Source organism: Gopherus evgoodei, unplaced genomic scaffold (genome assembly GCF_007399415.2).
Source record: "Gopherus evgoodei ecotype Sinaloan lineage unplaced genomic scaffold, rGopEvg1_v1.p scaffold_34_arrow_ctg1, whole genome shotgun sequence".
Classification (NCBI taxonomy): Eukaryota; Metazoa; Chordata; order Testudines; family Testudinidae; genus Gopherus; species Gopherus evgoodei.
Genome location: NW_022060016.1, coordinates 3693553 through 3756754, shown reverse-complemented (window position 1 = coordinate 3756754; position 63202 = coordinate 3693553). Strand labels below are relative to the sequence as shown.

The 63202-nt window shown below is 64.9% G+C and overlaps 2 protein-coding genes and 1 pseudogene across 9 annotated transcripts; 1 reads left to right on the top strand and 2 right to left on the bottom strand.

The window, feature by feature from the left end:
• Window positions 1-3719: 3719 nt before the first annotated feature.
• Window positions 3720-40123, bottom strand: DMPK (DM1 protein kinase). Of its 8 annotated transcripts, none has more exons than XM_030544571.1 (15): window positions 39805-40123; window positions 21576-21667; window positions 19997-20080; window positions 18785-18880; window positions 17944-18092; window positions 15367-15460; window positions 14777-14977; window positions 13627-13890; window positions 11028-11113; window positions 10359-10464; window positions 7350-7492; window positions 7004-7101; window positions 5740-5804; window positions 5346-5422; window positions 3720-4357 (listed from the first exon to the last, which is right to left on the bottom strand). In XM_030544571.1, exons 1-15 carry the CDS (start codon window positions 39962-39964, stop codon window positions 3748-3750), a joined length of 2325 nt encoding a protein of 774 aa, XP_030400431.1. In that variant the 5' UTR covers window positions 39965-40123; the 3' UTR covers window positions 3720-3747. The 8 variants fall into 8 exon arrangements, with proteins under 8 accessions (XP_030400431.1, XP_030400432.1, XP_030400433.1 ...); XM_030544572.1 differs by having other exon boundaries at window positions 13642-13890; XM_030544573.1 differs by having other exon boundaries at window positions 4169-4357; window positions 5346-5426; window positions 39805-40122.
• LOC115641487 lies at window positions 8682-8862 on the bottom strand (annotated as a pseudogene).
• Window positions 40124-51632: 11509 nt separating the features above from the next.
• Window positions 51633-60655, top strand: SIX5 (SIX homeobox 5). Its single transcript, XM_030544352.1, has 3 exons — window positions 51633-52378; window positions 55714-56951; window positions 57527-60655. The coding sequence occupies exons 1-3, from the start codon at window positions 51633-51635 to the stop codon at window positions 58114-58116; spliced, it is 2574 nt and encodes an 857-aa protein (XP_030400212.1). The 3' UTR covers window positions 58117-60655.
• Window positions 60656-63202: the final 2547 nt, after the last annotated feature.

The following is a 63202-nucleotide window of genomic DNA, read 5'->3' as shown; positions in this document are numbered from 1 at the left end:
TGGGGGTAGGAATCGAACCTGCTCTAAGTCCCAGGCCAGGGTCTCTGCTGGGCTTTGGAATCGCAAAATGAACCTAGGGGGCTTTTCTCAGTGGTAGGACAATGCGTAGGGATCTCTGCCCTGGCCACTGAGATGCAGCCACCTCTGGGGTGGAAGACAGCAGCTGCTGTAACAGGCACAGAGCAACGTGACCTGCCGGGCCAGGCCGGGCAGTGAAAATGTCTGGGCACGTTTGAAGCCATGGAGGCCGTGAACGGAGTTGGAGTTCGGCCAGTCCTGTGGGTGAAACGGCTTGGTGCAGGGGCAGTGTGTGTCCTGGCCCCTGCCCCCTGCCAGTGCCCCTCCCAACCTGGTGCCCTCTGCCAGCCCAGCCCTGCTGGTGCCCCTCACTCCCAACCCGCAGCCCCTGGCTAGCCCAGCCCTGGGCTCCCCCCCAGTCCTGCCGGTGCCCCTCACTCCTAACCTACAGCCCCCTGCCAGCCCAGCCCTGGGCTCCCCACAGCTCTGCTGGTGCCCCTCAGCCCTGACCACAGCCCCCTGCTAGCCCCGCCCTGGGCTCTCCCCCAACCCTGCTGGTGCCCCTCACTCCCGATCCGCAGCCTGCTAGCCCAGTTGTCCCTGCATGGGGCTGGCAGTGGGGTCCGTCCCAGCTGGGCTGCACGGCGATAGCTGCTGCGAGGCCCAGCAGTGGCTGTTTGCTGGGGCTCGGTGGGGCAGCCTGCAGGGCGCCCCTGGGCTCACCCCTGCCCCCACCCTGGAGTCTGACCATGGGCTTAGTAGCCTGGGCCAGGCATGGCTAGGGGTGATGTGACCAGTCTGTGCGTGGGGGGGGAGAGCGGAGGGGCAAGGGGGATGGTGAGTGGGTGTACAGGGGGGATGGTGGGTGTGCGTGGGGGGTGAGCGAGTGTGCGTGGGGCAAGGGGGATGGGTGGGTGGGCGTATGGGGGGATGGTGGGTGTGCATGGGGCAAGGGGGTGGGGGGGCAGTGAGTGGGTGCCTGGTGGGAGGGTGGCTATTGCAGGGGCATGGGGTGGGCATTGGGAGTGGAGCCGGGGGTGGCGGTATTGAGATGGCCGGGTGTGGGGCAGGGCTCAGCGTGTGCACCTGGGCCATTCCTGTGTCACTCAGCGCCTGGCTGGTGCCCGCTGCCCATGGGCCTGGCCCTGAGGCCTGTTGCCTGCCCCCCCACGCCCCCCACCCCTCTGCCTCACGGGAGGGGAGGGGCGAGTACCCCTTGCTGGCCTGTTCCCCACACCCTGGCCCAACCTCCACCAGGCTGCATTTGGCCTGTGGGTAAAGCCCCAGCATCCCCACTGGGGGGCACTTGCTTGGTGGGCCTGCAGGGGGCAGAGCTCGGCCCCAGTGGGGTTGGGGCCCCAGGGGCCAGAGCAGCAGCATCACGCTCAGCCAGGAGGGGGCGCTCCTGGGCCAGCCAGAGGGGCCCGGTGGCACAGTCGCCGAGCCCCCCCAGTGGCTGGCCAGCAGAGGCCATGTGGGGCCCAGATCCCCTCGTCCCATCCACCATGGCATATCCCTTCAGCCAGGTGGGGGCGTCCCAGGCTCGGCTCCCCCCGTTGGTGCTGGGGTGGCCGGCGCTGCTCCCAGCCCCTGCACGTTCACACACAAGGCTGGCACCCCCGGGACCAATTCGGTTTCTTTATTTCCTCTCCACAGTTCAGACAAAGCCGCCTGGCCGGGGCCCTCTTACCATCTTCGACCCCCGGGTCCGGCTGGCGCCAAGGGCCAATAAATACATGGGGGGGGGGCAGCAGGTGGCTATAAATTAACAGGGTCAAAGTGCAAAACTGCCCTTGGAGGCTCCGCCGGGACCCCCCCGCCAAGAGCCCCCTCCCCAGGTGTGCAATGGAGAAGGGTGGCTGGGGGGCAGGGAACCAGTGGGCTGGGGTGGATTGATGGGGGCGGGGCGATGCCAACACTAGAAATAAATTACTAGCTGGGGGTATGGAGGGGGTCACTGCCCCTCCCATGGCGGAACGTGGAGCAGCAGGTGATAAGTGATTTAGCAGCATAAATTCGGCCTTTAATGGCGGTGCCACTCGTGCCCAGGGCTAGCACCCGCTGGGGGTCCCTGGTGCTGAGCGGGGCCCAGTCCCAGCACCCCCCCCGACTAGCCGGAGCTCTGATGAACGGCATCTGGGGCTGGCACCCGCTGGGGGTCCCTGGTGCTGAGCGGGGCCCCTCAGTCCCAGCTCCCCCCCAACGGGCAGGAGCTCTGCTGAACGGCACCAGGGGCTGGCACCCGCTGGGGGTCCCTGGTGCTGAGCGGGGCCCCTCAGTCCCAGCTCCCCCCCAACGGGCAGGAGCTCTGCTGAACGGCACCCGGGGCTAGCACCCGCTGGGGGTCCCTGGTGCTGAGCGGGGCCCCTCAGTCCCAGCACCCCCCCCCCCCGACGGGCCGGAGCTCTGCTGAACGGCACCCGGGGCTGGCACCCGCTGGGGTCCCTAGTGCTGAGCTGGGGCCCTCAGTCCCAGCACCCCCCCCCGACTGGCCAGAGCTCTGCTGAACGGCGCCCGGGGCTGGCACCCGCTGGGGGTCCCTGGTGCTGAGCGGGGCCCCTCAGTCCCAGCGCCCCCCCCCCCGATGGGCCGGAGCTCTGCTGAACGGCGCCCGGGGCTGGCACCCGCTGGGGGGCCCTGGTGCTGAGCGGGGCCCCTCAGTCCCAGCTCCCCCCCGATGGGCCGGAGCTCTGCTGAACGGCGCTCGGGGCTGGCACCTGCTGGGGGTCCCTGGTGCTGAGCGGGGCCCCTCAGTCCCAGCACCCCCCCGACTGGCCGGGGCTCTGCTGAACGGCACCCGGGGCTGGCACCCGCTGGGGGTCCCTGGTGCTGAGCGGGGCCCCTCAGTCCCAGCACCCCCCCGACTGGCCGGAGCTCTGCTGAACGGCGCCCGGGGCTGGCACCCGCTGGGGGTCCCTGGTGCTGAGCGGGGGCCCTCAGTCCCAGCGCCCCCCCCCGATGGGCCGGAGCTCTGCTGAACGGCACCAGGGGCTGGTTTGGAGGGGAGCAGGGCACCCTGGGCAGCAGGCCCCCACCGGCTGTTGCCACCTTGCGGCTCTGTTCAGGCAGGGACGGACACCCATGGGCTCCCTCGGCTGTGTCTCTGCAGGTCCCAGCTGGCCCCTCCGCTGGGCCCCTCCCCTTCCCCATGGAGCTGGGGGGGACACGGCCGGTGCCAAGGACCCAGGATCACTGGGGCAAAGGGAGCTGGGAGCGGTGCCGAGGGGCCTTCTGAGAGCCAGGGTGCTGGGGTGGGGGTGGGGGGGCTAGGAAACACCAGGTTCCTGTGGATGCGGGGGGGTAGCGGGCTGCCCAGCCTGGCACCAGCCCCTGGCATGACCATCACTTCACCCCCAAGGGACTGGGATTACTTCCAAAGTGACATGCCTCTTAGAATGATCTGGGGGCTAGTGATTGGGGTAGGAGTGCTGGGAGCCAGGACTCCTGGGTTCTAGCCCCAGCTCTGGGAGGGGAGTGGGGTGTAGTGGTTAGAGCAAGGGGAAGTGGGCCTGGGAACCAGGACTCCTGGGTTGTAGCCCCAGCTCTGGGAGGGGAGTGGGGTATAGTGGTTACAGCAGGGGGAGGGGGGCTGGGAGCCAGGACTCCTGGGTTCTGTCCCCAGCTCTGGGAGGGGAGTTGGGTTTAGTGGTTACAGCAGGGGGAGGGGGGCTGGGAGCCAGGACTCCTGGGTTCTATCCCCAGCTCTGGGAGGGGAGTTGGGGGTAGTGGTTAGAGCAGGGGGAGGGGTGGCTGGGAGCCAGGACTCCTGGGTTCATTTGTCAGTTCTGGCCCTGATTCACTGTGCGTCCTTAGGTGCCTCTCTTCCTCTCGCTCTGCCTCAGTTTCTCCAGCTGACGAACAAGGCCGTGCGGTGGCTCTGTGGGAGGGAGTGGCGCTGGGGCTAGGCAGGGCAGGGGCAGCCTGTCCCACACAGTGGGGGCTGGCCAGGGTCCGCAGTGGGGAGGCCAGAGGGCTGGCAGGCAGGAGCAGATGCACCCCGGGCCAGGGCAGGCCCAGGAGGGGATTGGAGAGATGGTCCCCTGATGGCAGGAGGGGCTCAAGCCATACAGCCTGGCTCCGGGTGGGAAGGGGCCCGTGGGCCTGGGGTGCTGGCACCCAGGCGTCCCCAGCTCTGGTGTGAAGCCTCCCGGAGAGGAGGGCTGCCGGGCACCCCCGCGGTGCTGGCCGGGCAGTGACGGGGATGGCGGGCGGGGGCAGCAGGGCGAGCGCCCGGCTTTGCTCAGGATGGCTCCCCCAGGTCCTGGCTGGGCGCTGCCAGCCCAAAGCCACCGGTACAAAGGAGCAGGTATCCCGCCTTGGTGATGCAGGGCCTAGGTACCTGTGAGGGAAATGCACCATCAGCAAGGGCCCCCCCCCCAGCGGGCAGAGGGGGCTCAGGGGCTCGGGGCTGCTCAGCGGCTTCCCCCCGGCTCATTATTCCCATTCCCCACCCCTCTGAGCCAACTGCTTCCCGCCATGGGGCCAGATCAGAGCCAGCGCCCCTAGAGGGGAAAAGCCCAATGTCCCATATTCCCTGCCACCCCAAGCCAGTCGGTCCGCACCATGGGGCTAGATGGGAGCTGGTGCCCCTAGACGGCCCTCGCCCGCTCCCTACAATGTGGCATGTTCGCTATAAACACCCGCCCCACGGAGGCCAAGCAGGGCTGTCGGCGGGTGCCTCCTGGGGCTTGCTGGGGGGAGCCCTGGGGAGCCCGGATGGAGGGGGGGTCACACTGGAGGGGGCTGGAGCTCATGTGGGAGCAGCAAGGGGTGACACATGGGGTTAGTCAGAGGAGGCGGGTCCGGGGGCAGGAAAGCACCTTAAGCCAAAAGTTAAGCAGGTGGGGATCCGGGGGGCAAGCGGGGGTCAGATTGCAGCTGCCCCCAGCACAAGTTGGCTTTAAACCAAACCCCAGCCTGAGCCCCAGAGGCGGAGCTGGGCAGGGCAGGCACAGAGCCAGGCACAAAGCAGGGCAGGGAGCACAGAATTGGGCACAGAGCCGGGCGGGTGAGGAGCCAGGCAGGGGAAGGGCAGGTGAAGAGCCGAGCTGGGGGCAGGGAGGGTGAGGAGCTGGGCGGGGGCAGGGCAGGCGAGGTGCCAGGCAGGGGCAGGGCGGGTGAGCAGTCGGGTGGGGGCAGGGCGGGTGAGGTGCTGGGCGGGGGGCAGGGCGGGTGAGCAGTCGGGTGGGGACAGGGCGGGAAAGGCGCCAGGCGGGGGCAGGGTGAGGCGCCAGGCGGGGGCAGGGCGAGGCGCCAGGCGGGCAAGCAGCTGGGCAGGGGCCAGGTGGGTGAGGTGCCAGGCGGGCGAGCAGCGGAGGCTGACGTACCCTAGAAAAGAGCAGCAAGTGGCGGTACAGAGGTACCACAAGCGGGTATTCACAGCGTCGCAGTGCCATGGTGCCGCCTTGCTGGATGGAGAAAGCAGAGATGCCCGATCAGCGGAGCCGGCCGTGGAGGGGGCGGGCACTGGGGCTGGACCCAGGCCAAACCTCCTCCCAGACCTGCCAGACCTGCCCGGCAGGGGGAAGGGAACTGGGCCCTGCTCTCCACCCCAGCCCTGGCAAAAGCAGGCAGAGCTCCCCAAGCTACCCACAGATGTGAACCACATACACCCCCCGGGCATGGGGCCCTGAGTGGCACCGTTGGGTTGTAGCCTGGTGCCCAGCCCCGGTGCTAAGCCCCAGCTCCCCCCTCCAGACAGTGCCCCCAGGCCAGGCTTACATCAGTGGGGTGCTCCGTGCGGCACGGCCAGGGGGCAGCCCAGCCGGGGGGCCGCCCCACAGCAGCTGCAAGGAAAAGAGAGAGGTGGGACCGTGCATGGCCCGAGGAGGCCAGTCATGCAGGGATCACCCCCCGCCAGGGCAGACGGCCACCACCACCCAGCCATGCAGGGGTCACCCCTCCTCCCCCAGGGCAGACGGGCCCCCACCATCCAGCTGTGCTCACTGCTCAGCCCCGGTGCCTGCCATGCAGAGCCATGGCCCCTGCCAAGCTTTGTGGGCACCAGAGCCCCTGCCCCAGCCATGCACAGACCCCTGTCCCGCAGGCAGGCTCAGCCCTAGGTGAACTGAGGCCCCCACCTGTGCGGGCACCAGGAGCGGCACCTCAGCTCCCCAGCTCAGGAACGGGTCAGTCGGGCCAGGCACGGGGGCTGGGTAAGGGCATCGGTCGGGAGCGTGGGTGTAACCAGCCCCACGCGGGAACTCGGCTTCCCTGGCCGTGCCAGGGCTCTGGGGCCAATTCCTGGCTCACACCGCGGCTGCAGGGGGCAAAGCCCAGGCTAGCGCCGTGACAGACGGACGTCACCAGCCCGGAATGGTCCCTGCCCCCCTTCCCACCCAATTAATTACAGTCCTGCCCATGCCTGGTCCCTTCCGTCAGCCTGAAACCCCCAGCCCCCCATTCCAGGGGGATCCCCCAGTCGGATCAGAGATGTGGCCACCTCTGCGGAGGGACATGGCAGCCGTTTAACAGCCACACAAGGGCGGGCACAGGGGGCCTGCCACAGGCCGATTTCCCCTGGTACGGGGCTGGGACAGGAGCAGGGGAACCGAGGGGAAAGTGGGGGGGCAGGGGAGGAGAAAGAGGAGGGTGCAGAGAGGGGAGTGACAGGGAATGGGGTGCAGAGCAAGGGGCATGACACGGGGGTGGACAGGGAGAGGCCCTGAGGAGAGGAGGGAGAAGGGTCCCAGGGGGACAGGCCCCAGGCAAGGCCCGGAGGGGGGCAGGACAGGGGGGGTAGGGGTGGGTCAGTGGGGGCAAGAGCGGTAGGGAGCCTGGGCAGGGCCTGGAGGGGGCAGGGGAGGTAGGGGGTGGGGCAGGGGTAATAGGAGCCAGGGCATGAGGGGGCCAGGGGGGTAAGGGGAGTAGGAGGCCCAGGGCAGGGCCCGGAGGGGGCAGGGGAGAGTAGGAGGGCGGGGACGGGGGCAGGCAGGGTAGGGGGCAGGGCTGGAGGGGGCAGAGGGATGGGCAGGGGGACACTTGCCTTCCTCCCCGGGCCGTTTCATCCCCTCGATTTGCGCCTCCAATCGCTTGATCTGAGCTTCCAGTTCCAGGTTGCGGCTCTCGGCCTCCTGCAGGCGGCTGGGGTTGAGGGGGGCGCATCAGGGGAGCCGAGCCCCAGAACCAGCAAATCTGCCCCCCCACCCCCCTTCACATGGGCACCACTGGCTGGCAGGGGGCGCTGCCACATACCTCAGGGGGGCAGCATTGGGGAAAAAAAACCAGCAGCTCCAGAGGCCTCTGACCCCCCTGCCCATGCCCCCAACTCTCCGCATCCCCCCCCCCCCCCGCCCATGCTCCCAGCTCCCCCCGGACTCCCTGCCCCTCACCTGGCGAAGGTCTGGTTGGCCACCTTGACCATGCTCAGCTCCTGGCGCAGCCCCTCCCGCGTGTGCAGCTCCGACTCGAAGGCCGCCTGCAGCTCCAGGAAGGCGGCGAGATCCAGCTTCTGCCCATCGGGCGCCTTGCAGACCTGGCCGGGAGAGGGCGGCCGTGAGGGGGGCGAGCCTGGCCGGGCACCATGGGATCAGGGCACCCAGCCGGGCAGGACTGGCCCAGGGGCTAGATGTGTTTAGTCGCTCCTGGGTTCAGCTCCATCAGGGGCCATAACGCCCCCCCCCCCCCGCTGGCCCCCACCCCCTGCCCAGGCCTGGGCTAGCAGGGGCCTGCAGGTCAGGAGTGAGGGGCACCGGCAAGGCTGAGGGAAGCCCAGGGCTGGGCTCATGCCCCCGGCTCTCCCCATGGGTCCCCCCCCACACTGCCCAGGCCCCCGGTTCCCCCCTCCCAGCGTCCTTGCCCCCCTCCCCCACCACACATACTGCTCATAACCTTTTTTTAAAAAAGCATCCTCATGATTTTAAAGCCAAGCTCGTGATTTCAGGGGGTTAGGGGGAGGGTGGCATCGCTGAGAAGTTAAGAATGATTATTTAGCATTTACATTACGGGAGGTTTGGGAGGAAACAATCAGGATCGGGACCCCTGTGCTGGGTGCTGGGTGCAGCACGACGCCAAGTGCCTTGCCTTGATCTTACAAACCCAGACACATGGAACGTCGGCTGGGTGGGGAGAAGTCTACGTAACTCATGCAGGAGTTGATACACGTGTGGCCTCAAATATTACCAACCACCCCCCCCCCAAAAAACCAACAAAAAAACAACCAACCATCTCCCCAACAGCCCCACAGTCTGGAAAGCATTCGACCCTCATACTGTTGAAAAGACTCCCAGCAGAAAGAAGGATCCCAGCTTCTTAAACAATCCTCTAGCACAGGGGTTCTCAAACTGGGGGGCGGGACCCCTCGGGGGGTCATGAGGTTATTACATGGGGGGATCATGATCTGTCAACCCCAACCCTGCTTTGCCTCCAGCTTTTATAATGGTGTTAAATATATAAAAAGGTGGGTTTAATTGATAAGGGGGTGGTCGCATGCGGAGACTTGCTGGGAGAATTGCTGGGTACAAAAGTTTGAGAACCACTGCTCTAGCAAGACAAAGAACCCCACGTCTCTAGACTCACAAAACACCCCCAAGAAACTGTAACAATCAATAAACCAAAGTGCTCCAGACGCCCCATTTTTCAACTACTTGAATAAAATCCACGTTAAAGAAGCATCATCTCGGTAAAACTCTTTCTATTTTTCTGACCAGAAGATCCTCCCCAGAAGGAGACGCACCATTCCCGGCGGCACTGCAATACCAGATCTATGCACGAGGCGGATGGAGCAACCCATCCCCCTGTTTCCAAAATCAATTCATGACACAGTCCTCACAGAAAGGACAGGTCAGCGATTAAACTGACAAGAACAGATTTAAAAAATTGATTAAAGTTAATGTTTAAAATTAAACAGAGACATGTTAAGAGGGAAGGTACCTTCCAACTGGGGGCAGGCTTGAGTTCTGAGGGATGACAGGCATCGGTTGCAAGGGTGAGGAGATACATAAATATCACATAGCCGGCACAGACCCAGATTGGGGGGCAAGAGTTTTTAAAGCATCAGTAGATAAGTGGGCTCGGGTACGTCACCCACGGGATGTAGAAGGAGTCTGGTGTAGTGAATGAGTACATGGGTGGGGTGCGACCCTTGGTTGGTCAGGAAGGAAGTGGGTTATCTCCGGGTCAGTGGTCTCAATTACTCAGTGTGGTATTGTCGGGGTCCTGTGAGGTGTTCTGTATGAATGTGTCTGGACCACCGGATGGTGTCGGACACTATGAGCTCTCTCCTGAGCCGGGCAGAGCATCTAAGCTTGATATTAGCTCGCAGAGCCGAGGAACTATACTGAGCATCTGCGACTCTCAACCTCACTGTGACCAGGTCCCAGCCACGTAACAAATACCACAACTAGATACCTGGAAGGGAGGCTCACTTCCCCGACAGGACTCCAGTGGAAGGATTCAAAGCAAGACCCCTGAACATACAATTCTGTTCGAAGACAGAGAAGTCTTGCAGACGCCTTCGTCTTGTTGGTTTCCCTGTACACTCCTAATCTGCATAACCCCACCCACAATCTCTCACGGTTCACTCTTCCAGCAGAGAAAGCCTGTGCCCGCTCTACTGCAGCCCCCTGCTCTTTTCTGTGCCTTCCCAGGAACCAGGACCGGGTTTCCACTGGTGCCAATGCACAGGGCCCAGGCTCCAAAGGGACCCCAGCCTGGCCTGCTCTCAGGGCAGGGGGAGGGGAGCACCCCCATGACCCCAGCCCACACCCCCAGCCCCCTGCCCTGACTCCTGCACCCTCCCAGACCCTGCACCACCAGCCTTGAGCCCCCTCCTGCACCCTAACTCCTGGCCAGACCCTGCACCCCCAGCCCTGAGCTGCCCCTCGCACCCTAACTCCTGGCCAGACCCTGCACCCCCAGCCCTGAGCTGCCCCTCGCACCCTAACTCCTGGCTAGACCCTGCCCCCCAACTCCCAGCCTGATCCTGCACCCTAACTCCCTCCCAAACCCTGCCCCCAGCCCTGAGCCCCCTCCCACACCCTAACTCCCTCCCCGCCCCTGCCCCCAGCCCTGAGCTGCCCCTCGCACCCTAACTCCTGGCTAGACCCTGCCCCCCAACCCCCAGCCTGATCCTGCACCCTAACTCCCTCCCAGCACCTGCCCCCAGCCCTGAGCCCCTCCTGCACCCTAACTCCCTCCCAGACCCTGCATCCCAAGCCCTGAGCCCCTCCTGCACCCTAACTCCCTCCCAGCCCCTGCATCCCAACCCCCAGCCTGATCCTGCACCCTAACCCTAAACCTCTAAATCCACCACTGCGGGGCACTAGCAGAGCTAGGTGGGGGCTGTGGGTTGGGACCCCCCGGGCGGAAAGTCGATTGGGCCCCCCAATGCAGCCACTTACCAGGTCTCCAGGGGGCAGGTTGGGGGGCTGGTCCTGCGGAGCGGGGCCCCGGTCACACTCCAGCTCCATGGCGATTTCCTGTCCTCTGTCCCCCGGCTCATTCTGTCTGAGAGGAGGGAGAATCTCATGGTCCCGCCTGGAGCCCCAGGGCCAGACCCAGTCCCGAACCCCACTGCACCCCCCCACAGCTGGCCCTAGGCCCCAACCACACTGCACCCCCCCCAGGGCTGGCCTCAGCCCCCAATCTCACTTTGCCCTCCACACAGCTGGCCCCAGGCCCCAACCACACTGCATCCCCCTCACAGCTGGCCCCCCAGCACCCCCCAGCCCTATTAGAGCCAGCCCCAGCCCCCAAACCAAATGCCCCCCACGACTGGCACCCCAATACCCCCAGCCCTGCCAGGGCCAGCCCCAGTCCCTCCTCCATGCCTGCCAACTGCCTCCAGTCCTGCCTAGTCACCCCCAACAAGTCCTCAGAAGGGCTCCCCTTGCCCCTTGCCCAAGGAAGGGGAACCCCCCATTTCTCCCCAGACCAGGCCCAGCCCCTGACCAGGCTACCCATGCACGGATCCTGCGAGCTGGGCCAGGGGGAGGCCCCATTCCCCCCTGCACACCCCAGAGGGGACAGGCCCCGTGTCCCCCTGTCCTGTACCCCGAGCACCCCCTTACTTGAGGTCGGTGCTGGCGTAGGAGAAGCCCACGAAGGGCAGGTGCACGCCCAGCGGGGAGCTCTCCAGCACGTCCGACAGCGTCTCCTGGGGGCGACACCGAGGGGGGCCCTGAACTGGGGGGGACACAGCTCTGCACCCACCCCGGCAGGGCCTGCCCCATGTGCCCCACACAGCTCCAAACTCTGCTGGTCAACACAGCCCTGACACCGCCCTCCTCCCCACCGCCCCCGCCCGCGATGGGCCGGTTGCGTTAGCCATGCAAGCAAAAGGCAGCCACGTGTGCAGGTGATTCCAGGCTCCATGTAGACATGTGAGAGGTGGGCGTGGGTTGGTTTGAGGGGCGGGCAGGGGATTGGGGGGATGGCAGGAGGTAGGTGGGAGGGGCGAGTGGGAGGTGGGAGGGGTGGTAGATGGGGGTATTATGTGGGGGCTGGGGGGCAGGAGTGGATGGAGGCAGTAGTTGGGAGCTGGGGGACAGGGGTGGATGGGGGCAGTAGGTGGGGGTTGGCGGGCAGAGGGTGGATGGGGGCCAGTAGATGGGGGCTGGGGGACAGGGGTGAATGGGGGGGCAGTAGGTGGGGGCTAGGGAGTAGGGGGGCTGGTGGGTGGTAGATAGGGGCTGGGGACAGGAGTGGATGGAGGCAGTAGGTGGGAGATGGGGGACGGGGTGGATGAGGGCGGTAGGTGGGGGCTGGGGGCAGGAGTGGATAGGGGCCAGTAGGTGGGGGCAGGGGAACAGGGGTGGATGGGGGGCAGTAGGTGGGGGCTGGAGGACAGGGGGTGGATGGGGGTGGTAGGTGGGGGCTGGGGGACAGGGATGGATGGGGGCTGTAGGTGGGGGCTGGGGGAAAGGGGGTGGATGGGGGTGGTAGGTGGGGGCTGGGGGCAGGAGTGGATGGGGTGGAAGATCGGGGTTGGGGGACAGGAGTGGATAGGGGCCAGTAGGTGGGGGCTGGGGAACAGGGGTGGATGGGAGGCAGTAGGTGGGGGCTGGAGGACAGGGGGTGGATGGGGGTGGTAGGTGGGGGCTGGGGGACAGGGATGGATGGGGGCTGTAGGTGGGGGCTGGGGGAAAGGGGGTGGATGGGGGTGGTAGGTGGGGGCTGGGGGCAGGAGTGGATGGGGTGGAAGATCGGGGTTGGGGGACAGGAGTGGATAGGGGCCAGTAGGTGGGGGCTGGGGAACAGGGGTGGATGGGAGGCAGTAGGTGGGGGCTGGAGGACAGGGGGTGGATGGGGGTGGTAGGTGGGGGCTGGGGGCAGGAGTGGATGGGGGGTGGTAGGTGGGGGTTGGGGGACAGGGATGGATGGGGGCTGGAGGTGGGGGCTGGAGGAGAGGGGGTGGATGGGGGGTGGTAAGTGGGGGCTGGGGGCAGGAGTGGATGGGGTGGAAGATCGGGGTTGGGGGACAGGGGTGGATGGGGGGCAGTAGGTGGGGGCTGGGGGCTGGCAGGTGGTAGGTGGGGGCTGAGGGCAGGAGCGGACAGGGGCAGTAGGTGGGGACAGGGGGTGGATGGGGAGCGGTAGGTGAGGGCTGGGGGCAGGAGTGGATGGGGTGGAAGATCAGGGTTGGGGGACAGGAGTGGATAGGGGCCAGTAGGTGGGCGCTGGGGAACAGGGGTGGATGGGAGGCAGTAGGTGGGGGCTGGAGGACAGGGGGTGGATGGGGGTGGTAGGTGGGGACTGGGGGCAGGAGTGGATGGGGAGATGGTAGGTGGGGGCTGGGGGACAGGGATGGATGGGGGCTGTAGGTGGGGGCTGGAGGAGAGGGGGTGGATGGGGGGTGGTAAGTGGGGGCTGGGGGCAGGAGTGGATGGGGTGGAAGATCGGGGTTGGGGGACAGGGGTGGATGGGGGGCAGTAGGTGGGGGCTGGGGGCTGGCAGGTGGGGGCTGAGGGCAGGAGCGGACGGGGGCAGTAGGTGGGGACAGGGGGTGGGTGGGGAGCGGTAGGTGAGGGCTGGGGGCTTGCGGAGTAGATGGGGGTGGTAGGTGGGGGCAGGGGGGCTGACAGGCGGACAGGGAAGCTTTATGTTGGCAGTTGGGAAAGAGACTGGGGGGGCGCTGGGAGTTCATGTTATTCCCCCACCCGGGGCAGGAGGCAAGGGCAGATCTCAGCCTGCAGCAAGGCAGGGAACCCCCGCTCCTAGGGGGCACCCAGGGTCTCTGCAGCTGCCCCCAGTTCCTGGCCTCAGTTAGTGCAGCCTCAGGGCTGCTCTAACTCATGCTGTGCCCTCTCTGTGCCCCCCCCATGGGCCCTTGGGGGCAGCGAATAGCCACAGCACAGGGCACTCTGGCCACACCCCAGGGGCTGGGAGCAGGACCCGTACGCCAGCTCCATGCCAGCCAGTGGGGGGATACTCGGGGGGCCCTTCCCCTCACTTTAGGGCCATTCTGCGGTGCCAGGGGGTCTGAGCTGGCCAGAGACGTGGCGATGCCAGACCATGGGCACTTCACCGGGCGGCCCAGCCAGGGGGCACGCGGAGCCGGCCCCCGAGTGACCCTGGGGGCAGCCCAAGGTGAGAGGGGGAGCAGCGGGTGGAGGGGGCAGCCATGCGGGGCGCTGACAGGGGGGATCTGAGAAAGGAAAGGTCACCTACCCCGCCCCCGCTCACCATGTCCGTCAGGCAGTCATCCACCACGTCGAAATTGGAGGTGTCGGTTGCGTTGGCAAACTCGGGGGCGAAAGGCGGGGTGAACGCCCGCAGCCCCTCCCAGTCCACGCCGGCGAAGAAGGGGTGCTCCCGGAAATCCCGCACCCCGTTCCGGCCCAGCCGCGTCTCCCGGGGGCAGAGCAGCCCTTCGATCAGGGCCCGGGCATCATCCGGCACCTCCGGCGCCGAGAGTGGGAAGCAGAAGTGCTCCTGAAAGGCGGGAGGCAGGGGGTCAGGGGAGCTGGGGGGGGAGACGCGGGGGCAGGGCCGGTGGGTGGACAGGGGGGAGAAATGGGGGTGCAAGGCACTGGGGCAGTGATGAGGGGCAGAGCACTGGAGGTGGAGAATGGGGGTGGGGTGTTGGGACAGAGATGGGCCAGGGCTGGGGTGGAGATGGGGACAGGGCTGGGACAGAGATGGGGGCAGGGCTGGGGCGGAGATGGGGGGTAGGGTACTGTGAGTGGAGATGGGGAACAGGACACTGGGGCAGTGATGGGGGGCAGCACTTGGGTGGAGATGGGGGCAGGGCTGGACAGAGATGGGGGCCAGGGGACTGGGAGTGGAGATGGGGGGCAGGACATTGGGGCAGTGATGAGGGGCAGAGCACTGTGGGTGGAGATGGGAGGCAGGGAGCTGGGGCAGAGATGGGGGCAGGGCTGGGGTGGAGATGGGGACAGGGCTGGGACAGAGATGGGGGCAGGGCTGGGGCGGAGATGGGGGGTAGGGTACTGTGAGTGGAGATGGGGAACAGGACACTGGGGCAGTCATGGGGAGCAGGGCTTGGGTGGAGATGGGGGCAGGGCTGGACAGAGATGGGGGCCAGGGGACTGGGAGTGGAGATGGGGGGCAGGACATTGGGGCAGTGATGAGGGGCAGAACACTGGGGGTGGAGATGGGAGGCAGGGAGCTGGGGCAGAGATGGGGGCAGGGCTGGGGTGGAGATGGGGGGCAGAGCACTGGGGCAGAGATGGGGGGCAGGGTTCTGTGGGGAGGCAAGGGGATGCCTGGCAGTGGGTAGGGACTAGAGGAGACTGTTCACTCCTCCTAAGGTCCCAGGTGCCGGTGCCACCTTCCTGCCCCACTGCCCCCCCCCAACCTTGAAGTGGATGATCTTCCCGTAGGTCTCAACAATGGAGTCGGCGAAGAACGGCGTGTGCCCAAAGAACATCTCGTAGGCAAAGACGCCCAGGGACCACCAGTCGCACTCGGTGCCGTACGAGTGGCTCCCGTCTTCCACGGCCTGCAGGATCTCGGGGGACAGGTAATCGGGGGTCCCCACTGCCACCGACGAGCAGATCTGCCAGGGAGGGGGGAGGAGAGGATTCAGCATGTGGGGGGCACCATTTCAGACCCCCCCCTTGTCTTTGGTGCCACAAGGACCATGGCGTGGCAGGGTCCCTTTGCCCTCCCCACACCGTCTGCTCCCTGCATAGAGATGCAGAGCTGCTTCTGCTGACTCAACCGAACTCCCAGACCAGCCGTGTCCTAGCTGCTCAGTCCAGGAGTGTGGCAGGGTGAGGCAGAGCGAACTAGAAGCAGGGAGCGTGGACAGGGAGCCCCCCCACCCCAGCCATGGCAGAGAGGGGTTTGCCAGTCGGCAGATCTCCGTCGGGAAGCTGCGTCGTTTGCCTCGGCGCTGTTGCCTGAGGCGGCCAGCGTGGGGGAGGAAGGGGACACTGCACTCACCGTGCCATCCTCCCGGAGCTTGAGGCAGGAGCCGAAGTCCCCCAGGCGGATGTGCCCACAGCGGTCGAGCAGGATGTTGTCGGGTTTGATGTCTCTGGAGGGGGGGTTCAGGGGGGTGGACAGAAAGAAACTGTTGGGGAGGGGAGTTAGGGAGTCGCCCCCTCACTCCCAGGTGACGTTCGCATCCCCCAGCCCTGGGGGGGAGCCTGGCAGCTTTGAGACAGGAAGTGGAAGACCATCCCCCCCCCCGCTGCCCCAAGGAGCCATCGGGGACCCAGGCTGCCACGTAGCCGGGAGGCCGGGAGAACATTCCAGCTCCTGCCAACAGCGTCCCGGGTGCGGGAATTCCGCCAATGGCACGTTCAGCAGCACGGCGCCCCCTAGTGCCAGGCTGGGGCACCACCGACCGAAGGCAGAGCGCCCCCTCCTATGCCTTCACCCCACTCCCTGCAGCACAGCGCCCCCTAGTGCCAGGCAGGGGCACCACCGACCGAGGGCAAAACGCCCCCTCCTATGCCTTCACCCCACTCCCTGCAGCACAGCGCCCCCTAGTGCCAGGCTGGGGCACCACCGACCGAGGGCAAAACGCCCCCTCCTGTGCCTTCACCCCACTCACGGCAGCACAGCGCCCCCTAGTGCCAGGCTGATGAGAGCGCCACCTCACTCCGCCCTCCTCCCCGCGGGTTCTGCCTGGAGGTTTCCTATCCCAGGCCAGGCCCATGTACCAAGGTCCCCGCAGGAAGCCAGGGGCCCGGACACTCCCCTTCAATCAGCGCTAACGCAGGGTCCTCCCCAAAGCCAGGCCCTGGGTCTCCCTCCCCGGCCATCTCCAGGCTCCAGCTGGCCTTGGATCCGCCTGTCTGTCTGTCCGTCCGCCCCGTCTGTCTGCCCATCCATTGCTCCATCCCCTCACTCTTCCCCCTCCTCTGGGCCTTCCCCGGCCCTCGTGCCTGGCCCTGAACCTTCCCAGGCTTCGGCGGCTCATGTGATTTGGAGCCGTGCCCGGCCGAGACGATTCTGAATCTAGGACAGCGTTTATGGCTGTTCTGGCTCAGGCAGGCGTGTCCAGGGGCAGACACAGCATCACGGGCTAGGGGGGTGGGCAGGGGATGGGTGGTTGTGAAAGCCAAGAAATCCGACCTCGTTTGGTAGCCTGGTACACTGCCTGGCTGGTCGGGGCCCTGGGCAGCGCACGGGGGAACGAGAGGGCGTCTAGGAGCTCTGAGCTCCCACGTGCTCCAGCCTTGGGGCTGCAGGTTGGGGAACAAAGGGCTGAACTGATGCTCTGTTCTGACAATTAGCAGCCCCCCAGGGTAAGGGGCAGGGGGTGTCTTGCTGGAGAAAGAGGCTGGGGGAGGCAGGGGGTGTCTGGCTGGAGAAAGAGGCCGGGGGAGGCAGGGGGTGTCTGGCTGGAGAAGGGAGATAGGGGGAGGCAGGAGTTGTCTGGCTGGAGAAGGGGGCCAGGGAAGGCAGGAGTTGTCTGGCTGGAGAAGGGGGTCAGGGGAGGCAGGAGTTGTCTGGCTGGAGAAGGAGGCCAGGGGAGGCAGGAGTTGTCTGGCTGGTGAAGGAGGCCGGGGGAGGCAGGAGTTGTCTGGCTGGAGAAGGAGGCCGGGGGAGGCAGGAGTTGTCTGGCTGGAGAAGGAGGCCGGGGGAGGCAGGGGGTGTCTGGCTGGAGAAGGGGGCCAGGGGAGGGTTTCTGGCTGGAGAAGGGGGTCAGGGGGAGGCAGGAGTTGTCTCGCTGGTGAAGGAGGCCGGTGGACGCAGGGGGTGTCTGGCTGGAGAAGGGGGCCGGGGGAGGCAGGAGTTGCCTGGCTGGAGAAGGAGGCCGGGGGAGGCAGGGGGTTTCTGGCTGGAGAAGGAGGCCGGGGGAGGCAGGGGGTTTCTGGCTGGAGAAGGGGGCCAGGGGAGGCAGGGGGTTTCTGGCTGGAGAAGGGGGTCAGGGGGAGGCAGGGGTTGTCTGGCTGGAGAAGGGGGTCGGGGGAGGCAGGGGGTTTCTGGCTGGAGAAGGGGGTCGGGGGAGGCAGGGGGTGTCTGGCTGGAGAAGGGGGCCGGGGGAAGCAGGGGGTGTCTGGCTGGAGAAGGGGGCTGGCAGGGGGGTGTCTGGGTGAAGTAGGGAGCTGGGGGGCAACAGGGATGTCTTGTTGGGGCCAGGGGACCGGAGGGAAGCAGGGGGTGTCTGGCTGGAGAAGGGGGGTGGCAGGGGGTGTCTGGCTGGAGAAAGGGGCTGGGGGAGACGGGCGTGTCTGGCTGGGGCCGGGGGGTTGGAAGGAAGCAGGGGTGTCTAGCTGGAGAAGGGAGCTGGGGGGCAACAGGGGGTGTCTTGCTGGGGCCAGGGGGCTGGAGGGAAGCAGGGGGGGCTGGCTGGAGAAGCAGGGTGGCAGGGGTTGTCTGGCTGGAGAAGGGGGCTGGGGCTCTGTCTGCCTGATGCTCTAGGCGCCTGGCCCCTGGCCAGACCCCTGGATCTCACCGAGGGTCAGTCCCAGCTGAGATCAAGAGGCTGCACTCTGCTGCCCTCCCCCCCAGCACTGGCTGCCCCTCTGCTCGCAGTGCCCCGCCCTGCCCCGGGGGGCGCCCTACCTGTGCACATAGCCCAGGCGGTGGATGGAGTCGATGGCCATCACCATCTCGGCCAGGTAGAAACGGGCCATGTCAAGGGGGATGCGGTCCCCGAATTTGCTCAGCAGCGTCAGGAGGTCGCCCCCCACGTAGTACTCCATCACCAGGTACTGCGGGAGCAGAGACATGGCGTGACAGCGCCCCCGACAGGCCACCTTCCAGGGCAACCCCCCACGTGGGCCAGAGCAGCAAGGGAGAGACTGTGCTGGCAGCATGGGGGGGCTCCTGCCCTTGGGATGACCAGCACCCGCTGTGTTAGCTACACTAGACCGCCCTCCCCTCCTAGAGTTGCGGAGAGAACCCAGGAGTCCTGGCTCCCAGCACCCCTGTTCTAACCATTAGACTCCACAGCCCTCCCTGAGCTGGGGAGAGAACCCAGGAGTCCTGGCTCCCACCCCCCCCCGCCCCGGCCCAGCTGTAATCTCACAGCTGGTGGCGGGAGGTCCGGAAGATGTCTCCTTCATAACATCCCCCGGTCTCCATTCTGTCCCCTATAGACATGTCAGGCTATAGGGTCTATAGGGCCCAGAGTGGCTGTCCGCTAGTGTGTGTCCCTGTATTGAAATCTCAGGCTGTAGGGTCCATAGAGATCACAGACCAGGTCCCTATACGGTCTGGAGTGGCTGTTCCCCAGCGTGGCCCCTATGCAGACCCCAGGCTCTCAGATCTATAGGGCTTGGAGTGGCCCATCCCTAGGCAGATGGTCTGTGAAGGGGGCAGGGCGGGAAGTGCTGGCGATGTGCCCCCTGCCACCCCTGTGCCCCCTGCCCCCCACCCGCATTGCCCGGCTCCGAGTGCTCACCAGGTAGTTCTCGTCCTGGAAGGCGAAGTGCAGCTGGGTGATCCAGCGCTTGTCTCCGTTCACCAGCACGTCCCGCTCCTCACGGAAACAGGACACCTGCCCCCACGGGAGAGATGCTGAGCCTGGCTGGGGTGGGGCCACCAGGGGACAGGGGGTGAGAGAGGTCAGCCAGGCTGGGGGAGGGTCTGGGCCCCACAACAGGGCCCCCAGTTCCTTGGGACCCCACAGCGTGGCAAGGGGCAGTGGGGTGGGGATAACAGAGCTGGGGAGATGGGCACTGAGTCCTGCCACGGGCAGGAGGTGGGTGGGTTGAAGAGATGGGGCAATGCCATGGGAAGAGGTGGGCAGCGAGAGGCTCGGGCCAGCATCACAGGGGGTGTATGTGTTGCTAGTTGAGGCGATGCCTTGGAGGACAGGGGTGGCTAGAAGGGGCCATGCCATGGCAGGAGGGAGGTGGGAGAGGGGGCAGTGCCAAGGGGGTGGGCAGATTGGGCACTTCTACAGCGGGTGGGGATACAGGGCTCTGACAGGGCAGGATCCCAGCAGCGATTGTACCAGGGCCAAACACTGCTCCTACTGGAGATTGCCCTGGTCGTGGCGCTGGGATACAGGGGCAATGCCAGAGGGGGCAGAGCAGAGCAGATGGGGCAGTTCAGAGGCTCTTACCCTGCAGGCCCAGACAAAGGGCAGGCCCCGGGGTGGGGGAGGGCAGAGGATCCTGGACACAGGGAGGGTGAGAGTTATTGCTGTGGGGGGCAGACAGATGAAGACACTGTCCAGAAGGAATTAGCAATAGGACATGCCATGGGTGGGGAATGACAGCTGGGTCATGCTGTGGGGCAGGGATGGGGCTGCCATGGGTGGGAGATGACAACTGGGCCGTGCTGTGGTGGGGGGCAGAGATGGGGCACACCATGGGTGGTGTGTGGCAGCTGAGCTGTGGCAGGGGTGGGCACAGACGGCATACCAGGGGTGAGGATGGCAGCTGGGCCGTGCCATGGTGGGGGCAGGAATGGGGCATGCCATGGGTGGGTGTGTGTGTCTGAGCCATGCCTTGTGGGGCAGGTAGGGGCAGTGGTAACATTCCAACCCAGTGGGAACCAGGGAGAGGCATTGGAAAGGGGGCATCCGGACCTTCAGGGAAGCCCAAGTCCTGTTTGGGATCAGCCCCTGGCACCCAGCGCCCCCCAGCACCTCGCACCTCCGACTCACCTCGCCCCGCTTCAGCATGTCCCACTTGTTCATGATCTTCATGGCGTACACCTGCGACGTCCTCTTCATCTTCACCACCGCCACCTGTCGGGGGGGGGACATGGCCCGTGGCTGGCACAGAGACACCCCAGCGGGAGGGGGCAGGCTGGCTGTCTCAGAGCAGCTCCCAGCAGGAACAGAGCCCACCCTACTCCAGCGCCAGCATCCACAGCCTCAGATGGGCCGGTCACAGAGCCGGAATAATGCCCCTCTAGGAATCCAGGGTAGGGTGAGGGTGCAGTGGGGGGTGGGGAGCAGGGGTTGGGGGCTGCAGTGCCACCTCCCTGGGGGCAGGGAGTGAGCAGGTCAGAACCTGCCAGCTCTGGGGGGAAGGTTGTGAAGTGGGTCACTGGTGGGAGATGGGACTCCCCCTTACCAATCGGCCAGAGAGGCACTGACCACCCCACGCTGCCCAAGATGTAGGGCAGAGACCTGACACCGCTGGGTTCTGCAGTACTGGGTCCCTCTCCAACCCAGCACACCCGGGGATTGAACCCGCATCCTTAGCGGGAAGGACCCGCCCTGATGTCGTGGCCAGACCTTCCTCCCTGGATTGGGCAGGCCAATGGGCCAGCTAGCCCAGTATCCTGACCCTGAAAGTGGCCACTGGCACATGCCGGGGAATGACCAGAACAGGGCAATTACCGAATGATCCATCCCGTCATCCAGTCCCAGCACCCGGCAGTCAGCAACTTAGGGACACCTGGAGCATGGGGCGGCATCCCTGCCCATTTTGGCTAATTGATGGGCCTATCCTCCAGGAACGTCTCGCATTCCTCTGAACCCACTAGTACTTTTGACTTTCACAATATCCCCCAGCAGTGAGTTCCACAGGTTGACTGTACGTTGAGTGAATTACTCTTTCCTTTTGCGTATTACTGACAGTTAGAGCTGGACAAACTTTTCCACCCCGAATCATTTTTTCTATGAAATAATGCAGATTGGACAACCCCAGGACACACTGTGCATTTGTGTCACCAAAGAGTTTCAGGGGGCAGGGCGGGGTGGAGTGGGGGCGGGATGAGACACAAAACCAAAAATTCCAGGAAAAAAAGGGAATCAAAAGGTTTCCTTCCATCATTTCCAAGACCAAGCGTTTCCCTCGGAAGCGACTTTACGTGCCCCCTTCTCCTTTTCTTTCATTTCGGTTTTTAAACTTCAAAAAAGCTCTGAAAAAACCAAAACATTTTCTTCGGCCCAGAATGATATTTTTTTTTTAACTTTGCAAGTCACCAAAAATTGCATTTTTGGATTGATACAAAACCATTTTTTCTGGCTCCTTGGGGTGGCCAACGAATGGCCAATGGCAGCTCTCCTGCGGCTGCCTGGGGCAGCCCTCTGCACCCCAGCGGGGGCTGGCAGCGGGGGGCCTGGGGCAGGTGCTGTGTTGATGCAGCTGGACACATGGCTGCTGCGACCCCTCCCCCCATGCACAAGGTCAGCGCTGGGATCCCGGGGGGACCCGGCTGCCTGGCATGCCGGCTGCCCTGCGGCCGCCCCAGCTGCTGGCCTGGCTTCCCGGCACGTGGCCCCTTCTCACCTCGCTGAATGCGCCGCGCCCGATCACCTTCAGGATCTCAAAGTCGTCTCGCTGCAGCTGCAGCTCCTTGAGCCGGGCGGTCACTGGTTCGGCTGGAGGGGGACAGGAGGGACACGGGTCAATAAAGCTATCAGGGGGGTGTCACGGAGTGTGGGGGAGTCGGGCCCTGCGCCCCCCACTTCCTGTGATTCACCGGGACTCTCAGCCAGCCGGTAAAACATGGTTTATTAGCCGACAGGAACACAGTCCCCAGCAGGACCCCCCAGCCAGGTCCCTCGGGGGGCAAAGATCTCAGACCCCAGACTTGGGGTTCCTGCCTCTGCCCAGCCAGCCCAAAACTGAAACCAAACCCCCTCCAGCAGGCTCACCCCCCTTCTCTCCCCCCCTCCCTTTGTCTAGTTTCCCAGGCAAAGGTGTCACCTCGCCCCCCCCTCACCCCCCCGGCTCAGGTACCCTCACCCAAGGTCACCCCCTGCTCTCACATCCCCCATGCAGACAGTGCCAGTAAAACCAAATGACACTCCCAGGTCAACCCGCCCCCCCACTACTGCGGCTCGGGGGTCACACCGCCAGGAAGCCATTGGCACCCCTGCACCCCCCCTCACCTGCCTCCCACAGCCCTTAGTTCTCCACACCCCCATCCCCCCACAGCCAGCCCCATGCACTCCCCTCACCCACCCCCCACAGTCATCGTTTCTCCACACTCCCATCTCCCCCACTGCCAGCCCCATGCACTCCCCTCACCCACCCCCCACAGCCATCGTTTCTCCACACTCCCATCTCCCCCACTGCCAGCCCTGTGCACCCCCTCACCCGCCCCCCACAGACATCGTTTCTCCACACCCAATCCCCCCCACTGCCAGCCCTGTGCACCCCCTCACCCGCCCCCCACAGACATCGTTTCTCCACACCCAATCCCCCCCACTGCCAGCCCTGTGCACCCCCTCACCCGCCCCCCACAGGCATCAGTTCTCCACACCCAATCCCCCCCACTGCCAGCCCTGTGCACCCCCTCACCTGCCCCCCACAGACATCATTTCTCCACACCCAATCCCCCCCACTGCCAGCCCTGTGCACCCCCTCACCTGCCCCCCACAGACATCATTTCTCCACACCCAATCCCCCCCACTGCCAGCCCTGTGCACCCCCTCACCCGCCCCCCACAGGCATCAGTTCTCCACACCCAATCCCCCCCACTGCCAGCCCTGTGCACCCCCTCACCTGCCCCCCACAGACATCATTTCTCCACACCCAATCCCCCCCACTGCCAGCCCTGTGCACCCCCTCACCCGCCCCCCACAGACATCGTTTCTCCACACCCAATCCCCCCCACTGCCAGCCCTGTGCACCCCTTCACCTGCCCCCCACAGTCATTGTTTCTCCACACCGCCACCCCCACCACAGCCAGCCCCGTGCACTCCCGTCACCCGCCCCCCACAGCCCTCGGTTCTCCACACCCTCATCCCCCCCACAGCCAACCCCGTGCACCCCCCTCACCTGCCCCCCACGGCCTTTGGGCCTGCACCTCCCCATCCCCCCCACAGCCAAGCCTGTGCATCCCCCTCACCCGCCCCCCACAGCCATCAGTCCTGCACACCCCCACCCACAGCCCTGTTCCCCCCCACCCACCCCCAACAACCCATGGTCCTGCACCTCCCCATCCCCCCACCCCCAGCCCTGTGCTTCCCCCTCACCCACCCCCCACAGCCATCGGTTCTGCACCTCCCCATTCCCCACACAGCCCTCATCCCCCCCACAGCCAGCCCAGTGGGGGAGGGTAGAATGGGGCCCTGGCAGTCCCAGGGATCCCCCACCCATGCACACCCCTTCTGGGGCTGGTCCCCCCTGAGGTTCCCCTCTCAGGCCCCTCAGTCTCCGGCGGCCGATTGCTTGGTACTGAATGCAGGCCGGGCTTGGGTGCTGTGGGGTAAAGGCTTTCGCATGCTCCTCTCTCAGCGCCAGCCCCAGCCTTCTCAATACCCGCCTGCATTGAGTGCTTTCCTTTCTCCAGGGTCTCCTGCCCTGCCAGAGCCCCACGCGCTCCGGACAAATTCAAACACCATGCAGCCACCTCTGGGGCGGGGCGCAGCAGCTGTGTTAAACGCTCACACTGCGACGCTGTGCAGCAGTTTAGCACAAGGTGTGAGGGAGAAGCCGGCACAATCCTGAGAATGTGTCAAGTCACAGCAACAAAAAAAATAATGGGTTTCTTAGCCCGACTAGCTAGCGCCACGTGAAATCCTGGGGGAGGCAAAGCAAAGGTAGTTTTTACCTGGAAAGCAGCCCTGTCCCTTCCATCCAGTACGGCCTCTGCTGGCTGCCTCCAGGGAAAAGCCACAGCACGGGTCTATCCCAGCACGAGCTGGACACGCCACTAGGGCTCTGCGTGCGCACTTGGGGGTGAAATCCGGGCTGCCGGGGCAGGGGTAGCACCATGGGCCACGGTGCCATCTAGGCGCGGTGCAGACAGCCCCCAGGCCCAGGGCAGCGGGACTCCAAAGTGCATCGGCTGCTGGTCCCAGGCCCTAGCCGGCGATTCCTATCCACACACCGTTCCCCGGCCGTTCTGCTGCAGGAGGGGTTCCCAGTCATTTTTCACCAGCGTCAGTGACACCACCAGGGGCCTGGGGCCCAGGCAGCCAGAGACAACAGGCGGTTTTACCCCACGTTCACTAACACCCGAGTGCCGACAAGGCAGTTTGGTTCACACACATTAGCCAGCCGCGGGAAACACGGCGGGGTCTGTCTACATGGCAGTGGCAGCCCTGGGCTAGCGGAACTGGAGTCAGCAGATGCCGGGTTTGCTACCCTAGGGCTTGAGCGTCGACACCCGTTGGTAACCCCTGGTTAGGAAGTGTTGAACCCGCGGCCCAACCTGGGGCTGCAGCATCTACACTGCAGTAGACGGGCCCGAGCCCCACCACCGATATCCCAGACTTCCTAGCGTCCTCCCAAAATGGGGTCGCTCTAGCTCTCTGTGGTGCAGGGTAGGAAAACTTGACTGCCCAAGAGACAGTCTGCCTGTGGGATTGTAGGATATTTTTAGTGGACTCCCAGCGCACAAGTCCAGTGCAACAGGATTTGAACCCTGGATCCTGGCTTGACTCAGGCTTAGACACTCTGCCCTGGAGGGTCCTGGGAGGCTGGATCTGGGTCCTGGGTTAGCACCGTTTGTGTATAGATGGAAGGTGGTTTAGTTTGGACCCTGAGTTTGAATCCTGGACTCACGGGGCAGTGTGTGCCTATCCTGGGAGGGGAGCCTGGAGCAGCTAACGCGTGGGAAAATTACAAGCTGCCCTTGTCCATGCAAAGATTTTTACCGCGTGTTCAAAAAAGCCCCTTTGTCCCTAGTGTGGACGCAGGGCTGGACATGGCGCTGAACTGGGAGCAGTAATAGCACTGGATCTACCCAGAGCTCCATGCACTCCAGTGTCCTGCCTCCAGCCACACCAGACCTACCTGAGGCTCCTTCTCAAATGATATCCCACCTCTGGCCACACCGGATCTGCCTGGGGCTCCATGGACTCCAATATCCTGCCTCCGGCCACAACAGATCTGCCCAAGGCTCCATTCACTCCAGTATCCTGCCTCCAGCCACACCAGATTTACCTGAGGCTCCTTCTCGGACAATATCCCACCTCCGGCCACACCGGATCTACCCAGGGCTCCATGGACTCCAGTATCCCATCTCCGGCCACACTGGGTCTGCCCGAGGCTGCATTCACTCCAGTGTACTGCCTCCGGCCACACCGGATTTGCCCGAGGCTGCATTCACTCCAGTGTACTGCCTCCGGCCACACCGGATCTGCCCGGGGTTCCATGGACTCCAATATCCTGCCTCCAGCCACACCGGATCTGCCCGGGGCTCCATTCACTCCAGTATCCCACCTCCGGCCACACTGGATCTGCCCGAGGCTCCATTCACTCCAGTATCCCGCCTCCGGCCGCACTGGATCTGCCCGAGGCTGCATTCACTCCAGTGTCCTGCCTCCAGCCACACCAGATCTACCTGAGGCTCCTTCTCGGATGATATCCCATCTCTGGCTGCACCGGATCTACCCAGGGCTCCATGGACTCCAGTATCCTGCCTCCAGCCACACCAGATCTACCCAGGGCTCCATGAACTCCAGTATCCTGCCTCCAGCCACACCGGATCTACCCAGGGCTCCATGGACTCCAGTATCTTGCCTCCAGCCACACCGGATCTGCCCATGGCTTCATTCACTCCAGTATCCCACCTCCGGCCACACTGGATCTGCCCGAGGCTCCATTCACTCCAGTATCCCGCCTCCGGCCACACCAGATCTGCCTGGGGCTCCATGGACTCCAGTATCCTGCCTCCAGCCACACCGGATCTACCCAGGGCTCCATGGACTCCAGTATCCTGCCTCCAGCCACACCGGATCTGCCCAGGGCTCCATTCACTCCAGTATCCCACCTCCCGCCACACCGGATCTGCCTGAGGCTCCATTCACTCCAGTATCCCATCTCCGGCCACACTGGATCTGCCTGAGGCTCCATGGACTCCAGTATCCCACCTCTGGCCACACCGGATCTGCCCAGGGCTCCATGGACTCCAGTATCCTGCCTCCAGCCACACCGGATCTGCCTGGGGCTCCATTCACTCCAGTATCCAGCCTCCGGCCACACCGGATCTTCCCAGGGCTCCATCTCGGCCCATATCCCACTTCCAGCCACGTCAGATCTACCTGGGACTCCATCGATTCCGGTATCCTGCCTCCAAACACACACGAATCAACCCGGAGTTCTGTCTTGGCCAACATCCTGTCTCCGGCCACACAGGGCTCCATCCCATCTCCAGCAGCGACCAAGCGAAGGTCTCACACATGCATTCCCCTGCTGGCTGCGCGGTGCTATGCCATGGGGGCAGTGGCCTTCCTGACCCTGCCAGTGAGCAGCTCCCAGCTGAAGCATGAGGATGGGGAGCCCCGGTGCTTTTATCCCAGCCGAGCCACTGGAGTCAGTCTACCCGCACCTGCTGCTGGCCTCAACCCTGCTGCCCCAGAGCCGGGCTGCAAGGGGGTCCCGGGAGATCCCGACCGAGGCTTACACCAGCCACCCCGGCTCTCCAGGCCTCTGCTTCCCATGTCCACGCAGGGGCCCGTCCCTGCCAGCCCAGGACGTAGGACCTCTGTGTTGTCCCGTCGTGTCTCACCTGTGGCCCCGCAGGGTGCGATTGGGGCAGGAGACATCCAGGAGGATGCCAACTGCAGTGGGACCTTGCAGCATTGATCCAACAGCCCAGCGTGTGGCTTGGCTCATCGTCTTCTGGATGGAAAACTGAGCCCTTGACATTTCCAACAGGATAACGATAGTCCTGGCCAAAGCCTATCGTCTCCTTGAACTTCTGCTGTTTGTTAGCTCTGCCTCCTCCACTTCTGTGCTGCATCACTGACAGGCAGCTTTTTTAACAGCTGCTGCATCCCACCCCAGAGGTGGCTGCCTGTTGGTGGCGGGGCGAAGGGAATCGAGGTGAGAAAAGATTATTAGGAAGCACCAGCTTTTGGCCCCTATTCTCAAAAGAGCCTGTAAGCAGAGGGGTCGGATCTGTCTGCTCATTGAAGAGGGGACGGTGCGTTACACTCTGTCAGTACAAGGGGAGGGCACCAGGCCTGGAGAGAAAGCCAAGCAGCCACCAGGCACACAAAGTCCCTTGCCCACCATCAGGGGGAGCTGGGACCAGACCTCCCACCCCCTGGCTCATAGTCATGGGCTTTAGCTCCTGGGGTCTCTCACTGTAAGGCAGGTTTTCTCATGCTTTGATCATTCGGGTGGCTCTTCTCTGACCCTTCGGCAATTTATCAACATCCTTGAATTGTGGGCGCCGGAGCTGGACCCAGGAGTGCCACAGCGGTCGCACCAGGGCCCAGTCCAGAGGGAAAATCACCTCTTTGCTCCTCCACAAGACGCCCCTGCGGGTGTATTAGCCTGTTTGGCCCCAGGGCCGCACTGGGCACCCGTGTTCTGCCGATCGTTCCCCCCATCCTGGGAGCACGGCCCCCGTTCTTTGTTCCCAGACGTTTAGCCGCGGTAAAACGCTCTGTGTCCGGGACCGGTCCCCTTCCTCCAGAGCTGCTGGGAGCTCCCCCGTCTCCGCCAGTCTCTCGGGGTGCCTGTCGCTGCAGCATCGAAACATGGGTGAGGTGCTAACAACCCTGTGCAGCCAGTAGCCCCTGGGGTGGCTGCTTTACTAAGAGGATAACGGCCAACTACTGCTGCTGGCTGCTGCGGTTGCTCCTTTAGCCCGAGGGTGGGCAGGCTCGCATCCTGCGGATCCTGCTGGAGGGGGAAGAGGACGGGAGTGTTGCCCCAGCTCCCGCATGGGACCACAAACTCCCGCATGGAGAATGGCCACCAGGCAAGCGATGCAGGCCAGTGTCTTACAGGAGTTAGCAGGGTCTCCCCCCTACCCCACCTCTCTGCAAGCAATCGGGGGGCAGGAACCAGCCCGGGTCCTGTTCCCTTGGCCAGGACTATGCCAAATAACTACCCATTGCTCGAGGCCGAGCCCCCCACACCCAGACCTTAGCTGTGGCCCGCAGCCTGGGGCATGTTGGCTCCTTTAACCCTAGATGGGGAAAGATGTGGGCAGGGCAAGCACTGAAAGGCAAGGACAGGAGCTGTGTCCCAGCCCCCCATTGGAGCCCCCCCCACCCCCCTCCGGAGCCAGCAGGGGGAGAGATTTATCAGGGGCCAATAGGCGATGGATGAGGCTTAATGATGGGAGGGGTGGAGGGGCAAATAGAGAGGGGGAGGGAAGAGACCACGGCAAAGGGGCAGGGTCCCGTGCATGGACAGGGCATATCACTCATGTCTCCGCCCACAATCCTGTGCTGGGCAGGGAGGGGCCGTGACCCCTTACTCCCATCATGTGTGCAAGCAAAGGGGCCAGCCTGGGCTGAGTGCGGGGAGGGTCAGAGGGTGCTGGGGGGGGGTGACTGGCTGGATGTTGGGGGCCATTCGCCCCTGGGAAGAGTGCAGGCCCCTATGCTGCTAGTTCAAATCACCTCAGGCCTAAGCTTGGCGGGGCAGGGGATGGCGGGTGCCATGCTTACGGAGGCTCTCAACCCCGGGGGGGGGGGCACAGCGCGCTCCGAACAAGCTTTGGGGGTGGTAACAATCGCTCGCTGCTAACACTCGCCCGTGCTCCCTGTCCGCAGCTGGGACGAGAACCCAGGAGTCCGGACTCCCCCACTTCCCCATGCTCTAACCGCTAGACATCCTGAGCCCCAGTCCCCTCCTCCTGCCACGCAGGAAGCAAGATCAGGGGGCCAAGGTGCCCTCAAGCCGGCACTCGGCGCCCGCCTTCGCCGCCAGACCATTCTTTGGACAAAATAGCCCGAGGTCTGACCTGGGGCGGGGACTGGGGGGGGAGATGCAGCCGGGCGAGATCCAGAGCTAAATCCATCCCCTGTGGCTGGGCAGCAAGCGGGGGCAGGTTGTGGCAGTCTATTAATATCAGGGAGTGTAAACACCGCGGCGGGCGGGGGGGGGCATTGTTTGGGGAAGTGGAATGGGGAGGGTCTGGCAGCCTGGCCACGCCTGGCACCACGGGACAGACGAGCCAGGAGCCGTCTCCATCTGGGGCACTGCCCCGCATGGGCAGGAATCCGGGCCGGAGCAGAACCCAGCGAGCTCAGAGCCCCACTAAACCCCCCGTAGCTCAGGCTGACAGCCAGCGCCCACTCCTCCGGCCACCCCCTCCGCGTCCCCTGAGCCCATATGCCCCTCCTGGCTGATGGCAATGCAGCAGCCCCACCCTGGGTGCCCCAAATAACCCCTCCCTGGCGCACCCCGCACACCCTCCACCCCCACAGCGACCCAAAGGCCCCTGCCAAACCCCGCACGCCCTCCACCCCCGCAGCACCCCGAAGGCTCCTGTCCCTGCCATGCCCCGCACGACCTCCACCTCCGCAGCGCCCTGAATGCCCGTCCCTGCCACGCCCCGCACGCCCCTCCACCTCCGCAGCGCCCCGAAGGCCCGTCCCTGCCATGCCCCGCACGCCCTCCACCTCCGCAGCGCCCCGAATGCCTGTCCCTGCCACGCCCCGCACGCCCTCCACCCCCGCAGCACCCCGAAGGCCCCTGTCCCTGCCATGCCCCAAATGCCTCTCCACCCCCGCAGCACCCCAAAGCCCCTGCCACACCCTACATGCCCCTCCACCCCCACAGTGCTCCAAAGGCCCTGCCATGCCCCGCATGCCTTCCACCCCCACAGCACCCCGAAGGCCCCTGTCCCTGCCACACCCCGCATGCCCTCCGCCCCCACAGCGCTCCGAAGGCCCTGCCACACCCCGCACGCCCTCCTCTCCCGCAGCACCGTGAATGCCCGTCCCTGCCATGCCCCGCATGCCCTCCACTCCTGCAGCACCTAGAATGCCCGTCCCTGCCATGCCCCACACACCCTCCACCCCCGCAGCGCCCCGAATGCCCGTCCTTGCCATGCCCCGCACACCCTCCACCCCTGCAGCGCCCTGAATGCCCGTCCTTGCCATGCCCCGCATGCCCTCCACCCCCGCAGCGCCCCGAAGGCCCTGCCACACCCCGCATGCCCTCCTCTCCCGCAGCACCGTGAATGCCCATCCCTGCCATGCCCCGCATGCCCTCCACTCCTGCAGCACCTAGAATGCCCATCCCTGCCATGCCCCACACACCCTCCACCCCCGCAGCGCCCCGAATGCCCGTCCTTGCCATGCCCCGCACACCCTCCACCCCCGCAGCGCACCGAATGCCCGTCCTTGCCATGCCCCGCATGCCCTCCACCCCCGCAGCGCCCCAAAGGCCCTGCCACACCCCGCACGCCCTCCTCTCCCACAGCACCGTGAATACCCGTCCCTGCCATGCCCTGCATGCCCTCCACTCCCGCAGCACCTAGAATGCCCGTCCCTGCCATGCCCCGCACACCCTCCACCCCCGCAGTGCCCCGAATGCCTGCCCTTGCCATGCCCCGCATGCCCTCCACCCCCGCAGCGCCCTGAATGCCCGTCCCTGCCATGCCCCACACACCCTCCACCCCCGCAGCGCCCCGAAGGCCCCTGTCCCTGCCACGCCTCAAATGCCCCTTCACCCCCAAAGGGCCCCAAAGGCCCCGCCATGCCCTGCATGCCCTCCACCCCCGCAGCGCCCCGAATGCCCATCCCTGCCATGCCCCGCACACCCTCCACCCCCGCAGCGCCCTGAATGCCCATCCCTGCCACACCCCGCACGCCCTCCACTCCCATAGCGCCTCGAAGGCCCCTCTCCCTCCCATGCCCCAAATGCCCTTCCACCCCTGAAGCGCCCCGAAGGCCCTTGCCACGCCCCTCCACCTCTGCATCACCCCGAAGGCCCCTGCCACACCCTGCACGCCCCTTCACTCCCAAAGCGCCCCAAAGCCCCTGCCATGCCCCACACGCCCCTCCACCCCCACAGCGCCCCAAAGGCCCTGCCACATCCCGCACGCCCTCCACTCCCGCAGCACCCTGAATGCCCGTCCCTGCCATGCCCCACACACCCCTCCACCCTCACAGCACCCCAAAGGCCCTGCCATGCCCTGCACGCCCCTCCACCCCCACAGCGTCCCAAAGCCCCTGCCATGCCCCGCACGCCCCTCCACCCCCGCAGCACCCTGAAGGCCTCTGCCATGCCCCACACGCCCCTCCACCCCCGCAGCACCCTGAATGCCCCTGTCCCTGCCACGCCCCACACACCCCTCCACCCCCACAGTGCCCCAAAGGCCCTGCCACGCCCCACACACCCCTCCACCCCTACAGCGTCCCAAAGCCCCTGCCATGCCCCACACGCCCCTCCACCCCCGCAGCGCCCCGAAGGCCCCTGTCCCTGCCATGCCCTGCACGCCCTCCACCCCCACAGCGCCCCGAAGGCCCCAGCCATGCCCCGCATGCGCCTCCACCCCCGCATCGCCCCAAAGACCCCTGTGTCTGCCATGCCCCGCACACCCCTCCACCCTGGTAGTGCCCAGAACGCGTCTGCCATGCCCCGCATGCCCCTCCACCTTCACAGCGCCCCAAAGCTCCTGCCACACCCCGCACGCCCCTCCACCCCCACAGCACCGCAATGGCCCTGTCATGCCCTACACACCCCTCCACCCCTGCAGCGCCCCGAAGGCCCCTGTCCCTGCCATGTCCCGCATGCCCATCCACCCCAGTAGTGCCCCGAATGCCCCTGCCACGCCCAGGGGTGGCTCTAGACATTTCGCTGCCCCAAGCAGGGCGGCATGCCACGGGGGGTGCTCTGCTGGTCGCCGGGAGGGCGGCAGGTGGCTCCGGTGGACCTCCCGCAGGCGTGACCAAAGCTGCGGGACCAGCGGACCCTCCACAAGCACACCTGCGGGAGGTCCACCGGAGCCGCCTACCGCCCTTCCGGCAACCAGCAGAGCGCCCCCCGCGGCTTGCCGCCCCAAGCACGCGCTTGGCGTGCTGGGGCCTGGAGCCGCCCCTGGCCACGCCCCACACACCCCTCCACCACCGCAGCGCCCCAAAGGCCCCTGTGTCTGCCGTGCCCCGCAGGCCCCTCCACCCTGGTAGTGCCCAGAACGCGCCTGCCACGCCCCGCACGCCCCTCCACCCCCGCAGCACCCCAAAGGCCCCTATCCTTGACATGCCCCGCACGCCCCTCCACCCCCGCAGCACCCCAAAGGCCCCTATCCTTGCCATGTCCCAAACACCCCTCCACCACCGCAGCACCCTGAAGGCCCCTGCACCCCCACAATGCCCTGAACACCCGTGTCCCTGTCATGCCCACACGCCCCTCCGTCCTCACAGTGCCCCAAATGCCCCTGTCCCTGCCACGCCCCAAATGCTCCACAGGCCGCGGCTTCCTAGCGAGATGATGAGAAAAACCTCATGGAAAAATGGAGCAGAGCCAGGAGGGGGCTGGGTCCGACCCGCTCGCTTTAGAGACACCTAACAAATCCAGTGGTTAGAAGAGGGGACTGGGAGCCAGGACTCCTGGGTTCTCTCCCCAGCTCTGGGAGAGGAATGGGGTGTAGTGGTTTTAGGACTCCTGGGTTCTATTCTCTGCTCTGTGACAGCCCCTCCCTGTGCCCCACTCTCCCGCTGGTGGCAATGAACAGGGAGGGCAGGAAGAGGAATTATGAATATCACCCCTGAGCCCTGGCGGGGATCAGGGTCCCAGCGCGCCAGGTGCTGCACAGAACCGGGAGGGGCAGAGGCCCTGCCCTGCGCGCCGAGTGCTGCCCCCACCAAGGCCTGGCACTGGGAGGAGAGCAGTGGCTAGCAACACTTTAGTGAAGACGTGGGTCTATTTTTGGACACCAGACCCCCCCCACCCCGCCCTCTCTGTGGGGGAGGAGGCAGCTTCGCGGGAGGCCTGGAGCGCTGACAGGATCCCCCCCGCCCCTTCCTCCAGCTCCTATTTCGGGTCGTGGCGGGGTTGGGAATCTGGGCTCGCTGCGATTCTCAGATTCCAGCCGGCCCGTGGCGGGGCTTGTGCCTGGAACGGAAATTCCTGCGCCTGAAACTTTCCATACACAAACTAAGGCCTGGAGGGGCTACACCCCGCCCTGCTCCCTGCCCCTGCCAGTGCACTACGGTGCCCCCCGCAGCTCCCCACGAGAGCACCACAGCACCCCCCCAGCTCCCTGCCAGTGCACCACAGCGCCCTCCATCTCCCCCTCCACCCCCGCCAGTGCACCACAGCACCCCCCCAGCTCCCTGCCAGTGCACCACAGCGCCCTCCATCTCCCCCTCCACCCCCACCAGTACACCACAGCACCCTCCATCTCCCCCTCCACCCCCACCAGTGCACCACAGCACCCCCCCAGCTCCCTGCCAGTGCACCACAGCGCCCTGCATCTCCCCCTCCACCCCCACCAGTGCACCACAGCGCCCCCCAGCTCCCCCTCCACCCCCACCAGTGCACCATAGCGCCCTCCATCTCCCCCTCCACCCCCACCAGTGCACCACAGCGCCCCCCAGCTCCCCCTCCACCCCCACCAGTGCACTACAGCACTCTCCCAGCTCCCCACCAGTGCACCACAGCACCCCACCAGCTCCCCGCCAGTGCACCACAGCGCCCTCCATCTCCCCCTCCACCCCCACGAGTGCACCACAGCGCCCTCCATCTCCCCCTCCACCCCCACGAGTGCACCACAGCGCCCTCCCCAGCTCCCCCTCCACCCCCACTAGTGCACCACAGCATCCTCCATTTCCCCCTCCACCCCCATCAGTGCACCACAGCACCCCCCTGCTCCCCGCCGGTGCAACACAGCGCCCTCCAGCTCCCCCTCCACCCCCACTAGTGCACCACAGCATCCTCCATTTCCCCCTCCACCCCCATCAGTGCACCACAGCACCCCCCTGCTCCCCGCCAGTGCAACACAGCATCCTCCATCTCCCCCTCCACCCCCACCAGTGCACCACAGCACCCCCCCGCTCCCCGCCAGTGCACCACAGCGCCCTCCATCTCCCCCTCCACCCCCACCAGTACATCACAGCGCCCCCCAGCTCCTCCTCCACCCCCACCAGTGCACCACAGCACCCCCCCGCTCCCCGCCAGTGCAGCACAGCGCCCTCCATCTCCCCCTCCACCCCCACCAGTGCACCACAGTGCCCCTCCAGCTCCCCCTCCACCCCCTGCTCCCTGACCCCACCAATGTACCACAGCGTCCCCCAGCTCCCCCTCCACCCCCACCAGTGCACGAGAGTGCCCCCAGCCCCCCATTGCACCACAGCATCCCCCCAGCTCCCCGTCCAACCCCTGCTCTCTGCCCCCACTAGTGCACCACAGCGCCCCCCAGCTCCCCCTCCACCCCCACCAGTACATCACAGCGCCCCCCAGCTCCCCGTCCACCCCCACCAGTGCATCACAGCGCTCAGCCAGCTCCCCCTCCACCCCCTGCTCCCTGCCCCCACCAATGTACCACAGCGTCCCCCCAGCCCCCCCACCAATGTACCACAGCGCCCCCCCAGCTCCCCCTCCACCCCCACCAGTGCATCACAGCGCCGCCCCAGCTCCCTGCCTCCACCAGTGCACTACGCCTCACCAGCCCCCCTGCACCCTCACCAGTGCATGACAGCGCCCCCCAGCTCCCTCTCCACTTCCTGCTCCCTTTCCCTGTCCCCAGCTGTGCTGCTCCAGAAGTTCTCCAGGATCCCCCAAGAGATGATGGAGCCACTGACTATTCTAACCACACTCTGGCCCCCAGGCAGTGGGGTCAGCCCTGGGCCTGGTGACCGGAGCCCGGAGAACTGGGAAGTAGGGGGGAGAATTGATTCTACAGCAAGAGATCTAGTCAGGGCCCGACCAGAGCGCTAGTTAGATCATGCTCCCCTTCCAGCGCTGAGACAGAACCCAGAAGTCCTGGCTCCCAGCCCCCTGCTCTAGCCACTAGACACCACTCCGCTCCCAGAGCCAGAGGTACAATCCAGGAGTCCTGGATCCCAGCTCCCCCCCTGCTCTAACCACTGAGCCCTACTGCAGCATGGTAAAATTCATGGCCTGTCCTCCCTTCACTGGGAAGACAAATCAGCCCCAGCCTCTCCCAGCAGGGGGCGCTGTGGGGAGCGGGGCAGGAGCTGGCTGTGGGGGGGAGCTCCTGGCTACTCCAGCCCCGGCCTCTCCCAGCAGGGGGTGCTGTGGGGAGCAGGGCAGGAGCTCCCTGTGGGGGGAGCTCCCAGCTACTCTACTCCCGGCCTCTCCCAGCAGGGGGTGCTGTGGGGAGCGGGGCAGGAGCTGGCTGTGGGGGGAGCTCCTGGCTACTCCAGCCCCAGCCTCTCCCACCAGGGGGCGCTGTGGGGAGCAGGGCAGGAGCTCCCTGTGGGGGGAGCTCCCAGCTACTCCACTCCCGGCCTCTCCCAGCAGGGGGTGCTGTGGGGAGCGGGGCAGGAGCTGGCTGTGGGGGGAGCTCCCGGCTACTCCAGCCCCAGCCTCTCCCAGAAGGGGGTGCTGTGGGGAGCAGGGCAGGAGCCGTCTGTGTGGGGAGCTCCTGGCTACTCCAGCCCCAGCCTCTCCCAGCAGGGGGCGCTGTGTGGGGCAGGGCATTGCTCTGATATTAAGGCCGCTGGAGCCCGCTCCCCTGAGCTGGGCTTTGCTGGCTCCTCGTAAGCAGCAGGGCCGGGACCTGTGTTTAGCCTGGCACTGAGCTCCCAGCGCAGAGCAAGGGGGGTGGGGGAGGCAGTGGCGAGAGCAGCCGGCCTTTTATGGCATTGCACAAACTCCCAGCACGCAGACAACAAATCCCCCTGCGACAGCACGTGGCGCAGGCCAGGCCCAGGGGCAGGGGCGGCTCTGCCAGCTTGTCCACATAAGGAGCGGATCCAGTGGGCCTGGCGGAGCGGCCAGCAGCCACTGCCAAACCCAGTGTCTTCCCGCCGGGATCCCACTCGGGGACGAGGCTGGCAGGAGCGAATGAAGGTGGGGGCCTTCCGGCTCTGGTGCTGTGAACTTCCAGGCAGCAATGCCCTACTGAGCCCCCAGCGCTGCGGGCTTCCCCCAGCACTGGCCAACTGGGATCCCCAGCGCGCAGTCTTCCCCCTGGCATTGGCCAACTGGGACCCCTGGTGCTGCGGGCTTCCCCATAGCAGTGCCCCATCAGCACAGAGCTGGGGGGCTCCAGCGCTGCGAGCTTCGCCACAGCAGTGCCCCATCAACAGCACATGGGGTGAATCACCCCTGGCCAGCTGGGTTCGGAAGGGAACCCACCACCCTGGGGCACAGATGGCCAGAGGCCCAAAGACTGGCCATTTCCCAGTTGGGGATGAGGTTGGAGGGAGGGGTTTGGTGGGTCCCCACCCTGCCAACAAGCCCCAGCTTAGCCCCATAAGGGCTCCCCCTAGAGGAGGGAGAGGGAAGCTCAGCCTGTGGCCTGTTTCGGCATTGGCATCTCCGGGGAACCAGTGGCAGGTGCTCATGAAAGCTCCCCGGTAACCCCATTTCACCGCCTCTCACTTCCACACTGCAGCGCTGAGTGGCTGTTACACAGCTGCTGTGCCCCACACCAGAGGTGGCTGCAATTTTCATTCCTTGAACACCTTCTGCCTGAGTGCCAGTCCTGTCCCATAATCCTGAGAGCAGGGATAATGTCTTGGGTGCTTTGAAGTCTCCACGCCGGAGGGACTCAACAGAGAACGGAGCAATGCCAGCAGCCTGTGGGTACAACCTGTGCCCCTTCTCCTGGCTCTCTCAGCTGCCTCCAGGGACTCCATCACTGCCTGGCCAGGATGCCAACCCCCGGGGACATGGGCTTGGCTCTGCCCAGACTCCCCCCCTCCCTGGGACAGCTGGCATGCCTGTGCCATGAGGCTCCATCCAGGCTGAACAATAGCAGCTGTGTGATGCTAATGGGGGTCTGGAATGCACCAGGCCTGGCTGGGAGGGGGGGCGGGGGAAGGCCAGGGGTTGGGGAGGAGGGAGCAAGGCAGAGAGAGCAAAGCAAGGGGCACAAGAGAGAGTTTGGGGGGGGGCAGCTGGCCTTGAAACTTCAGAAAACTTTGGGGGTCAATTTGGGTGGAGATCTGCAAGCTAGTGTTTTGGGGGAACCCCAGGGCTGGGCTAGCAGGGGGCTGCGGGTCGGGAGTGAAGGGCACCGGCAGAGCTGGGGGTAGGGGGGAGCACAGGATAGGGACAGCAGGGGGCTGGCCCTCAGACTATGAGTCTTTTCCTTTCCAAGACATCACCTGACAGTTGCAAGACTCCTCCACTTCAGAAGACAACGCCCCTGTTACCCCCCAGTCCAGCCCCCACCCCAGCCCCGCTATTCCAGCCCTCCGCCCGAGCTCCTGGGCCTACATCCTGCCTTGTGGCTGGGGGGTGAGGATTCCCAGCCCATGGATTGCACGGCACATGTCCAGGACTCCTGGGTTCTCTGGTTGTCACGTGGCCTCTCTGGGCCTCCTCATCCGCATTTCGAAGCCAGGGCCCCCCGCCCGCCCAGCTCTGCAAGGGGCTAGGAGAACACATCAGACAATTCTCCTTATTGGAGCAACCGCCGGAGCCAGAGCCCAGCCCTTACCCAGGGACACAGGAGCCGGACGCTAAACTTTCCCAGCTGGAAGCACGCTGCCCCGCTCCCCTCCTGGCTCCCACTCCCCCTGCTCTAACCACTAGGCCCCACTCCCATCCCAGAGCTGGGCAGGGAACCCAGGAGTCCTGGCTCCCAGCTCCTCTCCTGGCCTAACCCCTGGGTCTGCCCCGGGGGGGGGGGGGTGGAGGGAGCATAACTGCTGCCAGGTGGGTGGGACCACCCCTTCTGCCCACAGCATGTTCCTCTTGGCGGAGCACTTGGTCAGGGACCTGCCTGGTACCTGCTGCAGGCAGCTCCTTTGAACCAGCCTGTTCCCTGCCCGCCAGAGACAGAGCCAAGGAGGGGCAGGGAGAGGGAGGTCTAGAGAATTATGGGCACTCCCTGCCTTAGGCAAGCTCCTCCCCCAAAAACTCCACCCTGCCCAGGAACAGAACCCTGGGGTCCTTCCCCTGCTGCCCCCCCGAGGTGGCGACCTCCCCTGACGTCAGTAATGAACCTTCCTTGCCCTCCCTATTCATTGCCACTGGAGGGAAAGTAAGTCACAGAGAGGGGAAGGGACTTGACTATGGGCTGTGGCAGAGCAGAGTCCTGGCTCCCAGCCCCCTCCTCTAACCACTAGACCCCACTCTCCTCCCAGAGCCCTCAGCGCCAGCCAGTGGTCTTGGCCCGGCAGCCCCCTCTTCACCCCCTGGGAGCGTCGGACACTGACTGGGCAGCAGGCTCGAGAGAGGCCTGGATTTGAAGCTCCCCCCGAGCAGGTGCTGTCCCCCCCTGCCAAGGGAACCGCACTCCGTGAGGCTCCATCTCCATGGGCCAGGCGGGGGCTGGAAGCTCACAGGCCAACTCTGAACTGGGCTGAGTCCAACAAACTCACTTCACATGTGGGGGATGGGGGGGGATCGGCAAGGGGCAGGTTTTGGTTATTGGAGGCCAGATTGGAACTGCCGGGGGGACCCCTCCCCTGACACCCAGCGGCCGCCTGTCCGATCTGGTGATACCAGGCTGGAGCCCCCCTCACTCCGCAGCATGGATCCCACAGGCTTCCTGCCCTGCCCTGAGCCCCATCCCACTCATAAGGCGGAATCATCTGTGGGGCTTGGGGCTCCGGCCCACGATATAGGCTTCAGGCTAACCAGAACTTCCACACACCCCCAACCCAGACCCCCAAGAAAGCTCGGATCTGCAACACCCAGGTGTCCCCCTACCAGACCCACCCCAGCCTGGACCCCTCGTCACTGGGCACCCGTCGCTGATTTCACTGGGGGGGTATCTTGATACAGACCCCCTGGCCCTGAGGGACTCGCCCCACACCTGGCAGCCTTCTCCCCAGTACCCGAGCCATTTGCTCTTCACTGGGGGGCCCACTGTTCTCAGGAGCTGAGGGGGCAGGGTCAGCGAGGTCATGCCCCGGTTCCCCCCACCTCAGTGAATTGCCCAGTGCCCTGGGCCTGCGCGAGTGACTCATCGGCTCTCCTCCGTAAGTGGGCTGCCCTGGGGGGCAGGGCAGGTTTATCTTTGTTCCTGGCCCACCCTGGGCCAGGCCGTTAGGGGGCTTTGAGGAGATGCCAAGGAAAATGCTGCCAACAATGTGAGACCCCTCCTGCCCTCCCAAACTCATGACACTGCCCGGCCACCAGCCCCAGCTCCCCATGGGCTTCCAGGCACCCCCAACTCATCACAGCACCACGCCCCCCTGCATCATCACCCCACCAAGCTGCATGCCCCCTGATATGCCACCCTGGCCAGGGAGGGACCCAGGTATCCGGGGCGTAAGGGGGGGCGGCCAGGGAGGGACTCGGATGTCCGGGGCGTGAGGAGGCACGGCCGGGGAGGGACCCGGGTGTCCGAGGAGTGAGGTGGGGTGGCCGGGGAGGGTCCCAGGTGTCCGGGGCGTGAAGGGGGGGGTGACCAGGGAGGGACCCAGGTGTCCGGGGCGTGAGGGGGGGCGGCCAGGGAGGGACCTAGGTGTCCGGGGCGTGAGGGGGGGCGGCCAGGGAGGGTCCCAGGTGTCCGGGGCGTGAAGGGGGGGTGACCAGGGAGGGACCCAGGTGTCCGGGGCGTGAGGGGGGGCGGCCAGGGAGGGACCCAGGTGTCCGGGGCGTGGGGCGCTGCCGGGGAGGGACCCAAGTGTCCGGGGCGTGGGGCGCGTCCGGGGAGGGACCCGGGTGTCCGGGGCGTGGGAGGGCGCGTCCGGGGAGGGACCCCGGCGTCCGGCGGGCTCACCCCAGCGCAGGAACTCCGCGATGTATTTCTCGTGGGCCAGGGGCGAGGCGCCCAGCTCGTGGGAGACGCAGAGCAGCAGGTCCAGCAGCGTGTCCAGCCCCAGGAAGCTCCGGTCCAGCGCCAGAGCCTCCAGCTGCTTCAGTCGCACCTCGGCGGACATCGCGGGCGCTCGTGGGGTGGGGGGCAGGGCGGGGACACGGACGCGAGCCCGGCGGGTCCCCCCGCGCGTGGGTCGGCAGAGCCCTTTCCCCCTCCCTCACATCCAGCCACGCGCGCCGAAGCCACGGGGATGGGCGCCCGGCTCAGCGCCCCCTGGCCCGGATCGGGCTCATCGCAGCCCCCGGCCGGCCCCGGGCCCCGCGCGGCTCCCCGAACCTCCCCGGCCTGGCCTGCGGCTCCCTGCGCCCTGCCCCGGGCTGGCAGCGCAGCGGACGGAGCCGCCCGGGCCAGGGGGCGGGGGCTGGCGGGGCCGCACCCACTGTCCATGTACAGCTCCCGGGGCGGGGGGCGGGCGCTTAACCCCTTCCCTGCCGCCGCGCCCGCTCCCGGAGCGGAGCCAGCCGTCCCCCACGCCACGGAGCCAGCCCGTCTGTGTCCGTCCAGCCATCCCCGGCCACAGCTCTCTGCCCGCCCGCCTATACACCCGTCCGTCCGTCCGCATCTATCCGTCCACCCATCCATCCATCCCCGGCCACAGCTCTCTGCCCGCCTATACCCCCGTCCGTCCGTCCGCATCTATCCATCCACCCATCCAGCCATCCCCGGCCACAGCTCTCTGCCTGCCCGCCTATACACCCGTCCGTCGTCCGCATCTATCCATCCAGCCATCCCCGACCACAGCTCTCTGCCCGCCTGCCCGCCTATACACCCATCCGTCCGTCCGCTTCTATCCGTCCACCCATCCAGCCATCCCCGGCCACAGCTCTCTGCCTGCCCGCCTAGACACCCGTCCGTCCGTCCGCATCTATCCATCCAGCCACCCCCGGCCACAGCTCTCTGCCCGCCCGCCTATACACCCGTCCGTCCGTCCGCATAAATCCGTCCAGCCATCCATCCATCCCCGGCCACAGCTCTCTGCCCGCCCGCCTATACACCCGTCCGTCCGTCCGCTTCTATCCGTCCACCCATCCAGCCATCCCCGGCCACAGCTTTCTGCCCGCCTGCCCGCCTATACACCCGTCCGTCCGTCCGCATCTATCCATCCAGCCATCCCCGGCCACAGCTCTCTGCCCGCCCGCCTATACACCCGTCCGTCCGTCCGCATAAATCCGTCCAGCCATCCATCCATCCCCGGCCACAGCTCTCTGCCCGCCCGCCTATACACCCGTCCGTCCGTCCGCATAAATCCGTCCAGCCATCCCCGGCCACAGCTCTCTGCCCGCCCGCCTATACACCCGTCCGTCCGTCCGCATAAATCCATCCAGCCATCCCCGGCCACAGCTCTCTGCCCGCCCGCCTATACACCCGTCCGTCCGTCCGCATCTATCCGTCCACCCATCCCTGGCACAGCTCTCTGCCCGCCCGCCTGTACACCCGTCCGTCCGTCCGCATCTATCCATCCAGCCATCCCCGGCCACAGCTCTCTGCCCGCCTGCCCGCCTATACACCCGTCCGTCCGTCCGTCCGCATCTATCCATCCAGCCATCCCCGGCCACAGCTCTCTGCCCGCCTGCCTATACACCCGTCCGTCCGTCCGCATCTATCCATCCAGCCATCCCCGGCCACAGCTCTCTGCCCGCCCGCCTATACACCCGTCCGTCCGTCCGCATCTATCCGTCCACCCATCCATCCATCCCCGGCCACAGCTCTCTGCCCGCCTGCCTATACACCCGTCCGTCCGTCCGCATCTATCCGTCCACCCATCCATCCATTCATCCCCGGCCACAGCTCTCTGCCCGCCTGCCTGCCTATACACCCGTCCGTCCGTCCGTCCGCATCTATCCATCCAGCCATCCCCGGCCACAGCTCTCTGCCCGCCCGCCTATACACCCGTCCGTCCGTCCGCATAAATCCGTCCACCCATCCATCCATCCATCCCCGGCCACAGCTCTCTGCCCGCCTGCCTATACACCCGTGCGTCCGTCCGCATCTATCCGTCCACCCATCCATCCATCCCCGGCCACAGCTCTCTGCCCGCCTGCCTATACACCCGTCCGTCCGTCCGCATCTATCCATCCAGCCATCCCCGGCCACAGCTCTCTGCCCGCCCGCCTATACACCCGTCCGTCCGTCCGCATCTATCCGTCCACCCATCCCCGGCCACAGCTCTCTGCCCGCCTGCCCGCCTATACACCCGTCCGTCCGTCCGCATCTATCCATTCACCCACCCACCGGCACAGCTCTCTGCCCGCCTGCCCGCCTATACACCCGTCCGTCCGTCCGCATCTATCCATTCACCCACCCACCGGCACAGCTCTCTGCCCGCCTGCCTATACACCCGTCCGTCCGTCCATCCGTCCGCATCTATCCACCCATCCCCGGGCACAGCTCTCTGCCCCCCTATTCACCCGTCCTCCCGTCCATCCACCAGCATCTATCCATCCATCCACCCATCCATTCATCCCCGGCCACAGCTCTCTGCCCACCTGCCCGCCTATAACCCGTCCGTCCGTCCGCATCTATCCACCCATCCCCGGACACGGCGCTCTGTCCGCCTCCCTATGCACCCATCCTCCCATCCGTCCGTCCGTCCGCATCTATCCACCCATTCCCGGGCACAGCTCTCTGCCTGCCTGCTTACCCGTCCTCCAGTCCACCTCTCCCCGTTCCCCCCATTACCATCCACCCGTCTGTCTGTCCGTCCGCATCTGTCCATCCATCCCCCCATCCAACCCTGGACACAGCTGTCTGTCCGCCTCCCTACACACCCATCCTCCCGTCCGTCCGTCCGCATCTATTCACCCACCCCAGACACAGCTGTCCATCCGCCCCCGCCCCCATACACCTATCCACCCGTCTGTCTGTCCACCCGTGTATCGGTCTATCTATCCATCCGTTCATCCTCATATAAACCCATCTATCCACCTGCACACACCTATCCATCCATCCATCCCCAAACACCGCCCACCCGTCTGTCCATCCCCATATACACTCGTCTATTCCATCCATCCCCAGACACCCCAACTATCTACCTACCTAATACATCTATCTATCTATCTCATACACCCCCTGCTCTCTCTTTCTATCCCCATACACCAATCTATCTAATCTATCCATCTATCCATCACCTCTGTCTAATCTATCTATCCCCATACACCCCAACTATCTATCTATCTATCTATCCCCACGCCACCCTCATGCTTTTATCCAGCTGGTTAACCCTTCACCTGCTCTCCATTAACCCTTCAGGGCTCCATTCCCCCCTGCCACCCCCGCGTGGTGGTGACCCCTCAGTGGAGCGAGGGCAGAGTGGGCAGGTGGGTGGCATTAAGAGGGCAGTGCCCGGGTCCCTCTGTGTGGTCGGGCAGTGTTAATTCCTCCCGGCTGTACACAACTGAATAGGGATGGGGTGGAGGGAGGTGGGAAGGAGAAATGATACTGCGCTATGGAATAGAACCCAGCAGACCTGGCTCCCACGCCCCCCCCCCCGCTCTAACCACTAGACATCACTCCCCTCACAGAGCTGGGAATAGAACCCAGGAATCCTGGCTCCCAGCCCCCCTGTTCTAACCACTAGGCTCCATCCCCTCCCAAAAGTGGCGATAGAAGCCCGGAGGGAGGCGGTTTGGAGAGTTAGGCTGGAGTTAGGTCTGTCACCGCTGGCAGTGCCCAGCACCAGCCACTTCAGAGGAAGGTGAAAAAACAGCTCTAGTGGGCAGTGCTTGGAGAACTGGCCCAAGGGACGTTACCTGCAACCCCGCCCCCAGCTCAGTGATGGGCCCTTCTCTTATTAACCCACTGGAGTGTCGCTCTGTATGTCACATAAACAGCCGCTCCTTGTTTTGGAGCCTGAACCGCTCAGGGGGGCTCCCTGATATCCAGTGGCTGTGAGTTCCACAGGCCCACTGCATAATCAAGTCTTTTCCTTGTATCATTTCCCTTCAACGTTGCCACGCGCCCCTCATCCTTGTGTTGTGGCTCATATCGCAGCACCTTTCTCTGCCCCACACCTTAGTCCACTCCTGCCCTCCCCTCTTACCCACCTCTGCCTTAAACAGCCACAGACCCACGGGCCGTGCCGGACTGGATCTGATCCCAGCTCCCTCTACCCTGGGAACCTGCCTCCAACAGCGGCTGGCTCCAGATGGAGACGCAAAACAGCCTCTTCGACCCGGGTAGCCAGAGCTTACCTGAGCCTGAAGCATGAGGCTTTTACCTCCCTTCCAAAAACTGTTAGCAGTCATTGTTAGAACTGGCAACACAGTCGGGATCCATCTTCCTGCTTGGAATCTTGTGAAGCACTTGGCCTCAGCGATTTCATGGGTCCTGGAGTTCCACAGGCTAATCGCGTCTTTCCTTTCATTGCTTTGGAATTGACCATCTTTTGATTTCACTGACGGTTCCCTCGTTCTTGTGCTCTGGAACGGGGGAAGCAGAAGCCCCCAGGCACGACCTCTCCTGTGCCCTCTTCTTTGTCCCTGGGCTAAGAGGCCGACCACTGCCTTTGAGACATGCTCCAATTTGCCCTTGGTCAGCTCTGAACCTGCCCAGGGCCATGGGACATGAGGTGACCCACACAGCCCAGGGCCTCGAGCCAGGGCTGCCCCCTTGGTTCGCAGAACATGGGACAATTTTGCTCGGGGTTCATGTCAAAGCTGGCTGCCTTCCGGAGGAAGGGGGGTGGTAGATGAACACAGGCCTCCGGGAGCTGGGAGCTGCCTGAATCCGAGCCGGATGGCTAGACTAGGGGTGGAGCTGGCAGAAGTCAGTCTGGGCCGGCCCTTGCAGCCAGGGTGGGGCTGGCAGGCCAGAATGCACATACCCAGCTACACCACCTGGGCAGAGCGATGCCCACGCCCGATGGGATCCCGGCAGGTGCAGGGGGGCTGTGAAAGGGCAGGACCAGAGTAAAAGTAGCCCCCCCCCCAAGCTGCTCTGAGCAGCAAGCCCCCAGGGACACGCAATGCAGCAGGCGGGGAGGTGCTGCTGCTCAGGTGGGTTCCTCAAGCTAAGCAGGGCCAGGAGCAGGTGGGGAGGCCCAGGAGGGCTGGTGTCCCTGGGAGGCAGCTCTGGATGCTGAAGCCAGGGGTGGGGGGGGGGGAACTGCTGGGCTTTGGAGGCAGGGAGAGGAGGATGCACAGCTAAATAATGTCATGCTTATCTTGTGGACATATGCTGGGGATGGAACCCAGGAGTCCTGGCGCCCAGCCCCCTGCTCTAACCACTTGACCCCACTCCCTTGCCAAAGCTGAGGATGGAACCCAGGGGGCTGAAGGTTCACGCCGTAGGCTACGTCCCGCCCCCGCGGCCCGCTACAGGCAGTTCAGGCCCCCCCCCACCTTCCCCTGCAGCAACAGTGCCCCCCTGTGCCCTTCGGGGGAATTGCAGGCTCCCCAGCTCCCTTAAAGCCCTGGCCACCAGAGAAGACTCCTCTGGCCTTGCACCTGCTGCAGGATCTACCCCCCGGGCTGAGTGAGCGACACCCCACCCCCGCCGCAAGGAGGCATGAAAACGGGACAGGCAGGCAAGGAGACTGTGGAAGAGCAAGGTGAGTCCTGGCTCCCGGCCCCCCTGCTCTAACCACTAGACCCCACTCCCCTCACAGAGCTGGGGATAGAACCCAGGAGTCCTGGCTCCCAACCCCCCTCCCTCCTCGCTCTAACCACTAGGCAGTGCGCGTCCCTGCATACCTCGCGTGGGCGTCTCGCATTTCTGCAGTTCTACAATCAGCCACAAGGTGGCGCCCCTAGCTCATTCTTGTCCCTGGTGCGGGGTGGGGCAGGGGATTAGGCAAAGCAAGGTGGGCCTCAAGGGGATGGGATAAGGAGCTGATTTCCCTCGCCTGACCCCCTGGCAGCTTTCACAGCTCCTCTGCATGGCAGTGGGCACTGCCCGAGGGGCTGGGTGCGAATCCTGGCGCCAGGGCCCAGGCGCTGTCTGAGGGGCTGGGTGTGAATCCTGGCGCTGGGGCCCAGGTGCATAAGGTGAGGCCGAGGGGCTGGGTGCGAATCCTGACAGTAGAGCCCAGGCGCTGCCCAAGGGGCTGGGTGTGAATTCTGGTGCTGGGGCCTGGTGCAGCCTGAGGGGCTGGGTGTGAATCCTGGCGCTGGGGCCTAGTGCTGCACTGGGACCCCAGGCTCAGTTGTCCTGAGGGGCTGGCACTACTCCGAGGAAGCTCACAGCCTTGGAAGTTCCCACCTTTGCTGGTTACAAGCACAGGCCAGACACTGACCCTACAAATGGCTGGGCCTGGAAGCCTGTGCCAGGTGGGCAGGTCTCTAAGACCAACTGCCACCATCTCACCCGAGTCTTTGTCTGCTCCTGTGATTCCCCCCACAGGCCAGACCCCCCCGTCACACCTGGGATATCTGCTCCCTCGGTGCCCAACCTGGGTCCTCCCTTGTCCCATCAGCACTCGCCTTCCCTTGCACTGAGATGTCCCGCTCAGAGGCACCAGCTGCTCCCCCACACCATGCCCAACACCAAGCTGACCAGGGCAGCAGCAGGTGGGATGGAAGTGGTGAACCCTGAGCTCCAGCGGCAGTGGAAATGGCTCCCAGTAGGTGCCCGGGAAATCCCTGGCACGGATGGGTTATGGAGAGCATCATCACTTACTGCAGCCTGTCATGCCCATGGCTGATGGCGTCACACCTGGCATCGCAGATTCCCAGCGCCGGCTCAATCCCAGCGATCTCAGGGCAGCCCCCAGCACCAGGGCATTTGACAGCACAGCATCCGGGGGTGGATGTGCCCATCCTGGTGCCAACGGCAGCAGAGCACACAACATCCTGCACCTGCATCCAGAGCCAGGCACAGCCATCTAACACCTCCATCACAAGGCCAGGTGGCTTCTACTGAGCCACGTGCCTGCTGGTGCCCACCTGATGCCACAGGACCCGGCAAACCAATGCTCGAGGAGGTGGGACTGGCCACGCTGCTGGTACCTAGCGACCATGGGCCTGCGGCCACCAGGCAAAGCACCAGCAGAACAGACAGATGGCATCACAGCTGGCAGAGGATCTCGCACCAAGTGGGGCAGCTACAAGCCGATCTCCTGGTTCTAGGTCCCTGGAAGGGGCTTTGCTCACGGTCTGCCTGGTGGGACGCAGCCGCACAGAGAACTTAACCGCCTGCTTTATGGGGCAAATAGCTACTGACTGGCTAGTGGGACTTGCTGGGCCACCCGTCAGAATCGAGGTTTGTCAAGACCTGGTCACTGACTAAGTGTTGCCTGGCTTACGGGGAAGGCAGAGAAACTCAGCCTCACCCGCCACACTGTGGGATTGAACGTCTCCTGGCAGAAGACCAAAATCCAGACCTGGGAGCTGGGCCAGCAAAACCCCGGGTGCAGGTGGGGCCAAGCGCCATGAGGAGTGGAGATGAGTTCATCTACCTAGACTGCTGGCAGAGTTCGACCGGTCACGGCGAATGGGATGCTCCCCCACGGAGAGGTCTCGCCACCTCCTGCACGAGTCCAGGTCTCACTGTGGATGTAAAAACCCTCCTTGTGCTGAGACCAAGGTCAGGATCTGTCCCATGTTCTTCCTGGACTGCTGTAAGGTCAGAAACCTGGTCCCTGCCCCAGGCAGACCTGGAGCGGCTGGAGGCTTTCCATACGTGCCGTCAGTGCCAAATCCCGGGCATAATGTGGTCTGAGTGTGTGTGAAATGTCACAAGCCCACAAAGGCCTGGCCATCCTCCAGTCGCCATTAGATTCAAAAGCCGCATTCCACGTTCTCTGGCTACATCGCCAGGATGGACAAAAACACTTGTGTGCCGTGTTCTCCAGAGCTCCCAGCAGGAGGCGCTGTGGGGAGCAGGGCAGGAGCCGGCTGTGGGGGGAGCTCCCAGTTACTCCAGTCCTGGCCTCTCCCAGCAGGAGGCGCTGTGGGGAGCAGGGAAGGAGCCGGCTGTGGGGGGAGCTCCCAGTTACTCCAGTCCTGGCCTCTCCCAGCAGGAGGCGCTCTGGGGAGCAGGGCAGGAGATGGCTATGGAGGGGGGAGCTCCCAGCTACCTCAGCCCTGGCCTCTCCCAGAAGGGGGCACTGTGGGGAGCAGGGCAGGAGCTGGTTGTGGGGGGAGCCCCCAGCTGAGTCCCACTTTCTGCCTGTCTCTCACTTACCCGGACAAAGGCTGGGGCTTGGATCCAGGCCCTGGTGCTCGCCCAGGCCCACATGGTGCTGCGAGTATTTCTGGAGGGGATGATCAATGACCCCTGGGGGGGCTCCCAATATTTGGGGGGGGGTATGGGAGTGAAGACTCTGAAGCTTTGGTGGATCTGGGCCCGATTTACTTCTGGCCCCTGTAGGCGATAGTGTGGAGAGCACCCCCAGACCCTCCTCCCCGGCACCCTGAGCCAGAGAATCCCAGCTGCAGGGAGGGTCTTTGACATGCTGACGGGCAATTCTGATCCTGTCCAGCAGAGGGCGGCAGATTAGAGCTCCCCACCCCGTGGCTGCTGCCTCCTCCCCGGGCACCCTCCACCGCTGGGACTGTGTATCTGACACCCCCAGGGCCAGGGCAGCGGCCGCTGGGCTCCCTCCAGCCAGAACCCGGCTGGGCTGTGCAGAGCAAAGGGGCTGGGGGAGCAGAACAGGGGTTAGCTCTGCCGGTGCTCCTCACTCCTGACTTGCAGCCCCCTACTAGCCCAGCCCTGGGCTCTCCCCCACCACCCCCAGCTCTGCCCCTCACTCCTGACCCACAGGCCCCCAGCCCTGAATCCAAGCAGGCTGGTATCTGCAGTTTGGAGGAATCCCCCAACACTGGCCCAGCAGCCCCAGCCTCGGAGCCCTGGTCCCTCTGCATGGCCCTGGCTCTGGGGTGGGCTGAGACAGCCTCTAGGCTCAGATGCTCCCCAGGAGCTGAGGGCTTTGCAAGGGTTGCCTTTGCCACGAACCCCCAGCTGTCCCAGCCTGCCCCCATGGGCTGGAACCATCCAGCGAGCCAAGGGAGGGGCATGACTGGTAACCTGACCCCGGGCACGGGTATTAAGCCATGGCGGCTGCTCCCCACCCTGTGTGTGCCAGGCAGCTGCTCCCATCTGTCCCCAGGACTGGCCACAAGCAGCCGGGGTCAGACGGTCCTGTCTCCTAGAGATGCAGCCAGGAGCTCCCCATGACAGCCGAGTCTGCCCATCTCTGTTCCTCTGGGCTCCCAACCCGGATCTCTCCCAACCCAGCTGTTTAAAACCCTATCCACCCTGAAACCCACCCTGGGACCCCAATCCGCACCCAGGGGTGACCAATGCTTGGGGGACCCAGCCCTGAGGCAGTCATAGCCTGGGGATGCGGGCGGCAGAGAGACACAAACCCACAACCACCCACCACAGTGACACATACAAACCCCTAGTCACAGCACGATACAAGTGAGAAGCACAGCTGACACGTACCGACCACCCACAGCGACACCCGAACACACTGATGACCCCGCACAAGCACCGAAACAGCCGCACTCACAAACAGATACACCCCCGGCATGGACAGCCACCCACACAATGACACGCCCACCCAGACTCTGACAACCACAACCCACACACATCAACCACACTGCAGGAAGCGGGTCGGAGGCGTTGGCTGCACGGGGAGCCACTAAATGAAATGAATAGGCAGCAGGTTTAAAACAAACAAAAGGAAGTATTTCTTCACATGACACAGAGTTAACCCGTGGAACTCCTTGCCAGGGGATGTTGTGAAGGCCAAGACTATAAAAGGGTTCAAAAAAGAACTAGATAAATTCATGGAGGACAGGTCCATCAATGGCTATTAGCCAGGATGGGCAGGGATGGTGTCCCCAGCCTCTGTTTGCCAGAAGCCAGGAATGGGTGACAGGGGATGGATCACATGATGATTCCCTGTTCTGTTCATTCCCTCTGGGGCACCTGGCATTGGCCACTGTCAGAAGACAGGACACTGGGCTAGACGGACCTTTTGTCTGACCCAGTCTGGCCGTTCTTATGAGCTCCCAGCTACTCCAGCCCCAGGCTGGCCCAGCAGGGGGTGCTGTGGGGAGCGGGGTAGGAGGCTGGCTGTGGGGGGAACCCCCAGCTACGCTGAAGCGATTCAATGGCTCTTCCATGGTCCATACCAACCCTGCTGCGCTCACTGCCCTGGGCTGTCCCCCTTTTCCACCGGCCCGACTGAAGTAACCCCAGCCTGGCCTGCGGCAGCCACATCCCCGCAACCGGCTCGGGCCCCGCAGGGAGCAATTATCCCAGCGCAGCTCCAGCCGCTTCGCCATGACCCTACCAAAATGGCAAGACATGCAGGGGGAGCAGGGGACGGGCGTATGAAGGGGGTGATTATAAGGGTGGAAATTCAAAGCCATCTTTTGCTGGGGAGACAGTTTCAGCCCTGACTGGGCCCCCCACATTGTGACCTGAGCAGTCACCAGGTTCAGAATAGTCCTGAGGGTGGGTTCGCACCCAGCCCCCGGCTCTGTTCCCAGCCCCCCCCCAGGCTCTGCTGCTCCCTGCTCCCCCCACCCGCACCCAGCCCCGGCTCTGCTGCTCCCAGCCCCACTACTCCCAGCTCCCACCCCACACCCAGCCCCGGCTCTGCTGCTCCCAGCTCCCCCCCCCCCGCACCCAGCCCCGGCTCTGCTGCTCCCAGCTCCCCCCCCCCGGCACCCAGCCCCGGCTCTGCTGCTCCCAGCTCCCCCCCCCCGCACCCAACCCCGGCTCTGCTGCTCCCAGCTCCCCCCCCCCGCACCCAGCTCCGGCTCTGCTGCTCCCAGCTCCCCCGCACCCAGCTCCGCCTCTGCTGCTCCCAGCTCCCCCCCCCCCCCCGCACCCAGCCCCGGCTCTGCTGCTCCCAGCTCCCCCCCGCACCCAGCCCCAGCTCTGCTGCTCCCAGCTCCCCCCCCCAGCCCCGGCTCTGCTGCTCCCAGCTCCCTCCCCCAGCTGCCCCCCCGCACCCAGCTCACCTCTGCTCCTCGCAGCTCCCACCCCCGAGCTCTGCTCTCAGCCCACCCACCCCCAGCACCCAGCCCCCGGCTCTGCTGTTCCGAGCCCCGAGCTCTATTCCCAGCTCCCCCCGGCCCAGGAAGCCCAGGGCGCTGCCCATCCCGGGGCCGGACAACAACGGCCCTGCCCCTCCCCCGCTCGCTGCGGCCAGTCGCCAGCCTGGACTCGGCCTCCCACAGAGCAGCCGCGTCTCCCTGCGCGGGGGGGGGGGGGGTGCGGCTCGCTAGACCCGGGGACGGGGGGAGCCGCATCCCACCAGCTCCCGCCCCGGCAGCGGCTCGCAAACACTCGCCAACTTTGGCCAAGCGGCGCGAGAGCCCCGGGATCCGCCCCCTCCCCACGTGGCAACGTGTTTGGAAACTTTTGCAAAGTGGCGGCGAGTGGGGCGGCGCCGGGAGGAAGGGGGCAGAGCGGGTGGGGGTGGTGCCGGGAGGAAGGGGGCGGGGCAGGGCTGGCAGGGAGGGGGGAGGAGGAAGGAAGCTGCTTTTTGGCGACGTTCCCTTTGTGTGTGAACGGGACAAGCCAGGCTGGCGCTTTGGAAGTGGAGGAAGAGGGGGCGGAGCCGAGGGGCAGGGGGCGGAGCCCCGGGAGTGCGGGGGGGAAGGGCCGGGAGGGGGAAAAGGGGGAGCAGGCGGGAGGGGGAAAGTGAGAAGGGGGGACAAAGGGGGCTGTCGAGGATAAGGGGGAGGCGACGCAGGGAGGGGGGCGGCGAGCAGAGGGGGAGGGGACGCGGGGGGCAGGGCGGGGAAGGAGGCACCCGAGCCCCGAACATGGCTTCCTTCCCTGCGGATCCCGCCGCGCCCGGCCGCGGCCCGGGGGGCCCCCCCCAGCCGCCGCCGGCCGAGTCCCGCCAACTTCTGCCAACTTTAGCGGCCGCCCCCCCGTCCCCGCCGCCCCCCGCCCCCGCGGGCTCCCCCCCGCCGCCACCGCCGCCGCCGCCGCCGCGCTTCTCCCCCGAGCAAGTGTCGTGCGTGTGCGAGGCGCTGCTGCAGGCCGGCGACCCGGGCCGGCTGGGCCGCTTCCTGGGCTCGCTGCCGGCCGAGCAGGAGCAGGAGCAGGAGCAGGCGGCGGCGGCGGGCGGGGAGAGCCTGGCCAAGGCGCGGGCGCTGCTGGCCTTCCAGCGCGGGGACTTCGGGGAGCTGTACCGGCTGGTGCAGAGCCGCCCCTTCGCCGCCCCGCACCACCCCTTCCTGCAGGACCTCTACCTGCGCGCCCGCTACCGCGAGGCCGAGGCGGCCCGGGGCCGGGCGCTGGGCGCGGTGGACAAGTACCGGCTGCGCAAGAAGTTCCCGCTGCCCAGCACCATCTGGGACGGCGAGGAGACGGTGTATTGCTTCAAGCGGCGCTCGCGGGCCGCCCTGCGCGACTCCTACGGCCGCAGCCGCTACCCCAGCCCCGAGCAGAAGCGGCGCCTGGCCCGCGACACCGGCCTCTCGCTCACCCAGGTCAGCAACTGGTTCAAGAACCGGCGGCAGCGGGACCGCAGCGGGGGAGGCGCCGGCACCCCCAGCAAGAGGTAAGGGGGGACCCCCCCGAGACCGGACAGATTCCCCCTCCCCCGAGAGCCCGGACAGCCCCCCCCCTCGAGAGCCTGGACAGCCCCTCCCCCCCGCGAGGAACTCACCCCCCCCAAGAGCCTGGACAGCCCCTTCCCCCCCGCGAGGAACTCACCCCCCCCCCCCCGAGAGCCTGGACAGCCTTTCCCCCCCGCAGGGAACTCACCCCCCCCCAAGAGCCCGGACAGCCCCTCCCCCCTGCGGGGAACCCACCCCCCCCGAGAGCCTGAACAGCCTCTCCCCCCTCCGCGAGGAACTCACCCCCCCCCGAGAGCCTGGACAGCCCCTTCCCCCCCGCGGGGAACTCACCCCCCCCAAGAGCCTGGACAGCCCCTTCCCCCCCGCGGGGAACTCACCCCCCCAAGAGCCTGGATAGCCCCTTCCCCCCCTCTGGGGAACCCCCCCCCCCGAGAGCCCGGACAGCCCCTCCCCCCCGGTGGGGACCCTCCCCCAGAGCCCGGACAGCCCCTCCCTCCCCCCCTGCGGGGAACCCACCTCTCCGAGAGCCCGGACAGCCCCTCCCCCCTGCAGGGAACCCACCCCTCCGAGAGCCCCGACAGCTTCTCCCCCCCCTGTGGGGAACCTCCCCTCCCGAGAGCCCAGACAGCCCCTCCCTCACTGCAGGGACCCCCCCCCCAGAGTCCGGACAGCCGCTCCCCCCTGCGGGGAACCCACCTCCCCTCGAGACTGCACAGCCCCCGCCCTGCGGGGAACCCACCTCCCATCGAGACTGGACAGACCACCCCTCCTCTGCAGGGAACCCTCCCCATGAAAGCCTGGACAGCCCCCCCAGGGATCCCCCAAGTGCCCAGATAGCTCTCCACCCTCTGTAGGGAACACCCCCCACCCCGCTGAGGCCGGACAGCCACCCCTGCAGGGAACCCTCCTCCCGAGAGCCCGGACAGCCATCCCTGTGGAGACCCCCCCTGCCCCGCAAGAGCGTGGACAACCCCCTCCCTTGCAGGGATCCCCTGAGAGGCTGAACAGAGCTCCCCTCCCCCGAGACCCCCCCCCAGGAACCTCATCCCTCTGTGGGTGGGTGTCACCTCCTCCCTTGAGAGCCAAGTACTGGAAAATTTTGCAGGAAACACTTCCCATGCAGCACCCCTTTCCCCATGGAAGAACCCCCCCCCCAGCCTACAACTCCTAGATTCTTTCCATCTCCCCTCTGGGGGGTCTCCAGATTCTATATAGTCTGCCCCTGCAGGCCTCCCCCACCCCCCTCTACCCAGGTTATCTGCACCCCTCAGATTGTCTACAATCTACCCTGCAGGGACCCCCCTCTAGAAATTACACATCCTCCCCCTCCTGATTCTCCTCTGCAGGCACCCCATCCTGTGCAGCCCTCTTCTGTAGGCACCCCCGCTACATCCCCCAAAGATCCTGTCCAGCTACCCCTGGAAGGATCCCCCTTCAATCCTATTCATCCCCCCTTTAGATCCCATAGGCACTCCCCACAGGAGGTTGGAGGGGGTACCCTGACCTCTTGCAGGCTTCCCCTTAGAAGGTGAAGAGGACTCCAGCAAGAGGAAACCCCTTTACACGTATCCCAGGTCCCCACATACCTCAATATCTCATCTGGCTACAGGGAAAGGGGGACCCCAAGAACCTATAGGAACTCCGAAGCTGTCCTCTCAGGGAAAGGAAGAATCCGTTTTGGTGAGAGGGGATAGGGAGCCCCAGGATTCTCGAGCGACCCTCCAAAATAACACAACCCCTCCAGTGGGAGGGCATCCAGTAATAGACACAGGAATCGCTCTGTAACAGCACCTCCAAATCACCCAAGCAGATCCCCCATTGTGGGGTGCACTGGACTGAGACCACTCAGCAAGAGACCACTCCCTCCCCAAATCTCACCCATGGGCAGGAGAGAAGCTGGGAGGGTGCACCTCAAAACCCCATGTGCCCCTCCCATCTCTCCCCATGGACAGGCCAGAAGCCCCCCCCATATTGATAGATCCCCCCCAACTTATCCTCCTACAGGGTCAGAAGCCAGTGCTGGGAGCCCCTAGAGAAAGCTAGATGCATCCCAAAATCCTGTGCACCCCAAACCATCCCCCCACAATGCTATGACTCCCCCATGAGAGCAAGGTGTACCCCCAAATCATATGCACCTTAACCCACCCCTCCACAGTGCTGGGGCACCCCAAGGAGAGCTTGGTGTACCTCAAAATCATATGCCCCAACCCATGCCCCACAATGCTTGGACCCGGGCCCGCCTCACACAGCTCCCGAGGGAAGAGTGGTGGTGGGGGACAGGGATTGCAGCCCCTCCCAGATACACCCTCAATACAAGAAGGAGGGGGTGTCTTGGTGACCTTCCGCCTCGCCCCATGAGGGGAGGGGAGGCTGTTCCCAACTCTCTCCCTTCGTTGTGAAATGTGAGACCCCCCTTCCTCCACCCCCAGCTCTCTGGCATCCCAGTGATTTCACCTTCCAGCCGGTGCTGGTGTCCCGCCAGGGGGGCAGCAAGTGTGGCTGGGGGCCTGGGGCAGCTGGATCCCACGAGGCTGGGGCTTGGTGCAAACCCCCAGGGCTGGAGACGTGGCCTGGGACGGCCGGATCTCTGTGTCGCAGCTCCTTGTACCCTGCCGCGTGGCGGGGAGGCCGATGCCAGACCGGGAGGGGGTGACTTTGAGACCCTGCAACGAATTTAGTGCTGGGTCTCTGCTGCCTTCCCTAGGTCTGTGGGGCCAGAGCCTCGGCTGGGGGAGATCAGCACAGCCTCAGAGACTCCAGTGGAGCGACGCTGATTGACCCCAGCTGAGGATCTGGTTCATAGCCTGTGTTATACAGCGCCACCGGACGTGCGGGGTCTCGGGCTCTGGCCATGTGGGCTCGGAGGGCCCCCCTCTGGCTGAAATCAGTCCTGCTGGGACTCTGCCAGGGGGGATGGGGAACTCTTGGTTCCCTGGGGAACTTTCCTACATGTGATGCAGCCTGGTGACCCCGGGAAAGTTTGCACAACGAGGTAACCGAGCAGTCGGGAGGGTCAGGAGCTTTCAGTGCTGTTAAACTCACTGGCCTTTGAGTGAGAGGCAGGCCCTGCCCCCAGGAGCTAGCAGTCTGACCATACAAAGGGGAAACTGAGGCACGGGGCGAGTAAGGGACTCGCCTAGCAAACTGGAGCTGGTCTCTGAAGGCCCAGTTGGCTGCTATACCCACTGGACCATGCTCTCTCTCATTGTTCACTGGATATCAGCCCTCTTTATGGTGGGGACAGAGGCAGTAGCTAGGTGTGTGTGTGACAGTTCTGGCGAACCCCCTGCCCCTGACGGTCCCTCTCTCCCCGCAGCGAGTCGGATGGGAACCCCAGCACAGAGGACGAGTTGAGCCGGGGGCCGGAGGAGACGGAGCTGGCCGTGGGGACGCCCGCCGTGCCGGACGGGGCCATCGCCTCTGGGAACCTCTTCTTGCCAGCGCCCGCTGGGGCCTGCTCCGGGGCCTCGTCTATCCTGCTCAACGGCAACTTCATCACCACGTCCGGCCCGCAGGCCATGCTGCTGAACGGCGGCTCCGTGCTCCAGGCACCGGGCGGGGTGCTCATCAACGGGCTGGCGCTGGGCGACAGCCAAACCATCACCCTGAGCCCCGTGGCGTCCACCCCGCCCGTGCTCCTCAACGGCGCCGCCCTGGGGGGGGCCAAGACCCCGCCCGGCGCCGGCCTGGAGTCGCCAACGGCCTCCTCAGCCAGGCCTGACATCAAGGCGGAAGCCGGGGAGGCGCTGCCCTCCCTGGTGCTCGGCCCGGGCACCGTGGAGGTGAAGACGGAGGAGAGCCAGGCCGTCAGGGCCCTGTCCGAGGTGCCCACGCTCCTTCCCCTGCCCCCGGCCGCATCCGACCCAAAGGGGGCGCTGCTTCCCGCCCCGGCCGGCTCAGTGCCACAGGTGGTGCCATCGGGCGAGGAAGCCCCCTGCCCGGCCCCAGCGCTCCCCCAGCCGGTGGCCTCTGGCTCCCAGATTGTCCCCCTCTCCCAAGTGGTGCCTAGTTCTCAGCCCGGCCAGGCCCTGCCTGTGACGTCGCCTCCCCCGGCTGCCACCCCACTCCTGCAGGGCTCTCCCCTGCTGTCCTTCCCCGCCCTCACCTCGCCCATCCCGGGGCCAGCTCAGGGCACCCCGGTGCCCACTGTAGTCCACGTCCCTGCCCCGCCCCTGATCCCCATCTCCCAGGTCTCGCCTCCCTCCCAAGTAGTGCCCCTGTCTCAGCCGGCCGCAGGCACCCCGGTGCTGTCCCCTCCCCAGATGGTGCCGCTCTCACCCACCCAGGTGTACTCGGTGCCCCAGGGGGCCCCCGCCCCACAGCTGGTGTCCGTGCCCCAGGGGTCTCAGCTCATCTCGCTCCCGCAAGTGGTGCCCACGTCGCAGGTGGTGACGCTGCAGCAGGCGGTGGGGCCGATCCAGATCCTGGCCAGCGCCGCCCCGCTCAAGGTGGGGGCTGCGCCGGCGGCCGGCGGGACTGTGGGGCAGAGCAACGTGCACCTCATCAACGCCAACATGGGCGTGACCACGCTGCAGCTGCCCGCCGGCGCGCCAGGTACTCTCCCGGGTGCTGCATTGGGGGTAGGAGGGAGGGGCTGGCTGCTTTTGCCCTAGCCGGGGGAGCGCAGTCGACATGACTGGAGGAGGATCGGGGCCTGTGCTCTGGCCGGGTGGATTCGGGGGCTGTTTGCACTGGGGGTGAGGGGTGGGGCAGAGAAGACTAGAGGAAGGACCTGAGGGCTGGGGAGAGGGGGTGGGGACTGTTCCATGTATCCTAGAGAAGGGGGGGTGAGGTTGTGGACTCGGGCCCCTGGGGGGATTATTTTGGAGCATCCACGAAGCAGAGGGAGGCCTGGGGCTGTCGGTGTTGGGGGGGGGGGAGGGAGAGGGTGCAGAACCCTGGGACAAGGTCCCAGAGGGTTGGGGGAGTCCCCGAGTCTTCCCACCGAGACCCCATGTATCTCCCAGGGTCCGGGTTCAGGACTGGCTGTGGGGTGGTCAGCGGGTGACCATGGGCTAGTCCTTTCCGCTCCGTTCTCCTCAGTCTCCACAGCTGTACAATGGGGATGATGACACCCGCCCATCGGAGGCCTGTGGGTTTTCCCCTCACCCCTCTTCTCCCCTTTGCAGGGAACTTCCTCCTGACAAACCCAGTGCCGGGCGGCGGCACCATCCTCACGGGCATGACACTCCAGCAGGGCAAGCTCATCCTGACTGCCACCTTCCCGGCCACCATGCTCATGTCCCCGGTGCTCTCCGCCCCCGCCAGCAGCCTGGCCCTGCCCATCAAGCAAGAAACGGCACCTCTAACCGGCACCAGCGCCCCCATCCCAGGGCCCGTGAACTCCGAGGGTGCCGGGGCGGGCCAACCGGCCTTGGCTTTCGGGGCGGACGGTGTGGCTGGCCGTCAGCCTGGCGTCCTCTCGAACTTCCCCCAGGAAGGCCTGGTGCTGTCCCCGCTGCCTCAGCCGGCAGCGTGGCCTGGCTCAGCGGGCATGGAGATGCAAGCGGCTGGCACCGAGGGGCTCTTCGAGATGGAGAAGGGGGCAGTGGAGGTGCTGGATGGCACGGAGCCGAGCGGCCTCCTGCTGCCCGAGGGCGAGGGGCTGCTGCTGGGCAGCTCAGCCAGTGACCCCCTGGATCCCGAGGGCCTCGACTCGGATGAGAAGGTGCTGACCCAGCTTCAGTCAGTGCCCGTGGAGGAGCCCCTGGACTTGTAGGAGGCTCGATGGTGGGGCGTGAGATGGGACCGGGGTGCCACCTCCAGGGGGGTGGTCTTGGCTCCTCTGTGCCTTTGCTGCCCCCGGTGCCTCAGATCCAAACTCTCAGACATGTGTAGAGCCCTCGCCCCGGATCCTGCTGCCAGGGGGCCCTGGCGCTGTGGGCGCCTGAAAGGCTCTGGGAAGCTGGGCAATGCCAGATCTGTGGCTGCATCTGGGGGGTGCCATGACCAAACACTACAATTCCAAACTTGGGGGAGGAATGTGGCTCTGGCCAGGCAAGCGCCGAGCCCCCAGGAAGGGGGTGTCAGCTGTTGTGGCTTAGAGTGGGCAGGAGAAAAGCAGGCATTAATGGGCTGCAGGATCTCTCCCTGCTCCTGCCTTCTCTTTCCTAGAAACACTAAGCGTCTTCCCAAAGCAGAGTTTGGGAGCCGCACGGCGCAGAGGGGGTCTTGGTGCTAAGGGAGCAGGGTTTCTGGGGCAGCTGCTGATCGGACCCCGGGTCTCGTCAGGCACTGTGGGAACCACTGACTTTGTTTTCTGGTGGAGGAAAATTCTGGGGCCTGGGTCCCTGCTCCTCTGTCCTGCCCTGGGGTTCCCCATCGTCCTTCCCAGCCACACTTCTTGTGGGCCCTGGGGGGCAGCGAATAGCCACATCCCCAATCTGCCCTCTATGCCAGCTCCCCATGTGTACGGGGCAGGAAGTATCGGGGTCACTTTTGTCCTGGTTAGGCTGCCGGAGTGACGCCAGTGGGCCTGCGTGTGAATGTGAAGAACAAAATCCAAAGTTATCCCTAATTACTCCCCCGGAATTTCATGGTTCCCCCCTTCCACTCCTAGACACTACAAACCAGCTGACCTGACTTCTTATTTTTTACGTGAAAGAATTTTTATCTATATATAAAAATTTATATATTTTTAGAATGAGCAAATCCTGCTGCGTGATTCCAGCGTGCCTGGGACCGTCACCCCGGGGCGCCTCGCCCCACCTGTATTTAATGGTCTCACTGTTTTTTGAATTGCTCTTCCAGCAGGAGGATAAACACCCCACGAGCTGAACCTTTTATATTAAAAAATAAAGTGCATTTAACTTTTGTAAACCTTCACTACGTCGGAGCAGTGGCCACTCCTGCGTTGGCCAGCCGAGGCCACGTTTCCCGCCAGCCTGGTGGGGTGAGTTAGAGGAGGTACGTTGGACTGGTTGAAGGCTTTGGACTCCCTGAAATCACACTACAGAGCGACTGGAGAGCCATGTTGGTACGGGGTCCTCTCCACACAGGATGCCTGGGTTCCAGATCTACCGCAGGACAGCATCCCTCCCCCTGTGGAACAACCAGGTTCTACATCCACAGCAGAATGGGACCCCTGTGTCCCAGATGCACACCAGATCAGATCCCAGCTTGATGGAGTAATCAGGTTCTAGATCTGTGCCAGACTGGGATTACTGCTCCGTGGAGTAACTGGGTTCTGGATCCACACTGGAGTGGGATCTGTCTGCCACCATGAAGCTGTTGGGTTCTAGATACACATCAGAATGGGATCCCTGCCCCATGGAGTGCCCAGTTTCTAGACCTACATTGGGATAGAAGCTTTCCCCTGCCATGGAGCTACTGGATTCTAGATCCATGTCTTGATGGGAACTCTGCCTCGTGGAGTAGCCAGTTTCTTGATCCATGGCAATATGGGATCCCGCCCCCACAAGGAAACCACCAGGTTCTAGAGCCACACTGGAACTGGATTCTCCACAGTGCAACTGGAACCACATCATAATGGCTTCCCACCCCATGGAGCTTCCAGGGTTCTAGATCATCATCTGAATGGATCCCAGCTTCATGGAGCTTCCAGGTTCTAGATCCACACTGGGATGGGTTCCCACTCCTTGGAGCAGCTGGCTTCTCTTGGACCCACCTTGGAACAAGCTGGTCTTTGTGTTTTTTTTTCAGTCTTCGTCATCTTCTGGGACCGGCTCCCCTGTCATCCTCTCCTCTTCCCCTGTTCCTCATCCTCAAAATCCAGAGCTTCCGTTGTGACTCCTCAGAATTGTCCTCACTGTGGTGCCCATGGGCTCCTCCTGCACCCTGGCCTCCCATGAGCCTTCTGGATTTCTCTGGCTGTCGAAGACGAACAAACCGAGGGCAGTCAGCTCTGTCCGGCAAGCCAGAGGGGTGGCACCAGTGGTTCCTCTCCTTCCCCCTCCACCTGTGCAGCATGGTTATGTTTGGAGGGACCCAGACTGGACACTTGAATCTTTGGGCGCTGCCTTCTGTCCCACCCTCCCCCCAGCTCTTCTCACCAGGTACTAGTGCATCTCACTATTATTATTTTCACCATTTTGCTACAATTTTTTTTTTGTGAGGAACAATCATTTCTACCCGAGATTCTTTTTTTTAAAGAAGCTTCTGTCGTCGTCGTCCCTGTACATTATTATTGTTGGGGTTTTTTTAACGTAGTTCTCTGCGTGTCTGTTTGTCCATCCATCCATCCATCCTGGTACTGTATGAAATTTGTATATCCATAAATATATCTATATTCTATATAACATGGCCTGCTGCTGCCTGGGTTTGGGAGCATGGCGGGCAGGGGTGGTGGGTGCCAGGGAAACTGGCAGCAGCTGCCCCCTTGGGTCCCCTTCCACTGCCACACATGACCTCCTCACTCAACCTCCCAGCTGGGCGTTGTCTCCATGTTGAGCGGCACCAGCAGGCCTCCTCCCTCAGCAACCCCTCCCCATATCCCATGGCCTCTATCTTGTATGGTGCCAGCACACCCTGGCCATTACCCCCCCCCCAGCTTGAGTGGCACCGAGAGGCCTGGCCTCTTGCTCCCCTGGCTGTGGCTGCACCATCACACCTTGGTCCCACATCACCAGCCTTCTCTCCTCTGCCCCCCCCCCCCCGCCCAGCTCTGTCACCCAGGCCACGCTGCCCTGTGTCTCACCCTGTTTGTTGAGCTGGTTGGGGGTGGGGGGGGGGTTTCATGTGGGGAAGGTGATGGGAGGGGCTGGCCCTGGAGCCTGTGGCCCTAAACCTGCATGTAGCCTCCTGGGCTGGGCCGCTCCCAAGGCTGTAGCCAGAGTGTCCCCCATGACCAGCACTGAACCACCTGGCCCCACCCCGGCTGGATCTGCACCCGTTGGGCAGCGTCGCTGGGTGCAAGGGCCTGGCTTCGTTACTGCACGGAGAACGTCTGCTGAGACTCGCCCAGGCGTGTGTGTATGTGACGGGGATCCACAAGGAGCAGGGCAGGGGATCAAGGTCGAGTCAGGCCCCCTCTCCGCAGTCAGGAGCCAGCTGGACACCAACCTCCCCAGGCAAGTGGCTTCGCTTTATACTACCGCAGGCCTGGCTGGGCGGGGGCAAGATGCGCTTTCTGCCTCAGAGTGGCCCGGAGGCGGGCACAGCCTGCTTGGCATGAGGAAGCGCATTATGGTAGTGCCTTGGAGCGCCGGGCGTGGAGAAGCCCCCCCCCATGGCGCTAGGGGCTGTACAAACACCAGAGCCGACGCTTCTGGCCCCAGACTGCTGACATGGTAAATCCGAGGGCGTGCGCAGTTTTTGGACTCGCCTCCATGTCGCCTTCCTCCCGCTGCTCCAGCTCGTTTGGCCGCGTGCCTAGCATGGTAGGCCAGGATTTGGGAGGGCCATTCTCCCCCCAATGCTGTTCGTTAGCCCTGCTCGACCCCTGGGCCTTTGCTCTTCAGGGGAACTCCCAGCTGTGGTCCCCTCCCGCCCTGGGGTGAGCCGCTGCCATTGGAGGGTTTGCGGGACACAATCTAAACGTTCCCAGGGGTGGGGGGAAGCTGGACGCGGGGGCCTGGCGAGACCCCTTCAGCCCAGCATTGGCCTGAGGTGATGGACATGGGTCAAGTTTGTGTCCTCGGTGTTTTCTGGCCAAATACTGGTCCCCTGGGTGCCAGCTAGTGGGTGACACCTCAGTGGGATAGAACTGCCAGCTCTCCGGCTAGCTCAGATGAGCAGGGCTGCGTGGTGCAGAAGGGAGCAGTGCAGAGGGGTGCAGAGCTGGGGGTGATGGGGGGCACAGAGGAGGAGGAGAGGGGTGCAAAGGGGAGCAGGGCTGGGGGTGCTAAGAGGGGGGCACAGGAGAGGGCTGGGGGGTGCCGAGGGGAGCAGGGCTAGGGGGCAATAGGAGGGGGCACAGAGGAGGAGGGGAGGGGGTGCAGAGGGGAGCAGGAGTGGGGAATAATCAGAGGGGGACACAGAGGAGGAAGAGGGGAGGGGGTGCAAAGGGGAGCAGGGCTGGGGAGCACCGGGGGGCACGGAGAAGGGGCGGGGAGGGGTGCAGAGGGGAGCAGTGCTGGGGGGCATCAGGAGGGCAGTGCAGAGGGCTGAGATCCATGCACTGCACCCTCCTGGCAGCAAGCGGGGAAGTCCCAGGGCCAGGGTCCCCAGAGATGCCCTGGCCCACAGGGCACTGCTGGTCTCGGGGCTCCGCACTGGGGTGGCACAGCACCCGGAGGGTCCCCTCAGTCAAAGGGCAGAGGGCACCTGGTGCAGGGGCATGGGGCTGTCAGTGAATCTGCTGGGGCTGGGCGGAGGCCTTGGGCCCCTCCTATGGGTGTTATCAGCACCTGGCCCTGCTGTGCCCAGCGCTGCCCACCTGCCCCTCTTGCTGCATGGTCCCCAGCAGGGATGGTGCCAGCCCAGCATGGCACAGCCAAGGGCCTCACAGCACTGGGGCGGGGGCTGGGGCCAGGACTCCTGGGTTCTCGCCCCAACTCTGGGAGCGGAGCAGGTTCTCCCAGCACCCAGCTCCTCTCCAACCTCTCTGCCCACTTCGGTTTCTCAAGCCAGGACGCGCAGTCTTCTCTTCCCGGCCAGAGCAGCCGGGCCGTGGGCTGGTGAGTGCTGACAGCTCCGTGGGACCCTGAGCCCTGCCGGGGACCTGGGTGAGAGCTGGGGACCTGCCCCATGGCCGCACCCTCTAACTGTTGCCCTGAGTCTAGGCTAAAATGGGATCCTTGGCCCCCCTAACCACCCATCCTGGGGTCATGGGCGCTGCCCCTGCCAGGCCTGGTCGGGTTGGCTTATGGGACGTGAGCACCAGGCACTGATCTCCCCCCCTACAC

What these genes read in the sequence shown, in the direction of transcription:
- DMPK (XM_030544571.1), bottom strand. Translation starts at nt 39,964, where the DNA reads ATGTCCGCCGAGGTGCGACTGAAGCAGCTGGAGGCTCTGGCGCTGGAC. An exon ending in CGCCTGGGCTATGTGCACAG is followed by an intron (nt 15,461 to 17,943) that starts GTAGGGCGCCCC and finishes CCCCCCCTCCAG; the next exon opens with AGACATCAAACCCGACAACA. An exon ending in ACCTGCCCCCTGGAGACCTG is followed by an intron (nt 7,493 to 10,358) that starts GTAAGTGGCTGC and finishes TCTCCCGGCCAG; the next exon opens with GTCTGCAAGGCGCCCGATGG.
- SIX5 (XM_030544352.1), top strand. Translation starts at nt 51,633, where the DNA reads ATGGCTTCCTTCCCTGCGGATCCCGCCGCGCCCGGCCGCGGCCCGGGG. An exon ending in GCCGGCACCCCCAGCAAGAG is followed by an intron (nt 52,379 to 55,713) that starts GTAAGGGGGGAC and finishes CTCTCCCCGCAG; the next exon opens with CGAGTCGGATGGGAACCCCA. An exon ending in GCTGCCCGCCGGCGCGCCAG is followed by an intron (nt 56,952 to 57,526) that starts GTACTCTCCCGG and finishes TCCCCTTTGCAG; the next exon opens with GGAACTTCCTCCTGACAAAC.